The 72,089-nt window shown below is 44.4% G+C and overlaps 2 protein-coding genes across 2 annotated transcripts in view; one reads left to right on the top strand and one right to left on the bottom strand.

The window, feature by feature from the left end:
- LOC112237583 (multidrug and toxin extrusion protein 1-like) overlaps nt 1-648 on the top strand; it is a 9,595-nt gene extending 8,947 nt beyond the window's left edge. Inside the window, exon 7 of the mRNA XM_042309796.1 lies at nt 385-648. Within this exon, the coding sequence (XP_042165730.1) occupies nt 385-635 (251 nt within the window). The 3' untranslated portion in view covers nt 636-648. The remainder of the gene's footprint in view (nt 1-384) is intronic.
- Nucleotides 649-22,899: 22,251 nt separating this feature from the next.
- Nucleotides 22,900-66,848, bottom strand: slc47a1 (solute carrier family 47 member 1). Its single transcript, XM_042309581.1, has 17 exons — nt 66,554-66,848; nt 62,849-62,950; nt 62,527-62,595; nt 57,418-57,566; nt 57,054-57,096; nt 51,991-52,035; nt 49,017-49,114; nt 43,992-44,089; nt 43,776-43,889; nt 42,940-43,007; nt 38,697-38,805; nt 35,971-36,046; nt 35,117-35,186; nt 34,633-34,765; nt 26,034-26,128; nt 24,833-24,946; nt 22,900-23,564 (listed from the first exon to the last, which is right to left on the bottom strand). Exons 1-17 carry the CDS (start codon nt 66,764-66,766, stop codon nt 23,253-23,255), a joined length of 1,908 nt encoding a protein of 635 aa, XP_042165515.1. The 5' UTR covers nt 66,767-66,848; the 3' UTR covers nt 22,900-23,252.
- Nucleotides 66,849-72,089: the final 5,241 nt, after the last annotated feature.

Raw genomic sequence — 72,089 nt, 5'->3', positions numbered from 1 at the left:
CATATATTCTAAATCCCACGGTTCCATATATTCCAAGTTTTACAGTTCCATATATTCTAAATCTCACGGTTCCATATATTCTACATCCCACGGTTCCATATATTCTAAATCCCACGGTTCCATATATACCAAGTTTTACGGTTCCATATATACCAAGTTTTACGGTTCCATATATACCAAGTTTTACGGTTCCATATATACCAAGTTTTACGGTTCCATATATTGTAAATCCCACGGTTCCATATATTCCAAGTTCCATGATTACATATACAGTATGACATTTGACATATAGAGCTCTGAAAGCTTTGCCATGCTTGTTTTTTTTTTACAGCAGCCCTATGTCTTTACATGGTGTGTAACTTTACATGGTGTGTAACCCTCCAGGCTGGTCGGAGGCGGTCCCACCCAGCGACGAGAGCCCTGGGGAGGGAAAGACGGACGTGGAGGGGCTGGGTGGGGACAGGGGGGAAGGCGGGGAGGAGTTGGAGGCTGAGGCGGGGCCGGTGGTCAGTACGGTGAGGTTGACTGTCAGACAGCTGGTGCTTCGACGTGGGCTAGTTGTCATCCTCATGTTCCTCATCCTCACCGCTGGAATCATCCTCAGTGAACTGCTCACCAGCCTGCTGCTCGGATAAACTGAGCCAAAGAGATTACCCACAGCCACATATACAGTACAGGAGGTTATTACAGCCACATATACAGTACAGGAGGTTACTACAGCCACATATACAGTACAGGAGGTTACTACAGCCACATATACAGTACAGGAGGTTACCACAGCCACATACAGTACAGGAGGTTACCCACAGTACAGGAGGCTACCACAGCCACATATACAGTACAGGAGGTTACTACAGCCACATATACAGTACAGGAGGTTTCTACAGCCACATATACAGTACAGGAGGTTACTACAGCCACATATACAGTACAGGAGTTTACCACAGCCACATATACAGTACAGGAGGTTACCACAGTACAGGAGGTTACCACAGCCACATATACAGTACAGGAGGTTACTACAGCCACATATACAGTACAGGAGGTTACCACAGCCACATATACTGTACAGGAGGTTACTACAGCCACATATACAGTACAGGAGGTTACTACAGCCACATATACAGTACAGGAGGTTACTACAGCCACATATACAGTACAGGAGGTTACCACAGCCACATATACAGTAAAGGAGGTTACCACAGCCACAGATACAGTACAGGAGGTTACTCACAACCACATATACAGGAGTTTACAGTCAACCACATATACAGTACAGGGGGTTACAGTCAACCACATATACAGGAGGTTACACACAACCACATATACAGTACAGGAGGTTACACACAACCACATATACACTTCAGGAGGTTACCCACAGCCACATATACAGTACAGGAGGTTACCCACAGTACAGGAGGTTACCAACAGCCACATATACAGTACAGGAGGTTACCCACAGCCACATATACAGTACAGGAGGTTATCCACAGTACAGGAGATTACCCACAGCCACATATACAGTACAGGAGGTTACCACAGCCACATATACAGTACAGGAGGTTATCCACAGTACAGGAGATTACCCACAGCCACATATACAGTACAAGAGGTTACCACAGCCACATATACAGTGCATGAGGTTACCCATAGCCACATATACAATACAGGAGGTTACTCACAGCCACATATACAGGAGGTTACAGTCAACCACATATACAGGAGATTACAGTCAACCACATATACAGTACAGTGAGTTACAGTCAACCACATATACAGGAGGTTACACACAACCACATATATAGTACAGGACCTTTCCCACAGCCACATATACAGTACAGAAGGTTACCCACAGCCACATATGCAGTACAGGAGGTTACCCACAGTACAGGAGGTTACCTGCAGCCACATATATAGTACAGGAGGTTACCCACAGTACAGGGGATTACCCACAGCCACACATACAGTGCAGGAGGTTACCACAGTCACATTTACAATACAGGAGGTTACCCACAGCCACATATACAGTGCAGGAGGTTACCACAGTCACATTTACAATACAGGAGGTTACCCACAGCCACATATACAGGAGGTTACTCACAACCACATATACAGGAGGTTACAGTCAACCACATATACAGTACATGAGCCATATGTATTTAAACCAAAGATGGTACTCACACAGCCATACAGGAGTTACTGTATGACCCAAAGGGTTCACTGCTGTGGACATTTAATCATGGACAATAGAAGGGAATGATCACTAACCCAGAAGGCAACATTTGGCACATTATGTCGTCTTAATAATGTAATTTACAGGTTATTAACTGGATAAGACTTTGTATAGCCAGATGACAACCCTGGTCTCTGTTACCAGTTAGACATATCTTGACAAGATCAGGATGGGAAGGATTTTGGTTGTTATCAGATTACAGACAGATGTATGTTTCTGGTTGGTAAAAAGACGTTAGCGAAACTTCCCGGTATACAACCTGACCATTGTGACCAGTTTTGCCCACTGGGAACAGGTTCAGGGTTGGTCATCCCTTGAAGGTTATTAACACTGTTAGCATTGCAGGGCATGTCGGAATGTCTTCCGCTGTCTTGAGAAGGTCGTGGAAACAATGCTCTTAATTAGATAAGGAGATATGTGTTCGGTAACAAAGCTCTTTTTAAGGAGATGTTTTTCTGGTGGCTACTAATAACAACAAGTCTGTTGTGTTTTGAAGTGGAGCTGGTTCCCTATTCTGCTTTTCACGTTCTGTCATCATTAAATTAAATCTGCATAAACTGTGCTGTGCTCTTCTTGTTTCACTGGCATGGGTATACAATGCTGAAAATCCCTAGCATGGGTTTATAGGATGCTAGTCCCTAGCATGGGTTTATAGGATGCTAGTCCCTAGCATGGGTTTATAGGATGCTAGTCCCTAGCATGGGTTTATAGGATGCTAGTCCCTAGCACGGGTTTATAGGATGCTAGACCCTAGCATGGGTTTATAGGATGCTAGTCCCTAGCATGGGTTTATAAGATGCTAGTCCCTAGTATGGGTTTATAGGACGCTAGTCCCTAGCATGGGTTTATAGGACGCTAGTCCCTAGCATGGGTTTATAGGACGCTAGTCCCTAGCATGGGTTTATAGGATGCTAATGTTCCTAGCATGGGTTTATAGGATGCTAGTCCCTAGCATGGGTTTATAGGATGCTAATGTTCCTAGCATGGGTTTATAGGATGCTAATGTTCCTAGCATGGGTTTATAGGACGGTGGTCCCAAGCATGGGTTTACAGGATGCTAATGTTCCTAGCATGGGTTTATAGGATGCTAATGTTCCTAGCATGGGTTTATAGGATGCTAGTCCCTAGCATGGGTTTATAGGATGCTAATGTTCTTACCATGGGTTTATAGGATGCTAGTCTCTAGCATGGGTTTACAGGATGCTAATGTTCCTAGCATGGGTTTATAGGATGCTAGTCCCTAGCATGGGTTTATAGGATGCTAGTCCCTAGCATGGGTTTATAGGATGCTAGTCCCTAGCATGGGTTTATAGGATGCTAGTCCCTAGCATGGGTTTATAGGATGCTAGTCCCTAGCATGGGTTCAAGGAGCTAGTCCCTAGCATGGGTTTATAGGATGCTAGTCCCTAGCATGGGTTTATAGGATGCTAGTCCCTAGCATGGGTTTATAGGATGCTAGTCCCTAGCATGGGTTTATAGGATGCTAGTCCCTAGCATGGGTTCATAGGACGCTAGTCCCTAGCATGGGTTTATAGGATGCTAGTCCCTAGCATGGTAGGTGCTGTGTTTATAGGATGCTAGTCCCTAGCATGGGTTTATAGGACGCTAGTCCCTAGCATGGGTTTATAGGTTGCTCGTCCCTAGCATGGGTTTATAGGATGCTAGTCCCTAGCATGGGTTTATAGGATGCTAGTCCCTAGCATGGGTTTATAGGATGCTAGTCCCTAGCACGGGTTTATAGGATGCTAGACCCTAGCATGGGTTTATAGGATGCTAGTCCCTAGCATGGGTTTATAAGATGCTAGTCCCTAGTATGGGTTTATAGGACGCTAGTCCCTAGCATGGGTTTATAGGACACTAGTCCCTAGCATGGGTTTATAGGACGCTAGTCCCTAGCATGGGTTTATAGGATGCTAGTCCCTAGCATGGGTTTATAGGATGCTAATGTTCCTAGCATGGGTTTATAGGATGCTAATGTTCCTAGCATGGGTTTATAGGATGCTAGTCCCTAGCATGGGTTTATAGGATGCTAATGTTCCTAGCATGGGTTTATAGGACGGTGGTCCCAAGCATGGGTTTACAGGATGCTAATGTTCCTAGCATGGGTTTATAGGATGCTAATGTTCCTAGCATGGGTTTATAGGATGCTAGTCCCTAGCATGGGTTTATAGGATGCTAATGTTCTTACCATGGGTTTATAGGATGCTAGTCTCTAGCATGGGTTTACAGGATGCTAATGTTCCTAGCATGGGTTTATAGGATGCTAGTCCCTAGCATGGGTTTATAGGATGCTAGTCCCTAGCATGGGTTTATAGGATGCTAGTCCCTAGCATGGGTTTATAGGATGCTAGTCCCTAGCATGGGTTTATAGGATGCTAGTCCCTAGCATGGGTTCATAGGACGCTAGTCCCTAGCATGGGTTTATAGGATGCTAGTCCCTAGCATGGGTTTATAGGATGCTAGTCCCTAGCATGGGTTTATAGGACGCTAGTCCCTAGCATGGGTTTATAGGTTGCTCGTCCCTAGCATGGGTTTATAGGATGCTAGTCCCTAGTATGGGTTTATAGGACGCTAGTCCCTAGCATGGGTTTATAGGTTGCTCGTCCCTAGCATGGGTTTACAGGATGCTAACGTTCCTAGCATGGGTTTATAGGATGCTAGTCCCTAGCATGGGTTTATAGGATGCTAGTCCCTAGCATGGGTTTATAGGATGCTAATGTTCCTAGCATAAGCATGTGTGTGTTGTGCATTATTATGAACAAAACAAATACAAAACAGAAATATACAAACAAGAGTACATAATCCGAACAGACGGGTGTATTACATATCGAGATACATTTTCAATTTGTCAAAATGTCACACTTACTGATAATTTCAAAATAATATTCAAATTCTGTCTTCAACAAGGTGAAGAGGGGTTTGTACTCCGACAGCTTCATTTTATGGATGAAGAATTTGCCCTGAAAGATAAACAAATGAACAACGAAAGTTTTAAATCAGGGTCCATATCATTTGGATCAAAATAAAACAGAATATCAGAGACTCAGATTAACATTAATCTTCTAACTCACTTCAAAATCTTCTGACATAAGAACAGTCCCAAAATAAATGGTCAAGAGTCTCTGGGTCACAACCACAAAATACACATTTGTTATCAACAGCTAATTAGAATCTGTGTATGATAAAGGTCTTTACAGGGTAGATTCTATTAATGAGTTTGTATGATAATTCTGTCACCTTATTAGATACAATATTTACCAGACAACAACGAAGCATTGTTCCAGTTACCTTGTCCTAGGGCTGTATTCCAGTACATTTTAGCAGTGGGAATAGTAACATATTGACATAGTTTCCTTATATACATGTTATTACATTTATAGTTTAAAATGTCAATTCCTTCTAGTTGTATTGAGGCTACAAAATCCTCAACAGTTGCACAGGAGTATTGTTATATTCACCCAAGAGAAGAATAGCACCTTTAGGGACAGCTCTAACAGCACCTTTAGGGACAGCTCTAACAGCACCTTTAGGGACAGCTCTAACAGCACCTTTAGGGACAGCTCTAACAGCACCTTTAGGGACAGCTCTAACAACACCTTTAGGGACAGCTCTAACAGCACCTTTAGGGACAGCTCTAACAGCACCTTTAGGGACAGCTCTAACAGCACCTTTAGGGACAGCTCTAACAGCACCTTTAGGGACAGCTCTAACAGCACCTTTAGGGACAGCTCTAACAGCACCTTTAGGGACAGCTCTAACAGCACCTTTAGGGACAACAACACCTTTAGGGACAGCTCTAACAGGACCTTTAGGTACAGCTCTAACAACACCTTTAGGGACAACACCTTTAGGGACAGCTCTAACACCTTTAGGGACAGCTCTAACAACACCTTTAGGGACAACAACACCTTTAGGGACAGCTCTAACAGCACCTTTAGGGACAGCTCTAACAGGACCTTTAGGGACAGCTCTAACAACACCTTTAGGGACAGCTCTAACAACACCTTTAAGCAACACCTTTAGGGACAGCTCTAACAACTCTAACAACACCTTTAGGGACAGCTCTAACAACACCTTTAGGGACAGCTCTAACAACACTTTTAGGGACAGCTCTAACAACTCTAACAACACCTTTAGGGACAGCTCTAACAACACCTTTAGGGACAAAAACACCTTTAGGGACAGCTCTAACAACACCTTTAGGGACAACAACACCTTTAGGGACAGCTCTAAAAACACCTTTGGGGACAGCTCTAACAACACCTTTAGTGACAGCTCTAACAACACCTTTAGGGACAGCACTAACAACACCTTTAGGGACAGCTCTAACAACACCTTTAGGGACAACACCTTTAGGGACAACAATACCTTTAGGGACAGCTCTAAAAACACCTTTAGGGACAGCTCTAGCAACACCTTCAGGGACAGCTCTAGCAACACCTTTAGGGACAGCTCGAGCAACACCTTTAGGGACAGCTCTAACAACACCTTTAGGGACAGCTCTAACAACACCTTTAGGGACAGCTCTAACATCACCTTTAGGGACAAAACACCTTTAGGGACAGCTCTAACAACACCTTTAGGGACAACAACACCTTTAGGGACAGCTCTAACAGCCCCTTTAGGGACAGCCTAACAGCCCCTTTAGGTACAGCTCTAACAGGACCTTTAGGGGACAACACCTTTAGGGACAACACCTTTAGGGACAGCTCTAACAACACCTTTAGGGACAGCTCTAACAACACCTTTAGGGACAGCTCTAACAACACCTTTAGGGACAGCTCTAACAACACCTTTAGGGACAGCTCTAACAACACCTTTAGGGACAGCTCTAACAACACCTTTAGGGACAGCTCTAACAACACCTTTAGGGACAGCTCTAACAACACCTTTAGGGACAGCTCTAACAACACCTTTAGGGACAGCTCTAACAACACCTTTAGGGACAGCTCTAACAACACCTTTAGGGACAGCTCTAACAACACCTTCAGGGACAGCTCTAACAGCACCTTTAGGGACAGCTCTAACAACACCTTTATTGACAGCTCTAACATCACCTTTATTGACAGCTCTAACATCACCTTTATTGACAGTTCTAACAACACCTTTAGGGACAGCTCTAACAACACCTTTAGGGACAAAAACACCTTTAGGGACAGCTCTAACAACAACTTTAGGGACAACAACACCTTTAGGGACAGCTCTAAAAACACCTTTGGGGACAGCTCTAACAACACCTTTAGTGACAGCTCTAACAACACCTTTAGGGACAGCACTAACAACACCTTTAGGGACAGCTCTAACAACACCTTTAGGGACAACACCTTTAGGGACAACAACACCTTTAGGGACAGCTCTAACAACATCTTTAGGGACAGCTCTAACAACACCATTAGGGACAGCTCTAATGACACCTTTAGGGACAGCTCTAGCAACACCTTTAGGGACAGCTCTAGCAACACCTTTAGGGACAGCTCTAACAACACCTTTAGGGACAGCTCTAACAAAACCTTTAGGGACAACACCTTTAGGGACAACAACACCTTTATGGACAGGTCTAACAACACCTTTAGGGACAGCTCTAACAACACCTTTAGGGACAAAAACACCTTTAGGGACAGCTCTAACAACACCTTTAGGGACAACAACACCTTTATGGACAGCTCTAACAGCCCCTTTAGGGACAGCTCTAACAGGACCTTTAGGGACAGCTCTAACAACACCTTTAGTGACAGCTCTAACAACCTTTAACAACACCTTTAGGGACAGCTCTAACAACACCTTTAGGGACAACACCTTTAGGGACAACAACACCTTTAGGGACAGCTCTAACAACATCTTTAGGGACAGCTCTAACAAAACCATTAGGGACAGCTCTAATGACACCTTTAGGGACAGCTCTAGAACACCTTTAGGGACAGCTCTAGCAACACCTTTAGGGACAGCTCTAACAACACCTTTAGGGACAGCTCTAACAAAACCTTTAGGGACAGCTCTAACAACACCTTTAGGGACAACAACACCTTTAGGGACAGCTCTAACAGCACCTTTAGGGACAGCTCTAACAGCACCTTTAGGGACAACAACACCTTTAGGGACAGCTCTAACACCTTTAGGTACAGCTCTAACAACACCTTTAGGGACAACACCTTTAGGGACAGCTCTAACACCTTTAGGGACAGCTCTAACAACACCTTTAGGGACAACAACACCTTTAGGGACAGCTCTAACAGCACCTTTAGGGACAGCTCTAACAGGACCTTTAGGTACAGCTCTAACAACACCTTTAGGGACAGCTCTAACAACACCTTTAGGGACAGCTCTAGCAACACCTTTAGGGACAGCTCTAACAACACTTTTAGGGACAGCTCTAACAACTCTAACAACACCTTTAGGGACAGCTCTAACAACACCTTTAGGGACAAAAACACCTTTAGGGACAGCTCTAACAACACCTTTAGGGACAACAACACCTTTAGGGACAGCTCTAAAAACACCTTTGGGGACAGCTCTAACAACACATTTAGTGACAGCTCTAACAACACCTTTAGGGACAGCTCTAACAACACCTTTAGGGACATCTCTAACAACACCTTTAGGGACAGCTTAGCAACACCTTTAGGGACAGCTCTAACAACACCTTTTAGGGACAGCTCTAACAACTCTAACAACACCTTTAGGGACAAAAACACCTTTAGGGACAGCTCTAACAACACCTTTAGGGACAACAACACCTTTAGGGACAGCTCTAAAAACACCTTTGGGGACAGCTCTAACAACACCTTTAGTGACAGCTCTAACAACACCTTTAGGGACAGCACTAACAACACCTTTAGGGACAGCTCTAACAGCACCTTTAGGGACAGCTCTAACAACACCTTTATTGACAGCTCTAACATCACCTTTATTGACAGTTCTAACAACACCCTTAGGGACAGCTCTAACAGCACCTTTAGGGACAGCTCTAACAACACCTTTAGGGACAGCTCTAACAACACCTTTAGGGACAGCTCTAACAACACCTTTAGGGACAAAAACACCTTTAGGGACAGCTCTAACAACAACTTTAGGGACAACAACACCTTTAGGGACAGCTCTAAAACACCTTTGGGGACAAAAACACCTTTAGTGACAGCTAACAACACCTTTAGGGACAGCACTAACAACACCTTTAGGGACAGCTCTAACAACACCTTTAGGGACAACACCTTTAGGGACAACAACACCTTTAGGGACAGCTCTAACAACATCTTTAGGGACAGCTCTAATGACACCTTTAGGGACAGCTCTAGCAACACCTTTAGGGACAGCTCTACAACACCTTTAGGGACAGCTCTAACAACACCTTTAGGGACAGCTCTAACAAAACCTTTAGGGACAACACCTTTAGGGACAACAACACCTTTATGGACAGGTCTAACAACACCTTTAGGGACAGCTAACAACACCTTTAGGGACAAAAACACCTTTAGGGACAGCTCTAACAACACCTTTAGGGACAACAACACCTTTATGGACAGCTCTAACAGCCCCTTTAGGGACAGCTCTAACAGGACCTTTAGGGACAGCTCTAACAACACCTTTAGTGACAGCTCTAACAACAACTTTAGGGACAGCACTAACAACACCTTTAGGGACAGCTCTAACAACACCTTTAGGGACAACACCTTTAGGGACAACAACACCTTTAGGGACAGTTCTAACAACATCTTTAGGGACAGCTCTAACAACATCATTAGGGACAGCTCTAATGACACCTTTAGGGACAGCTCTAACAACACCTTTAGGGACAGCTCTAACAACACCTTTAGGGACAGCTCTAACAACACCTTTAGGGACAGCTCTAACAAAACCTTTAGGGACAACACCTTTAGGGACAGGTCTAACAACACCTTTAGGGACAGCTCTAACAACACCTTTAGGGACAAAAACACCTTTAGGGACAGCTCTAACAACACCTTTAGGGACAACAACACCTTTAGGGACAGCTCTAACAGCCCCTTTAGGGACAGCTCTAACAGGACCTTTAGGGACAGCTCTAACAACACCTTTAGGGACAACACCTTTAGGGACAGCTCTAACAACACCTTTAGGGACAGTTCTAACAACACCTTTAGGGACAGTTCTAACAACACCTTTAGGGACAGCTCTAACAACACCTTTAGGGACAACTCTAACAACACCTTTAGGGACAGCTCTAACTCTAACAACACCTTTAGGGACAGCTCTAACAACACCTTTATTGACAGCTCTAACAACACCTTTAGGGACAGCTCTAACAACACCTTTAGGGACAGCTCTAACAACACCTTTATTGACAGCTCTAACATCACCTTTATTGACATCTCTAACATCACCTTTAGGGACAGCTCTAACAACCATTTTAAACTCCTCAGGACTGAATGTAACATGGTGTTGTTCTGGGTAATCATATAGTTGTCCGTCATTATTCAATAATTGTTTAACCCAAATAATGTTCTTGTCAAACCAGTTGTGGAAAAACAAGAACGTGTTTTTGTATTGTATGTCTTTATTAATCCAGATTGTATATCTATGTGGGGAAAAATTGTGTTTGTACATGAGATTCCAAGTTAGAAGAACAATGTTTATGAAAGTTAGCAAGCTTAATAGGGATTTTACCCACATCAAAATTGCATTTGAGTAAGACTTCTAGACCACCAATCTGTTGGAATAGTTTAATCTGAAATACTACATTAGAGGTTTTACAATCCAGAGCATTCAACCCTCCTCCCTCACTTTGGGTGCTACATATTACCGTTAAAAAATATATATGTAAGTCGTTTTTTTTCCTCCATAATTTAATATCAACCATTTTAGTTTCTGACAGAGGAACAAGACAAGAGAGGTATAAACTAATCTGGACCTTCAGATTGATAAAATATCTCATACCAGGAGTTAAATCTCTTTCCAATTTCCTCAACAATAGGAGAGAATTATTTAAATTTTTTAATTTTTAAAACTCCCTTGTCTTGTTCCTCTGTCAGGAGCTAAAATGGCTGATATTAAATTATGGAGGCCCTTTATTGCTGATCTTTGCTAACTGTAATACCAAGATATGTGATCACATCTTCTACAGGGATATTACATACTGAGTTTAAGTCACATCTTTCCAATGCAAATAATTCACATGTCCTACCTAATATTCAGAGATAAATCTGAAACATGTGAGAAGGCATTAATACACTCACTTCCCTGACTTCATTATGATCTTTTTTTTAAATGGTGATGTGGTCAGCCAATTGTCAACATTTGATCTCTTTCTCTTGTCTCTGAATATCCCTAAAACTATCCTTGCTGATATGAAGTGCAATAACTTGTGTGTCCAATAAGAAAGGAGAAATTGGGCATTCTTGTTTTATTATGCGTCTAATGTTGAATCTCTGAAGTTCCATAGGATAATTTAACAGAGCTGTTACTATTACTGTCAAAGTGTCTTAATTACACTTTGAAAATATTGACCAAAACCACAAAAATCTGAGTCTCAAAAAGAGCCTTGTAAAAGTCTACAAATAACATGAAGCTATCTTCCATAATGTGCTCATTGTCGTCTATCAAGTCCAATACGAGTTGAATATTATTACATATATGTCTGCCCTTCATAAAACCAGACTGGGTTTCATCAATGATTTGGTCAAGACATTTTCTCAGTCTTTCTATAAAGATGGATACAAGCAGCTTTCCATCATTATTCATTCATGTGATTGTTCTCCAATTTTCTATCATCATAGCATCTTTGTTTGGTTTGGGGATTGCAGAAAAGAGGCATTGTGTCTTAGAAACAGGCAGGACCCTTAAATTAATTACCTCCTTAAAAACATGAACGTGAAAAGCATCTCCAATCAAAAATTACATCTAGAATCGGCTTCCTATTTCGCAACAAAGCTTCCTTCACTCATGCTGCCAAACATACCCTCGTAAAACTGACCATCCTACCAATCCTTGACTTCGGCGATGTCATCTATAAAATGGCCTCCAACACTACTCAGCAAACTGGATGTAGTCTATGACAGTGCCATCCGTTTTGCCACCAAAGCCCCATACACTACTCACCACTGCGACCTATACGCTCTCGTTGGCTGGCCCTCGCTTCATACTCGTAGCCAAACCCACTGGCTACAGGTTATCTACAAGGTAAATCCCCGCCCTATCTCAGCTCGCTGGTCACCATAGCAGCACCCACTCGCAGCACGCGCTCCAGCAGGTATATCTCGCTGGTCAAAGCCAAGTCCTCCTTTGGTCGCCTTTCCTTCCAGTTCTCTGCTGCCACTGACTGGAACGAACTGCAAAAATCACTGAAGCTGGAGATTCCCATCTCCCTCACTAGCTTTAAGAACCAGCTGTCAGAGCAGCTCACAGATCACTGCACCTGTTCATAGCCCATCTATCTACCCCATCCCCAAACTGTATTTATTTATTATTCTCCTTTTGCACCACAGTATCTCTACTTGCACATCCATCTTTTGCACATCTACCATTCCAGTGTTTAATTGCTATATTGTGATTACTTCACCACCATGGCCTATTTATTGCCTTAACTCCCTTATCTTACCTCATTTGCACTCACTGTATATAGACTTTGTTTCCTTTTTTTCTACTCTATTATTGACTATGTTTTGTTCATTCCATGTATAACTCTGTGTTGTTGTATGTGTCGAACTGCTTTTCTTTATCTTGGCCAGGTCACAGTTGTAAATGAGAACTTGGTCTTACCTGGTTAAATAAATAAAACATTTAAAAAATGAAATAGAAATTCGACAATATCCTCCTGAAAATATTTATAGCATCCACTGATAATGCCCTCATTCCCTGGAGATTTGTTCTTTTAACTTGCTGATACATTGTTTTATTCATTGGGAGTCTTCATCTACGAATTTTGTATAGTCTTTGACAGAAAGAATAGCATAGAATTCTGAAACATGGGACAGGCATTACTGGTGTAAAGAATAGCATAGAATTCTGAAACATGGGACAGGCATTACTGGTGTAAAGAATAGCATAGAATTCTGAAACATGGGACAGGCATTACTGGTGTAAAGAATAGCATAGAATTCTGAAACATGGGACAGGCAATACTGGTGTAAAGAATAGCATAGAATTTTGAAATATCTTTGGGATTTTCATTTTCTCTGCCATCTATACTAAGCTTATGAACAGAGGCAAATTCTGGATTTTTTTCTCTCTAAATTGTAAAGGTATTTTGTGTATTTTTCACCTTCCTCCAACCATCTCCTTGATTTGACAAATGCCCCCTTTGCTCTCTCTTCATACATTGGGTCCATTTCTAGTTGTAAATAGAATAACTGAGCCTTTCCTTCTTCATCAAGGTCCTCCATAGAGATTAGTGAAAGGATTTCCTTAACAAGTTTATCTTCCCTCAATCTTTTAAGTTCAGCCATTCCTTTACCTCTCTTCATGGCTGTTTGTCTGATTTCATATTTCATTACCTCTCTTCATGGCTGTTTGTCTGATTTCATATTTCATTACCTCTCTTCATGGCTGTTTGTCTGATTTCATATTTCATTACCTCTCTTCATGGCTGTTTGTCTGATTTCATATTTCATTACCTCTCTTCATGGCTGTTTGTCTGATTTCATATTTCATTACCTCTCTTCATGGCTATTTTATATTTCATAAAATTCCCAATATATCCCATAAGACTTAAATAGTTGGGCTTTCCTCCAATTGATTGATTGACATCAATCTGAAATTATCATCTTCCCACAGTCTACTATTGAGTTTCCAATTCAGTTTATTAACTTCAGAGCCATTAATATTTAAAGATAAGAATATAACTTTATGATCAGTAAGAATTGATGGTTCATTGGTTGCCTTGACTACAGAATTATCTAATGAATTATAAATAAACCAGAAGTCAATTCTTGACAGTCTGGACATGTTCTTGTTACTCCAAGTGAAGTCCTTTTTATCAGGATATTTACATCTCCAAATATCGACTAATCCAAGACCAAGCCGGCGGTAATTAAACTCAGGATTAACTAACTAATCCAAATCAAATCAAATCAAATTTTATTTGTCACATACACATGGTTAGCAGATGTTAATGCGAGTGTAGCGAAATGCTTGTGCTTCTAGTTCCGACAATGCAGTAATAACGAGCAAGTAATCTAACTAACAATTCCAAAAAAACTACTGTCTTATACACAGTGTAAGGGGATAAAGAATATGTACATAAGGATATATGAATGAGTGATGGTACAGAGCAGCATAGGCAAGATATAGTAGATGATATCGAGTACAGTATATACATATGAGATAAGTATGTAAACCAAGTGGCATAGTTAAAGTGGCTAGTGATACATGTATTACATAAGGATGCAGTCGATGATATAGAGTACAGTATCAACGTATGCATATGAGATGAACAATGTAGGGTAAGTAACATTATATAAGGTAGCATTGTTTAAAGTGGCTAGTGATATATTTACATCATTTCCCATCAATTCCCATGATTAAAGTGGCTGGAGTAGAGTCAGTGTCATTGACAGTGTGTTGGCAGTAGCCACTCAATGTTAGTGGTGGCTGTTTAACAGTCTGATGGCCTTGAGATAGAAGCTGTTTTTCAGTCTCTCGGTCCCAGCTTTGATGCACCTGTACTGACCTCGCCTTCTGGATGACAGCGGGGTGAACAGGCAGTGGCTCGGGTGGTTGATGTCCTTGATGATCTTTATGGCCTTCCTGTAGCATCGGGTGGTGTAGGTGTCCTGGAGGGCAGGTAGTTTGCCCCCGGTGATGCGTTGTGCAGACCTCACTACCCTCTGGAGAGCCTTACGGTTGAGGGCGGTGCAGTTGCCATACCAGGCGGTGATACAGCCCGCCAGAATGCTCTCGATTGTGCATCTGTAGAAGTTTGTGAGTGCTTTTGGTGACAAGCCGAATTTCTTCAGCCTCCTGAGGTTGAAGAGGCGCTGCTGCGCCTTCCTCATCCAAGACCAAGCCGGCGGTTATTAAACTCAGGATTAACTAACTAATCCAAGACCAAGCCGGCGGTTATTAAACTCAGGATTAACTAACTAATCCAAGACCAAGCCGGCGGTTATTAAACTCAGGATTGACTAACTAATCCAAGACCAAGCCGGCGGTTATTAAACTCAGGATTAACTAACTAATCAAGACTAAGCCGGCGGTTATTAAACTCAGGATTAACTAACCAATCCAAGACCAAGCCGGCGGTTATTAAACTCAGGATTAACTAACCAATCCAAGACCAAGCCGGCGGTTATTAAACTCAGGATTAACTAACTAATCCAAGACCAAGCCGGCGGTTATTAAACTCAGGATTAACTAACTAATCCAAGACCAAGCCGGCGGTTATTAAACTCAGGATTAACTAACTAATCCAAGACCAAGCCGGCGGTTATTAAACTCAGGATTAACTAACTAATCCAAGACCAAGCCGGCGGTTATTAAACTCGGGATTAACTAACTAATCCAAGACCAAGCCGGTGGTTATTAAACTCAGGATTAACTACGCTGGATCTGTTAGGAGGGGGATATCTGTCAATCATCACATTAGATACAGAATTAAAATTTCCATCTCTAAAATGATTTTGATATCCTGAAATACACCTATAACTCTATTAATCTCTTCTTCAAATTGTTGAAATAATACCCTGTTTTGTTTGTTGTTGTATGCATAAATATTCCCTATTAAAAACATTTCACTGTTCAAATTCACTCAAATTAACCAACGTCCAGAGTGGTGATTCTTACTACTGATGACCTTCCCTTTAAATGCACCTCTTAAAACTGCTACACCTGCAGAGTGGGGAGTCTTACTAAATCAAATCAAATGTATTTATATAGCCCTTCGTACATCAGCTGATATCTCAAAGTACTGTACAGAAACCCAGCCTAAAACCCCAAACAGCAAGCAATGCAGGTGTAGAAGCACGGTGGCTAGGAAAAACTCCCTAGAAAGGCCAAAACCTAGGAAGAAACCTAGAGAGGAACCAGGCTATTACTGATGACCTTCCCTTTAAATGCACCTCCTAAAACTGCTACACCTGCAGAGTGGTGATTCTTACTACTGATGACCTTCCCTTTAAATGCACCTCTTAAAACTGCTACACCTGCAGAGTGGGGAGTCTTACTAAATCAAATCAAATCAAATGTATTTATATAGCCCTTTCGTACATCAGCTGATATCTCAAAGTACTGTACAGAAACCCAGCCTAAAACCCCAAACAGCAAGCAATGCAGGTGTAGAAGCACGGTGGCTAGGAAAAACTCCCTAGAAAGGCCAAAACCTATGAAGAAACCTAGAGAGGAACCAGGCTATTACTGATGACCTTCCCTTTAAATGCACCTCTTAAAACTGCTACACCTGCAGAGTGGTGATTCTTACTACTGATGACCTTCCCTTTAAATGCACCTCTTAAAACTGCTACACCTGCAGAGTGGTTGTTGCCATATGATAACCAGATATCGTTACCCCATTGATTTTTCCAAAAAGATAGATCGGAAGAACAAGCATGAGTCTCTTGTAGAAAATTAAAGTTTGCGTTAAACCGCATGCAATACAGGAAAATAGCCTTACGTTTGAGTAAATGACGAATACCCCTGACATTAATTGAACAAAGAGATAAAGACAAACTTCAACCAACAATATTATTATGCTAATATCAGCTTTTCCTAAGGACATGTACCTCTAAAGGATTTCACCCCATCATTAACCTCCAACAAAAAACTAAGAAATACTGGTCATAAAGTAACCAAATTAGTCTTACTCCCACAAGGGGGAGACATTGTATAAGCAGTTATTCACCCAAATTCAGTGTTTAGTTTTCCAGTTTTCAGATCAGCCCTTTCTCAGTCAAGGCTGCTTTTCACCTGGCAATTAGACAGTGTTAAGGTCTACCAGTTCTGTCTGAGTCGGACTCTGGATCTCTCTCAAATGTTCTGATTTGGTCTCATTTCTTTCCCAATGATGATCGCTCTTGCACCGACAAAACAAAATCGGTTTTCCCTGACTTTCGTGCTGCAGCCACCATCCGCCCCGGTTTCTCTCGTGGCACTTTGTCCGTTCAGGTCAGATCCTCTGTGAACCTCAATTTTTGCTTGATGAGGAACTCACAGTTCTATGCTCGCCTCCAGAGAAGATCCAGTGTAGATATGTTGTCCTCGGTGTCTTGTCTTGAGTCTTCCCAGATGATGAACGATGTCCACATTTTCTTGAAGTTTGGCTTTTGATCCATGAATGACAACTCCACAGATGTCAACAACTCTGGAATGTCAACAACTCCACAGATGTCAACAACTCTGGAATGTCAACAACTCCACAGATGTCAACAACTCTGGAATGACAGCTCCACAGATGTCAACAACTCTGGAATGACAGCTCCACAGATGTCAACAACTCTGGAATGTCAACAACTCTGGAATGACAGCTCCACAGATGTCAACTGGAATGAACTCCACAGATGACAACAACTCTGAATGAATGTCAACAACTCTGGAATGACAGAGCTCCACAGATGTCAACAACTCTGGAATGACTGGAATGACAGCTCCACAGATGTCAACAACTCTGGAATGTCAACAACTCCACAGATGTCAACAACTCTGGAATGTCAACAACTCTGGAATGACAGCTCCACAGATGTCAACAACTCTGGAATGACATGTCAACAACTCTGGAATGTCAGCTCCACAGATGTCAACAACTCCACAGATGTCAACAACTCTGGAATGACAACTCCACAGATGTCAACAACTCTGGAATGTCAACAACTCTGGAATGACAGCTCCACAGATGTCAACAACTCTGGAATGACAGCTCCACAGATGACAACAACTCTGGAATGACAGACAACAACTCTGGAATGTCAGCTCCACAGATGTCAACAACTCCACAGATGTCACAAGAATGTCAACAACTCTGGAATGACAGCTCCACAGATGTCAACAACTCTGGAATGTCAACAGCTCCACAGATGTCAACAACTCTGGAATGTCAACACCTCTGGAATGACAGCTCCACAGATGTCAACAACTCTGGAATGACAGCTCCACAGACGTCAACAACTCTGGAATGTCAACAACTCTGGAATGACAGCTCCACAGATGTCAACAACTCTGGAATGACAGCTCCACAGATGTCAAAGACTCTGGATTTGATGTCCTCACCCGCCTGCTCTGGAATTCCATGGAGCCTCAGGTTCCTCCTGCGCTGGTATCTCTCTGCCTCGTTCACCTTTTCCATCGAGTTCAGCCACCTTATTTTCAGTTTCCTGGCAGATAACTTTGACTTTCTTCATGTCACTTTTGAGGGTTTTCACTTCTCCAGAGATAAAGTCAACAGATATTTGTATGGCCTCAACTTTCATCGTATTCTCCCTAACCATGTCCTCCAAGCCATTTGCCCTTTGGTCTATCTTTGCTGTCACACTGCTTTGTTTTATCTTGACCAGGTCGCCGTTGTAAATGAGAACTTGTTCTCAACTAGCCTGCCTGGTTAAATAAAGGTGAAATAAATAAACAAAAGCATCACAAAAAATGTTGTATCTCAAGAAGATAAATATTGTCTTGCCCTCTCATATTTTTCCCCTGGGGCTTGAATGGAGTGTCGTGGTTGTAAGGTAAAGGCCTAAGCTGGGGACTGGATGGGCACAAGTTGTCAGCATTGTTGTCCGTGCTCACCAAATTTTCATCACCATTTATTTTATTTTGGTTCTGGATGTGGACGTTTCCATGTAGACAGTTTTTGAGCTAGCGGGACACTTCGGCTGAAAACTGGAAAAGTGCGCAATTCAAATAAATAATCGTAAAAAGTTATTAAATATTTAGTTACATACAAGTATTGGTTAAAAGCTTAAATTCTTGTTAATCTAACTGTGTTTTACCTTTATTTAACTAGGCAAGTCAGTTTGAAGAACAAACTTTCATTTTCAATGACGGCCTAAGAACAGTGGGTTAACTGCCGTGTTCAGGGGCAGAATTACAGATTTTTACTTTGTGGATTTGATCTTGCAACCTTTCGTTTACAAGTCCAATGCTCTAACCACTAGGCTACCTGCCGCTACCTACCACAATGTCCGATCTACAATAGGCTTTACAGCGAAAGCATGCCATGCAATTGTTTGAGGACGGCGCCCCACATCAACATATTTATCCACCGGCACAGGCTTCATAAAATCACAAATAGCGATTAAATATTCACTTACTTTTTAAAATCTTCCTCTGATTTGTCATCCAAAGGGTCCAAGCTATAACATGAAGTGTCTTTTTGTTAGAAAAATCCTTCTTTATGTCGCGATCTGCACAGACATCTGTGTGTTATATGTTAGGCTATTTGTTGGTTGTGTTGTGTTCACGGGGTTAACCATGCCAATCAACCTGCTATCTGCCAATCAAGGGATTGCCTGGAATGTTCTGATGCCGGGCATCCTGGTTGTTTTTCGGAGTGGCGTGAAGGGAGGTTGGGCAGGGGGGTGGGGCATTGGAAGTTAAGACCAGGTTTAGCCTTTGTTCTCTCTCTTACATCTGGCTTTCACAAGAGAAGGTCACGCTTGGTTTGTAGGGTACCTTTCATTTATTTGGCGTGGGCTACGGCCAAACAGTAGCCTGTATGACGTTGGGTTAATAAACCGTCAATTCGTAAACTCAACCCTCTGTCTGGACAATTGTTCCTTTATGATATCGTCAGGTCATTACATTTATATCGCTAAAAGTCAATTTAGTTGGTGCCATCGATTTGAGTAATCCACTCGTTCAACCTGCAAAAGAATGGAATCTGAAAAACTACACCTAAACTTCTAATCATTCTAATCATTCCTCAGGTACCATAAAATGTAAATAAACTATAATTTTTCATACAGAAAAAAAGTATGTTCAATATAAAAACAAAATAAGCAGGTAAGCATCCTCTTCATAGCATGCTCAAAGACTGATTTCCAACTCTCCCAGTACCATAACTCATATTTCTTCTTCATTATTCAAGTTACAAGCCTGAAACCTTGAACAAAGACTGTTGACATCTAGTGGAAACCATAGGAATTGCAATCTGGGAGCTGGAATTGCATATGCCCCATAGCTTTCCAATATGAGAGCATGGGCTCTCAAAAAGTCAGTCAGGCGAAATTCATAATAGTTATAGAGGTGAATAACTTGGTGAAAGTAATCAATTACTTTGGTAAACAAACTAAAACAAATTCACCAGGGGGTTTTATGACCTTATAAATAACCAAGTGGTTATATTTGGGTGAGAAAATCTAATAATTCCTTCAGTTATCAAAAAACACATCTACACTGACTGGCATCTTGCACGCGCCTCCTAGCAAAGGTTTATATATGATGCTAATGTCCCTAGCATGGGTTTATAAAATATGCTGGGTTAATATATAAAGTTAACTCTCACCCTAGCATGGGTGTATATACGATGCTAATGTCCCTAGCATGGGTTAATACATGATGATAATGTCCCTAGCAGGGGTTTACTTTATATAAGATGCTAATGCACCCAGCATCGGTGTATATACAATGCTAACTCTGTCCCTGCCATGGGTTTATATCTGATGCTCATGCTAATGCCCCTAGCCTGGATTTGTATAAGATGTTAACTTCCCTAGAATGGATTTATATACAATTCTAATGGTCCTAGCATGGATGTATACTGTATATTATGCTAATGTCCCTAGCCTGGGTGTATGTAAAATGATAACACTAATGCCCCTAGCATGGTTAGGGTTATAAACAATACTAATGTCCCTAGCATGGCTTTATATATGATGCTAACACCGGTCAGAGTCGTGTGTATAGGTGGCAGGGAAGGGAGGCGCAGGAGGATCAAACTGAATGTAATGGAGTTGTTTAATAACAATAAACTAACAATAAAACAAAGTGGGTACGAGGACCAATACAAACAACACAAAACTGAACAACAAACAATCTCTGAGAAGGACAATGAGGGGAAACAGAGGGTTAAGTACACAACAGGTAATGAATGGGATTGGAACCAGGTGTGTGGGAAGACAAGACAAAACCAATGGAAAATGAAAAATGGATCAATGATGGCTAGAAGACCGGTGACGTCGACCGCCGAGCACCGCCTGAACAAGGAGATAGAAGTCGTGACAACGGCCCTAACATGGGTGTATATATATATATATATATATATATATATATATATACGTATATATATATCCACTACTCTTCAAAAGTTTGGGGTCACTTAGAAATGTCCTTGTTTTTGGAAAGAAAAGCAGATTTTCTTTTCTAAGAAAATAACATCTAATTGTTCAGAGATACAGTATTGACATTGTTAATGTTGTAAATGACAGCTGGAAACGGCAGATTTTTATGGAATATCTACATAGGAGTACAGAGCAACCATCACTCCTGTGTTCCAATGGCACGTTGTGTTAGCTAATCCAAGTTTATCATTTTAAAAGACTAATTGATAGAAAACCCTTTTGCAATTATGTTAGCACTGCTGAAATCTGTTGTCTTGATTAAAGAAGCAATACAACTGGCCTTCTTTAGACTAGTTGAGTATTTGGAGCATCAGCAGTTGTAGGTTTGATTACAGGCTCAAAATGGCTATTGCTATTGCATTTGAGAAATCCCAAGAAACTGAAGATCTCGTACTTTGCTGTGTGCTACTCCCTTCACAGAACAGCACAAACTGGCCCTAACCGGAATAGAAAGAGGAGTGGGAGGCCCCGGTGCACAACTGGGCAAGAGGACAAGTACATTAGAGGGTCTAGTTTGAGAAACAGATGCCTCAAATGTCCTCAACTGGCAGCTTCATTAAATAGTACCCACAAAACACCAGTCTCAACGTCAACAGTGAAGAGGCGACTCCGGGATGCTGGCCTTCTAGGCAGAGTTCCTTTGTCCAGTGTCTGTGTTCTGTTGCCCATCTTAATCTTTTCTTTTTATTGGCCAGTCTGAGATATGGCTTTTTCCTTGCAACTCTGCCTTAGAAGACCAGCATCCCGGAGTCACCTCTTCATTGTTGACGTTGAGACTAGGTGTTTTGCGGGTACAATTTAACAATGTCTATACTGTATTTCAGATCAATTTGATGTTATTTTAATTGGCAAAAAAATGTGCTTTTCTTTGAAAAACACAGAAATATCTAAGTGACCGCAAAATGTTGAACTGTAGTGTATATACACAGAACCAGTCAAGAGTTTGAACACACCTACTCCTTCAATGGTTTTTCTTTATTTTACTATTTTCGACAATAAGTAGAATAAAGTGGAGACATCAAAACTATGAAATAACATATGGAATCATGTTTCAACTAAAAAAGTGTTAAATAATTCAAAATATATTTTATATTTTGCACACTCTTGGCATTCAAATGTCCCTAGCATGGGTTTATACTGTATATGATGCTAATGCTATATGATGCTAATGCCCCTTGCATGGGTTTATATACAATTCTAACATCCCTAGCATGGGTTTATACTGTATATGATGCTAATGCTATATGATGCTAATGCCCCTTGCATGGGTTTATATGTGATGCTAATGCCCCTAGAATAGGTTTACTGCAAATGCGATGCTAATGTCCCGAGCATGTTTACAGTGAATACTTGGACAGGCAATGTACCTGACATCTCACCCATATAGAATATGTTTTATCGATCTGACCGCCGGTCATTTGGCTGGACATTTCATTGAGAACTCACGGTTAGTCTTTTATTTGACAATTTGAAAGCACTGTTTCAACTGGTAATAGGCCAAGTGCAGTGACTTTACACTGTAGAAACAAGTACACACACATCAACATACAATAGGAAATAATCTCATATATTGGAAATCAGACATTTACACTGATTCCATGCTTCCAGATTAAAACTGTTCTACATTAGAAGAAGGAGATGGGGGCAGCTGTTCCTCTGATCAGGAGAGTCTCAGGACCCCAGCACTGTGCTGTTCAGTTCATACAGACACCATTCGTCCCTGCAGAGACTCAACCCAGTCCCTCTACCCCTCTCATCTCCCCCCTCCTTCCCCCCTCTCTCCTGTCTCAGAGGGGTGAGGTGAGCTCCAGGAGGGGTGTGGGGGTAGAAGAGTTGGTCCAGTCCAGGGTGAGGTTGGAGAGGCTGTGGATGGAGGGTGCAGGAGGGGGACAGGCCAGGTGAACAGCGACCCCTGTGGCCAGGAGGAATAACGCAGTCAGCAGAGTGAAACCTCTCCTCAGGACCAGCTGGGAGGCAGACAGCAGACCTTTGGACTGGACACCTGGGCCCTCCTGCTGTTCTTCCCCACTTCCTACTTCTCCCTGGGTGCTGACTGGCGTGTAACCAGGTGGTTTGGATTCATCGCTCTCTGGCTGGGCCTGGAGATGCACAGAAACACACAGCATTAAGATGAGGTACAGGACTTACTAAACACACAGCATTAAGATGAGGTACAGGACACATGGTATTAAGATGAGGTACAGGACACATGGTATTAAGATGAGGTACAGGACACATGGTATTAAGATGAGGTACAGGACACATGGTATTAAGATGAGGTACAGGACACATGGTATTAAGATGAGGTACAGGACACATGGTATTAAGATGAGGTACAGGACACATGGTATTAAGATGAGGTACAGGACACATGGTATTAAGATGAGGTACAGGACACATGGTATTAAGATGAGGTACAGGACACATGGTATTAAGATGAGGTACAGGACACATGGTATTAAGATGAGGTACAGGACACATGGTATTAAGATGAGGTACAGGACACATGGTATTAAGATGAGGTACAGGACACATGGTATTAAGATGAGGTACAGGACACATGGTATTAAGATGAGGTACAGGACACATGGTATTAAGATGAGGTACAGGACACATGGTATTAAGATGAGGTACAGGACACATGGTATTAAGATGAGGTACAGGACACATGGTATTAAGATGAGGTACAGGACACATGGTATTAAGATGAGGTACAGGACACATGGTATTAAGATGAGGACACATGGTATTACAGGACACATGGTATTAAGATGAGGTACAGGACACATGGTATTAAGATGAGGTACAGGACACATGGTATTAAGATGAGGTACAGGACACATGGTATTAAGATGAGGTACAGGACACATGGTATTAAGATGAGGTACAGGACACATGGTATTAAGATGAGGTACAGGACACATGGTATTAAGATGAGGTACAGGACACATGGTATTAAGATGAGGTACAGGACACATGGTATTAAGGGAAGGTACAGGACACATGGTATTAAGGGAAGGTACAGGACACATGGTATTAAGGGAAGGTACAGGACACATGGTATTAAGATGAGGTACAGGACACATGGTATTAAGGGAAGGTACATGACACATGGTATTAAGATGAGGTACAGGACACATGGTATTAAGGGAAGGTACAGGACACATGGTATTAAGATGAGGTACAGGACACATGGCATTAAGATGAGGTACAGGACACATGGTATTAAGATGAGGTACAGGACACATGGTATTAAGATGAGGTACAGGACACATGGTATTAAGATGAGGTACAGGACACATGGCATTTAACACAGACTACAGAGCACATATACATGGATGCTGGACACACACATATATTCCCTCACCATGTCAGTGCTTCGAGAACCTTCTGGAAGCAGAGTTTTAATCAGCGGCTGTCCAATAGGAGGCTTCGCTGGAACACACGTTACCAGCCCACTCTTCCCAGCACGCACCTGGGCCTGAGGAATCAGTTGGTTGTTAGTCAGTAGACTTGGGGGTAAGATCTGCTTTATCATTGCAGATAGATTGTATTTTCCATCAATTTAATTGGCTGCATCATTTCCAGTGCCCCATATACAGTGCCTTGCGAAAGTATTCGGCCCCCTTGAACTTTGCGACCTTTTGCCACATTTCAGGCTTCAAACATATATAAAACTGTATTTTTTTGTGAAGAATCAACAACAAGTGGGACACAATCATGAAGTGGAATGACATTTATTGGATATTTCAAACTTTTTAACAAATCAAAAACTGAAAAATTGGGCGTGCAAAATTATTCAGCCCCTTTACTTTCAGTGCAGCAAACTCTCTCCAGAAGTTCAGTGAGGATCTCTGAATGATCCAATGTTGACCTAAATGACTAATGATGATAAATACAATCCACCTGTGTGTAATCAAGTCTCTGTATATTGTTGATTCTTCACAAAAAAATACAGTTTTATATCTTTATGTTTGAAGCCTGAAATGTGGCAAAAGGTCGCAAAGTTCAAGGGGGCCGAATACTTTCGCAAGGCACTGGATATAAAAAATTGTTTATTATTTTCCCCTAACCCTACAACCCCTCCCCTAATTGTAGTAAACTAATGAACTTAGGCTTCTACTTCCAGTTTATACATACTATATACATTTTACAGACACAATGTATTTTGCAATAGTTATCTTAAGTTTGTTCTTAATCTCATCCTTCGGCCCCACTAAATCCCTCCCATCTATCTCTGAACACCATCCAGTCCCATCCCTCAGCTCCCCTCAATCCCTCCCATCTATCTATGAACACCATCCAGTCCCATCTTTCAGCTCCCCTCAATCCCTCCCATTTATCTCTGAACACCATACAGTTTTTATTTTATAGACAGACAGACAGACAGACAGACAGACAGACAGACAGACAGACAGACAGACAGACAGACAGACAGACAGACAGACAGACAGACAGACAGACAGACAGACAGACAATACCAACAACAAGAGAACAGACAGACAGACAATACCAACAAGCAGAGAAGAACAGACAGACAGACAAACAGGGAGGTCAGGGTACCCTACCTCTTTGGCGACAAGCTGCCAGTTGAGTTTGAAGATGATGACGATGAAGAACCCAGTCTGGAGGATGACACAGATGAAGAGACCTACCCACAAACCTGACAGGTGGAGCACACACACACCTCACACAATCACAGAGTTGTCACACACTAGATCAGTGTCAAATAAAGACTGAGGTAGTAATAGAGATAGAGAGATGGAGGTAGAGGTAGAGCTAGAGATTAAGGTGGAGGTAGTGATAGAGATGGAGGTAGATGTAGAGCTAGAGATTAACGTGGAGGTAGTGATAGGGATGGAGGTAGAGGTAGATGTAGAGCTAGAGATTAAGGTGGAGGTAGTGATAGATATGGAGGTAGAGGTAGATGTAGAGCTAGAGATTAAGGTGGAGGTAGTGATAGAGATGGAGGTAGATGTAGAGCTAGAGATAAACGTGGAGGTAGTGATAGGGATGGAGGTAGAGGTAGATGTAGAGCTAGAGATTAAGGTGGAGGTAGTGATAGAGATGGAGTTAGATATAGAGCTACAGATTAAGGTGGAGGTGGTGATAGAGATGGAGGTAGATGTAGAGCTAGAGATTAAGGTGGAGGTAGTGATAGAGATGGAGGTAGGGGTAGATGTAGAGCTAGAGATTAAGGTGGAGGTAGTGATAGAGATGGAGTTAGATATAGAGCTACAGATTAAGGTGGAGGTGGTGATAGAGATGGAGGTAGATGTAGAGCTAGAGATTAAGGTGGAGGTAGTGATAGAGATGGAGGTAGGGGTAGATGTAGAGCTAGAGATTAAGGTGGAGGTAGTGATAGAGATGGAGGTATATGTATTTATTATGGATCCCCATTAGTTCCTGCCAAGGCAGCAGCTACTCTTCCTGGGGTTTATTATGGATCCCCATTAGTTCCTGCCAAGGCAGCAAATCAAATCAAATCAAATTTTATTTGTCACATACACATGGTTAGCAGATGTTAATGCGAGTGTAGCGAAATGCTTGTGCTTCTAGTTCCGACAATGCAGTAATAACCAACAAGTAATCTAACTAACAATTCCAAAACTACTGTTTTATACACATTGTAAGGGGATAAAGAATATGTACATAAGGATATATGAATGAGTGATGGTACAGAGCAGCATAGGCAAGATACAGTAGCTGATATCGAGTACAGTATATACATATGACATGAGTATGTAAACAAAGTGGCATAGTTAAAGTGGCTAGTGATACATGTATTACAAAAGGATGCAGTCGATGATATAGAGTACAGTATATACGTATGCATATGAGATGAATAATGTAGGGTATGTAAACATTATATAAGGTAGCATTGTTTAAAGTGGCTAGTGATATATTTACATAATTTCCCATCAATTCCCATTATTAAAGTGGCTGGAGTTGAGTCAGTGTCAGTGTCAGTGTGTTGGCAGCAGCCACTCAATGTTAGTGGTGGCTGTTTAACAGTCTGATGGCCTTGAGATAGAAGCTGTTTTTCAGTCTCTCGGTCCCAGCTTTGATGCACCTGTACTGACCTCGCCTTCTGGATGATAGCGGGGTGAACAGGCAGTGGCTCGGGTGGTTGATGTCCTTGATGATCTTTATGGCCTTCCTGTAACATCAGGTGGTGTAGGTGTCCTGGAGGGCAGGTAGTTTGCCCCCGGTGATGCGTTGTGCAGACCTCACTACCCTCTGGAGAGCCTTACGGTTGAGGGCGGAGCAGTTGCCGTACCAGGCGGTGATACAGCCCGCCAGGATGCTCTCGATTGAGCATCTGTAGAAGTTTGTGAGTGCTTTTGGTGACAAGCCGAATTTCTTCAGCCTCCTGAGGTTGAAGAGGCGCTGCTGCGCCTTCTTCACGATGCTGTCTGTGTGAGTGGACCAATTCAGTTTGTCTGTGATGTGTATGCCGAGGAACTTAAAACTTGCTACCCTCTCCACTACTGTTCCATCGATGTGGATAGGGGGGTGTTCCCTCTGCTGTTTCCTGAAGTCCACAATCATCTCCTTAGTTTTGTTGACGTTGAGTGTGAGGTTATTTTCCTGACACCACACTCCGAGGGCCCTCACCTCCTCCCTGTAGGCCGTGTCGTCGTTGTTGGTAATCAAGCCTACCACTGTTGTGTCGTCCGCAAACTTGATGATTGAGTTGGAGGCGTGCGTGGCCACGCAGTCGTGGGTGAACAGGAAGTACAGGAGAGGGCTCAGAACGCACCCTTGTGGGGCCCCAGTGTTGAGGATCAGCGGGGAGGAGATGTTGTTGCCTACCCTCACACCTGGGGGCGGCCCGTCAGGAAGTCCAGTACCCAGTTGCACAGGGCGGGGTCGAGACCCAGGGTCTCGAGCTTGATGACGAGCTTGGAGGGTACTATGGTGTTGAATGCCGAGCTGTAGTCGATGAACAGCATTCTCACATAGGTATTCCTCTTGTCCAGATGGGTTAGGGCAGTGTGCAGTGTGGTTGAGATTGCATCGTCTGTGGACCTATTTGGGCGGTAAGCAAATTGGAGTGGGTCTAGGGTGTCAGGTAGGGTGGAGGTGATATGGTCCTTGACTAGTCTCTCAAAGCACTTCATGATGACGGATGTGAGTGCTACGGGCGGTAGTCGTTTAGCTCAGTTACCTTAGCTTTCTTGGGAACAGGAACAATGGTGGCCCTCTTGAAGCATGTGGGAACAGCAGACTGGTATAGGGATTGATTGAATATGTCCGTAAACACACCGGCCAGCTGGTCTGCGCATGCTCTGAGGGCGCGGCTGGGGATGCCGTCTGGGCCTGCAGCCTTGCGAGGGTTAACACGTTTAAATGTCTTACTCACCTCGGCTGCAGTGAAGGAGAGACCGCATGTTTTCATTGCAGGCCGTGTCAGTGGCACTGTATTGTCCTCAAAGCGGGCAAAAAAGTTATTTAGTCTGCCTGGGAGCAAGACATCCTGGTCCGTGACTGGGCTGAATTTCTTCCTGTTGTCCGTGATTGACTGTAGACCCTGCCACATGCCTCTTGTGTCTGAGCCGTTGAATTGAGATTCTACTTTGTCTTTGTACTGACGCTTAGCTTGTTTAATAGCCTTGCGGAGGGAATAGCTGCACTGTTTGTATTCAGTCATGTCACCAGACACCTTGCCCTGATTAAAAGCAGTGGTTCGCGCTTTCAGGTTCACACGAATGCTGCCATCAATCCACGGTTTCTGGTTAGGGAATGTTTTAATCGTTGCTATGGGAACGACATCTTGAACGCACGTTCTAATGAACTTGCACACCGAATCAGCGTATTCGTCAATGTTGTTGTCTGACGCAATACGAAACATCTCCCAGTCCACGTGATGGAAGCAGTCTTGGAGTGTGGAGTCAGCTTGGTCGGACCAGCTTTGGACAGACCTCAGCGTGGGAGCTTCTTGTTTTAGTTTCTGTCTGTAGGCAGGGATCAACAAAATGGAGTCGTGGTCAGCTTTTCCGAAAGGGGGACGGGGCAGGGCCTTATATGCATCGCGGAAGTTAGAGTAACAATGATCCAAGGTCTTTCCACCCCTGGTTGCGCAATCAATATGCTGATAAACTTTAGGGAGTCTTGTTTTCAGATTAGCCTTGTTAAAATCCCCAGCTACAATGAATGCAGCCTCCGGATAAATCGTTTCCAGTTTGCAGAGAGTTAAATAAAGTTCGTTCAGAGCCATCGATGTGTCTGCTTGGGGGGGCATATATACGGCTGTGATTATAATCGAAGAGAATTCTCTTGGTAGATAATGCGGTCTACATTTGATTGTGAGGAATTCTAAATCAGGTGAACAGAAGGATTTGAGTTCCTGTATGTTCTTTCATCACACCATGTCACGTTGGCCATAAGGCATACGCCCCCGCCCCTCTTCTTACCAGAAAGATGTTTGTTTCTGTCGGCGCGATGCGTGGAGAAACCCGCTGGCTGCACCGCTTCGGATAGCGTCGTTCCAGTGAGCCATGTTTCCGTGAAACAAAGAACGTTACAGTCTCTGATGTCCCTCTGGAATGCTACCCTTGCTCGGATTTCATCAACCTTGTTGTCAAGAGACTGGACATTGGCAAGAAGAATGCTAGGGAGTGGTGCACGGTGTGCCCATCTCCGGAGTCTGACCAGAAGACCGCCTCGTTTCCCTCTTTTTCAGCTACTCTTCCTGGGGTTAATTATGGATCCCCATTAGTTCCTGCCAAAGCAGCAGCTACTCTTCCTGGGGTTAATTATGGATCCCCATTAGTTCCTGCCAAAGCAGCAGCTACTCTTCTTGGGGTCCAGCAAAATTGCTGATTATACAATTTTAAAACATTACAATACATTTACAGATTTTACAACACACTGTGTTCCCTCAGGCCCCTACTCCACCACTACCACATATCTACATTACTAATTTACAGTCTAGCCAGATACAGGTGTTTGTCGTGGTCCACATAATCTATTTCCGAACCGTCCAGAGTAGTGATGCTACTCGGGCGGGCGGATAGCGAACGGTTGAAAAGCATGTATTTGGTTTTACTAGCGTTTAAGAGCAGTTTGAGGCCATGGAAGGAGTGTTGTATGGCATGGAAGATTGTTTGGAGGTTAGTTAACACAGTGTCCAAAGAAGGGCCAGATGTATACAGAATGGTCTCGTCTGCGTAGAGGTGGATCAGGGCATCACCCGCAACATCATTGATATATACAGAGAAAAGGGTCGGCTCGAGAATTGAACCCTGTGGTACCCCCATAGAGACTGCCAGAGGTCCGAACAACAGGCCCTCCGATTTGACACACTGAACTCTGTCTGAGAAGTAGTTAGTGAACCAAGCGAGGCAGTCATTAGTGAATCCAAGGCTGTTGAGTCTGCTGATAAGAATACGGTGATTGACAGAGTCGAAAGCCTTTGCCAGGTCGATAAAGATGGCTGTATGGTACTGTCTTTAATTGATGGCGGTTGCATCAGTTACTTGATGTGGAATAGAGTTCCATGTAGAAATGGCTCTATGTAGTACTGTGTGCCTCCCATAGTCTGTTCTGGACTTGGGGACTGTGAAGAGACCTCTGGTGCCATGTCTTGTGGGGTATGCATGTGTGTCCGAGCTGTGTGCCAGTAGTTCAAACAGACCGCTCGGTGCATTCAACATGTCAATACCTCTCATAAATAACAGTAGTGATGAAGTCAATATCTCCGCCACTTTGAGCCAGGAGAGATTGACATGCATATTATTAATATTAGTTCTCTGTGTACATCCAACGGCCAGCCGTGTTGCCCTGTTCTCAGCCAATTGCAATTTTCCGAAGTCCTTTTTTGTGGCACCTGACCACACGACTGAACAGTAGTCCAGGTGCGACAAAACTAGAGCCTGTAGGACCTGCCTTGTTGATAGTGTTGTTAAGAAGGTAGAAACTAGAGTCTGTAGGACCTGCCTTGTTGATAGTGTTGTTAAGAAGGCAGAGTAGCGCTTTATTATAGACAGACTTCTCCCCATCTTAGCTACTACTGCATCAATATGTTTTGACTATGACAGTTTACAATCTAGTGTTACTCCAAGCAGTTTAGTCATCTCAACTTGCTGAATTTGCACATTATTTATTACAAGTTTTAGTTGAGTTTTAGGGTTTAGTGAGTCTTTTGTTCCAAATTCAATGCTTTTTAGTTGTATAAATATTTAGGGCTAACCTATTCCTTGCCACCCACTCTGAAACTAACTGCAGCTCTTTGTTGAGTGTTGCAGTCATTTCAGTAGCTTCATGTATAGTGTTGAGTCATCCGCATACATAGACACTATGGCTGTACTCAAAGTCAGTGGTAAGTCGTTAGTAAAAATTTTAAAAAGAAAGGGGCCTAAAACAGCTACCCTGGGGGAACTCCTGATTCTAACTGGATTATGTTTGATAGGCTTCCATTAAAGAACACCCTCTGTGTTCTGTTAGACAAGTAATTCTTTATCCACATTATAGCAGGGGGTATAAAGCCATAACACATACGTTTTTCCAGCAGCAGACTATGATCAATAATTTCAAAAGCTGCACTGAAGTCTAACAACATACCCCCCACAATTATTTTATCATCAATTTCTCTCAGCCAATCATCAGTCATTTGTGTAAGTGCTGTGCTTGTTGAATGTCCTTCTCTATAATCGTACTGAAAGTATGTTGTCAATTTGTTTACTGTGAAATAGCATTGTATCTGATCAAATACATTTTTTCCCAGAAGTTTACTAAGGGTTGGTAACAGACTGATTGGGTGGTTATTTTAGACAGTAATGGGGGCTTTACTATTCTTAGGTAGCGGAATGACTTTAGCTTCCCTCCAGGCCTGAGGGAACACACTCTCTAGTAGGCTTAAATTAAAGATGTGGCAAATAGGAGTGGCAATGTCGTCTGCGTATTATCCCCAGTAATTTTCCATCTAGATTGTAAGACTGGTGGCTTGTCAGTGTTGATAGACAACAATATTTTTTCACCTCTTCCACACTGACTCTATGGAAAAGTACAATTCCTGTCTTTCATAATTTGGTCAGATATACTTGGATGTGTAGTGTCAGTGTTTGTTGCTGGCATGTCATCCCTAAATTTGTTAATCTTGCCAATGAAAAAGTCATTAGAGATAGAAATAGTGGTAGAGGTAGAAATGTTCAGGTAGAGGTAGAGATAGAGGTACAGATAGAAAAAGAGGCAGAGATGTTGAGTTAGAGGTAGAGATACAGATGAAGGTTGAGGTTGATGTAGAATTGGAGGTAGAGATAGAGGTTGAGGAAGACAAAGAGGTAGAGATAAAGGTAGAGAGGTAGAGATAGAGATTGAGGTAGAGGTAGAGACAGAGATAGAGATTGAGATAGAGGTAGAGATGTTGAAGTAGAGATAGAGATAGAGGTTAGAGATGTTGAAGTAGAGATAGAGATAGAGGTTGAGATGTTGAAGTAGAGTTGAGATAGAGATAGAGGTTAGAGTTGTTGAAGTAGAGGTAGAGATAGAGGTTGAGATGTTGAAGTAGAGATAGAGATACAGGTTGAGATAGAGATAGAGGTTAGAGATGTTGAGGTAGAGATTTTGAGGCAGAGATAGAGGTAGAGTAGGAGGTATAGAGATATAGATAGAGGTAGTGGTAGAGGCAGATTTAGAGGTAGCGATAGAGGTCAGGATAGAGATAGTAGATAGAGATAGTGGTAGAGGTAGATTTAGAGGTAGAGGTCAGGATAGACGTAGTAGAGATAGAGGTAGTGGTAGTGGTAGAGGTAGATTTAGAGGTAGAGGTCAGGATAGATGTAGTAGAGATAGAGGTAGAGATAGAGGTAGAGGTATAGGTCAGGATAGATGTAGTAGAGATAGAGATTGTGGTAGTGGTAGAGGTAGATGTCAGGTAGAGGTTGTGGTAGTGGTAGAGGTAGATTTAGAGATAGAGGTAGTGGTAGAGGTAGAGGTAGATTTAGAGGTAGAGGTCAGGATAGACGTAGTAGAGATAGAGGTTGTGGTAGAGGTAGATTTAGAGATAGAGGTTGTGGTAGAGGTAGATTTAGAGATGGAGGTTGTGGTAGTGGTAGGGGTAGAGGTAGAGGTAGATTTAGAGATAGAGGTCAGAATAAACGTAGTAGAGATAGAGGTTGTGGTAGTGGTAGAGGTAGATTTAGAGATTGAGGTTGTGGTAGAGGTAGTGGTAGATTTAGAGATAGAGGTTGTGGTAGAGGTAGAGGTAGATTTAGAGGTAGAGGTCAGGATAGACGTAGTAGAGATAGAGGTTGTGGTAGAGGTAGAGGTAGATTTAGAGGTAGAGGTCAGGATAGACGTAGTAGAGATAGAGGTAGTGGTAGTGGTAGAGGTAGATTTAGAGGTAGAGTTCAGGATAGACGTTTTAGAGATAGAGGTTGTGGTAGAGGTAGAGGTAGATGTCAGGATAGACATAGTCGAGATAGAGGTTGTGGTAGAGGTAGAGGTAGAGGTCAGGATAGACGTAGTAGAGTTAGAGGTAGAGATAGAGGTAGAGGTATAGGTCAGGATATATGTGGTAGAGATAGAGGTTGTGGTAGTGGTAGAGGTAGATTTAGAGATAGAGGTTGTGGTAGAGGGAGAGGTAGATTTAGAGGTTGAGGTTGTGGTAGTGGTAGAGGTAGATTTAGAGATAGAGGTAGTGGTAGAGGTAGAGGTAGATTTAGAGGTAGAGGTCAGGATAGACATAGTAGAGATAGAGGTTGTGGTAGTGATAGAGGTAGATTTAGAGATAGAGGTTGTGGTTGTGGTAGATTTAGAGGTAGAGGTCAGGATAGACGTAGTAGAGATAGAGGTAGATTTAGAGATAGAGGTTGTGGTAGAGGTAGAGGTAGATTTAGAGGTAGAGGTCAGGATAAACATAGTAGAGATTGTGGTAGAGGTAGAGGTAGATTTAGAGGTAGAGGTAGAGGTAGATTTAGAGGTAGAGGTCAGGATAGACGTAGTAGAGATAGAGGTTGTGGTAGTGGTAGAGGTAGATTTAGAGATAGAGGTTGTGGTGGAGGTAGAGGTAGATTTAGTGGTAGAGGTCAGGATAGACGTAGTAGAGATAGAGGTTGTGGTAGATTTAGAGGTAGAGGTCAGGATAGAGTAGTAGAGATAGAGGATGTGGTAGATTTAGAGGTAGATGTCAGTATAGAGGTAGTAGAGATAGAGGAAAAATACCTAGTATCCTGAGCTTAGCAGCGAACATCAAAGCGATGCCGACCGGAAGCCCAATGCAATAGTATGAGACCAGGTTAGACAGCGCAGCTATCTTCTGTTTTCCTGCTCCAACCAGGATACCTGAGCACACACACTACACACACACACACTGGTTAGACTCACCAGTAGAGATAACTGTATGAATGGTGTATGGACCCAGGTACTCACCAGTAGAGGTAACTGTATGAATGTGTAGGGACCCAGGTACTCACCAGTAGAGATAACTGTATGAATGTGTAGAGACCCAGGTACTCACCAGTAGAGATAACTGTATGAATGGTGTAGGGACCCAGGTACTCACCAGTAGAGGTACTCACCAGTAAAGGTACTCACCAGTAAAGGTACTCACCTGTAAAGGTACTTGCCAGTAGAGGTACTCACCAGTAAAGGTACTCACCAGTAAAGGTACTCACCAGTAAAGGTACTCACCAGTAGAGGTACTCACCAGTAGAGCATCAAAGAACTGTATGAAGGTGTAGAGCCCCAGGTTCACTGACACATTGTCCACTATGGCTCTGGAGAGGACAGGACAGGACTCAGGAGGGGGACTATTAACTACTGAGAGATCACTTAGGTCCTGTCTACACTTGACACTTACATGCAACTTCAGCTATCAGAACATGAAGATCACATTGAAAAGACGGGTCAAAAGTCACTTTGTGGTCTGATTGTGTTCAGATCTGCAGACCACTTCAGAAGCTTGTCAGGGATGCATTGTGTGCGGATTTCTTCTCAGACTGGATTACAATCAGAGTACCAAAAGCTCATACAGTACCAAAAGCTCATCAGCACTCCTCCCACAAGTCTACTGTCTATTATCTATCCTGTTGTCTAGTCACTTTACCCCCACCTACAGTATACTGCTGTTACTGTCTATTATCTATCCTTTACCCCTACCTACAGTATACTGCTGTTACTGTCTATTATCTATCCTTTACCCCTACCTACAGTATACTGCTGTTACTGTCTATTATCTATCCTTTATCCCTGCCGATATGTGCGTATCTCCATTACCCTGTAGACCTTCACATCCACATATTCCTCCTGCCACTATTTACATATTATTTTCTCTCTCTCTGCATTGTTGGGAAGGGCTGTAAGCATTTCGCTGTTTGTTTACACCTGTTATTTATCAATCATGTGATTAATAACAATTGATTTGAAAATAATATAATCTCCCAATTGTTTGGTGCATACTATGTAGCTAATTACATGAATTCAATATGTTTTACTCGTCTACTCACAAGGGTTTCAATCATTTCAGACTGGTCTATTAATAATACATTGTCTAACACTCACTGGTCTGAGGTGAAGATGTAGCCTAACACATGCCTGGAGCTACCGATGGCAATACCCTGGAACACAGCCAGCACTCCTGCACCACAAACAACACATACAACTATATTAATAATATATACAACAATATACAGTACCAGTCAAAGGTTTGGACCCATTCAAAGTTTTTTAAATGAATTGTTTCACTATTTTCCACATTGTATATATATATATATTATATAAATATAATTGAAGACATGAAATAACACATATGAAATCATTTTGTAACCAAAACAGTGTTAAACAAATCAAAATATATTTTTAGATTTTAGATTCTTCAAAGTAGCCACCCGTTGCCTTGATGACAGCTTTGCACACTCTTTGCATTCTCTCAACCAGCTTCATGAGGTAGTCACTTGGAATGCATTTCAATTCACAGGTGCTAAAAGTTAATATGTGCAATTTCTTTACTTCTTAAAACTTCTTGGTGACAGGAGGTCAGTATTGAGTAGCTTGGATGAATAAGGTGCCCAGAGTAAACTGCCTGCTACTCTGTGCCAGATGTGAATATATGCATATTATTAGTAGTATTCGATAGAAAACACTCTGAAGTTTCTAAAACTGTTTGAATGATATCTGTGAGTATAACAGAAGTCATATGGCAGGTGAAAACCTGAGACAAATCCAACAAGGAAGTGGGAAATCTGAGGTTTGTAGTTTCATTTGTGAATATTATCCAATATTTATTCTATGGGGCCAGATTGCACTTCCCAAGGCTTGATGTAAACATCTTCAGAAAGTTGTTTGAGGCTTCTATTGTGGAATATTATTGAAGATTTATTAAAAAACCAGGCTGTGGCCAATCAGTTGTTCAGTTGATTGTGGTCAACATCATCATATTTTCCTCTGTTGAATACGCTATTGTCCGGTTGGAATATTATTGAAGATTTATTATAAAAAAAGACCCTAAGGATTGATTGTAAACATCGTTTGACATGTTTCTACAAACTGTAACGGAGATCTTTTGACTTTTCGTCTGGAGTTTGTGCTCGCGCATTGTGCCTTTGGAATAGTGAACTAAATGCGCAAACAAAATAAAGTATTAACAAAATAAAGTATAAACAAAATGGAGGTATTTGGACATAAATATGGACGTAATCGAACAAAACAAACATTTATTGCGGGAGTCCTGGGAGTCCATTCCGATGAAGATCAGCAAAGGTAAGTGAAGATTTATAATGCTATTTATGACTTTTGTTGACTCCACAATTTTTTATTTATTTTTATTTCACCTTTATTTAACCAGGTAGGCTAGTTGAGAACAAGTTCTCATTTGCAACTGCGACCTGGCCAAGATAAAGCATAGCAGTGTGAACAGACAACACAGAGTTACACATGGAGTAAACAATTAACAAGTCAATAACACAGTAGAAAAAAAAAAAGAGTCTATATAGGCATGAGGAGGTAGGCGAATAATTACAATTTGGCGGGTAACTGTATGGTGTACGCTGTTCTCAGATTATTGAACATTGTGCTTTTGCCGAATCGGTTGAATTAAGAACAAGTTTATCTTTAATTCTATGTAAAACATGTAGTTGCTGACCTAACATAATGATATGTTCTGCTTTCGCCGAAAAGCCTTTTTGAAATCGGACACTGTGGTTGGATTAACGAGAAGTGTATCTTCAAAATGGTGTAAAATACTTGTAGGTTTAAGGAATTTTAATTATGAGATTTCTGTTGTTTTGTATTTGGTTCTTTCCTGCACTTTCACTGGCTGTTGGCAAGGTGGGACGCTAGCATCCCGAACGATCCCAGAGAGGTTAATGTATTTGAGCCAGTCAGTTGTGTTGTGACAAGGTAGAGGTGGTATACAGAAGATAGCTCTATTTGATAAAAGACAAATTCCATATCCTGGCGAGAAACGACAGTCCATCATTACTTTAAGACATGGTCAGTCAACATGAAAACTGTTTTGTGCTGGGGACAATACAAGGCCACTTTAAAATGTGCAGTTTTGTCACACAAGACATTGCCACAGATTTGAGGGAGCGTGCAGTTGGCATACTAACTGCAGGAATGTCCACCGGAGCTGTTGCCAGAGAATTAAATGTTAACTTCACTACCATAAGCCGCTTCCAAAGTTATTTTAGAGAGGTTGTTAGTATGTCCATGTTTCAGCATGATGATGCACAGCCCCATGTCACAAGGATCTGGACACACTTCCTGGAAGCTGAAAATGTCCCAGTTCTTCCATGGTCTGCATACTGAGCAGACATCTCTTTGAGCATGTTTGGAATGCTCTGGATCAATGGGTATATGACAGCGTGTTCCAGTTCCCACCAATATTTTCTTCTTACAGTGTCAAGAATTAGAACAGGTCATGGTAGAAATAATTTTAGTTACTCAGCTCCGTGGTCCTGGAATTCTCTCCTGAACATTTTTAAGTTTAAGCACTTCATTGATGTAAATATCATAGAAGAGTGTCTTTAGGGCAGCTGTTTTTAAGTCATGACATTTGTGTTTTTTTAACGTAATATGTAATTGTTGTACTATATGTGTGTCTATAGTTTTGTTTAATGTTGTGTTAGTAAAGTATGTAAATTGTTTTATCTGAAACTTTGTTCCCCCTGCTGCTTTTGAGCCAGGTCTCTCTTGAAAAAAGACATGAGAAAAAAATAATAAATAAAAGGTCATTAAAAATAATGATATCCAGCAAATGAACAACATAATGCTAAGCATGGTTTTACCTGAGAGCACCAGGGCTACTTTGCAGGTGAGTAGAGCCCTGGAGGTGTCTCCTGCTCCCAGAGCGTTCCCCACCCGTACACAGGCAGCGGCATGGACACCTAGAGGGAACTGGACAAGGACCCCACAGTTAGTTACCACACAGGTAGTCACATGGACACCTAGAGGGAACTGGACAAGGACCCCACAGTTAGTTACCACACAGGTAGTCACAGGGACACCTAGAGGGAACTGGACAAGGACCCCACAGTTAGTTACCACACAGGTAGTCACATGGACACACAGAGGGAACTGGACAAGGACCCCACAGTTAGTTACCACACAGGTAGTCACAGGGACACCTAGAGGGAACTGGACAAGGACCCCACAGTTAGTTACCACACAGGCATGGACCCCACAGTTAGTTACCACACAGGTAGTCACATGGACACCTAGAGGGAACTGGACAAGGACCCCACTGTTGCTCTAGAGACATAGGGCTTGTTTTAATGGTAAAACGAAAGCAACCGACTGAAGTCGAGTGAAGATTATCTGCAATAGACAGAAGTAGGACACTGATGTGGTTTCCCATTGGCTCAGTGCAACATGGCAGTGTTTAGAAAAGTTGATGAAAAACACAACATATCAATTAGTGAGTGGAACCAGGTTTCCATCCAACCATTTTCTGCGAGTAAAATACATGCGTGGTGACGGCTCACCGCTGCCATCAGCATTGCCCATCCCTGGTGTATACTATCCCTGGTGTATACTATCCCTGGTGTATACTATCCCTGGTGTATCCCTGGTTTATACTATCCCTGGTTTATACTATCCCTGGTGTATCCCTGGTGTATCCTATCCCTGGTGTATACTATCCCTGGTGTATACTATCCCTGGTGTATACTATCCCTGGTGTATACTATCCCTGGTGTATACTATCCCTGGTTTATACTATCCCTGGTGTATACTATCCCTGGTGTATACTATCCCTGGTGTATGCTATCCCTGGTGTATACTATCCCTGGTGTATACTATCCCTGGTGTATCCCTGGTTTATACTATCCCTGGTTTATACTATCCCTGGTGTATCCCTGGTGTATACTATCCCTGGTGTATACTATCCCTGGTGTATCCCTGGTTTATACTATCCCTGGTTTATACTATCCCTATCCCTGGTGTATACTATCCCTGGTGTATACTATCCCTGGTGTATACTATCCCTGGTGTATACTATCCCTGGTGTATACTATCCCTGGTGTATACTATCCCTATCCCTGGTTTATACTATCCCTGGTGTATACTATCCCTGGTGTATACTATCCCTGGTGTATACTATCCCTGGTGTATACTATCCCTGGTTTATACTATCCCTGGTGTATCCCTGGTTTATACTATCCCTGGTGTATACTATCCCTGGTGTATACTATCCCTGGTGTATACTATCCCTGGTGTATACTATCCCTGGTGTATACTATCCCTGGTGTATCCCTGGTGTATCCCTGGTGTATACTATCCCTGGTGTATACTATCCCTGGTGTATCCCTGGTGTATACTATCCCTGGTGTATACTATCCCTGGTGTATACTATCCCTGGTGTATACTATCCCTGGTGTATACTATCCCTGGTGTATACTATCCCTGGTGTATACTATCCCTGGTGTATACTATCCCTGGTGTATCCCTATCCCTGGTGTATACTATCCCTGGTGTATACTATCCCTGGTGTATCCCTGGTGTATACTATCCCTGGTGTATACTATCCCTGGTGTATACTATCCCTGGTGTATACTATCCCTGGTGTATACTATCCCTGGTGTATACTATCCCTGGTGTATACTATCCCTGGTGTATACTATCCCTGGTTTATACTATCCCTGGTGTATACTATCCCTGGTTTATACTATCCCTGGTGTATACTATCCCTGGTGTATACTATCCCTGGTGTATACTATCCCTGGTTTATACTATCCCTGGTGTATACTATCCCTGGTGTATCCCTGGTTTATACTATCCCTGGTGTATACTATCCCTGGTGTATACTATCCCTGGTTTATACTATCCCTGGTGTATACTATCCCTGGTGTATACTATCCCTGGTGTATACTATCCCTGGTGTATACTATCCCTGGTGTGTATACTATCCCTGGTGTATCCCTGGTGTATACTATCCCTGGTGTATACTATCCCTGGTTTATACTATCCCTGGTGTATCCCTGGTTTATACTATCCCTGGTTTATACTATCCCTGGTGTATACTATCCCTGGTTTATACTATCCCTGGTTTATACTATCCCTGGTTTATACTATCCCTGGTGTATACTATCCCTGGTTTATACTATCCCTGGTTTATACTATCCCTGGTTTATACTATCCCTGGTTTATACAATCCCTGGTGTATACTATCCCTGGTTTATACTATACCTGGTGTATAACTGGTGTATACTATCCCTGGTGTATCCCTGGTGTATACTATCCCTATCCCTGGTGTATACTATCCCTGGTGTATCCCTGGTGTATACTATCCCTGGTGTATCCCTGGTGTATACTATCCCTGGTGTATCCCTGGTGTATACTATCCCTGGTGTATACTATCCCTGGTTTATACTATCCCTGGTGTATCCCTGGTTTATACTATCCCTGGTGTATACTATCCCTGGTGTATACTATCCCTGGTGTATCCCTGGTTATACTATCCCTGGTGTATCCCTGGTGTATACTAACCCTGGTGTATCCCTGGTGTATACTATCCCTGGTGTATACTATCCCTGGTTTATACTATCCCTGGTGTATCCCTGGTTTATACTATCCCTGGTGTATACTATCCCTGGTGTATACTATCCCTGGTTTATACTATCCCTGGTTTATACTATCCCTGGTGTATACTATCCCTGGTGTATACTATCCCTGGTGTATACTATCCCTGGTGTATACTATCCCTGGTTTATACTATCCCTGGTGTATCCCTGGTTTATACTATCCCTGGTGTATACTATCCCTGGTTTATACTATCCCTGGTGTATCCCTGGTTTATACTATCCCTGGTGTATACTATCCCTGGTGTATACTATCCCTGGTGTATACTATCCCTGGTTTATACTATCCCTGGTGTTTATACTATCCCTGGTTTATACTATCCCTGGTTTATACTATCCCTGGTTTATACTATCCCTGGTGTATACTATCCCTGGTGTATACTATCCCTGGTGTATCCCTGGTTTATACTATCCCTGGTTTATACTATCCCTGGTGTATACTATCCCTGGTTTATACTATCCCTGGTGTATCCCTGGTGTATACTATCCCTGGTTTATACTATCCCTGGTGTATCCCTGGTGTATACTATCTCTGGTGTATACTATCCCTGGTGTATACTATCCCTGGTGTATCCCTGGTGTATACTATCCCTGGTGTATACTATCCCTGGTTTATACTATCCCTGGTGTATCCCTGGTTTATACTATCCCTGGTGTATCCCTGGTTTATACTATCCCTGGTTTATACTATCCCTGGTGTATACTATCCCTGGTGTATACTATCCCTGGTGTATCCCTGGTTTATACTATCCCTGGTTTATACTATCCCTGGTGTATACTATCCCTGGTTTATACTATCCCTGGTGTATCCCTGGTGTATACTATCCCTGGTTTATACTATCCCTGGTGTATCCCTGGTGTATACTATCTCTGGTGTATACTATCCCTGGTGTATACTATCCCTGGTGTATCCCTGGTGTATACTATCCCTGGTGTATACTATCCCTGGTGTATACTATCCCTGGTGTATCCCTGGTGTATCCCTGGTTTATACTATCCCTGGTGTATACTATCCCTGGTGTATACTATCCCTGGTGTATCCCTGGTGTATACTATCCCTGGTGTATCCCTGGTTTATACTATCCCTGGTGTATACTATCCCTGGTGTATACTATCCCTGGTGTATCCCTGGTGTATACTATCCCTGGTGTATCCCTGGTGTATACTATCCCTGGTGTATACTATCCCTGGTGTATACTATCCCTGGTGTATCCCTGGTTTATACTATCCCTGGTGTATCCCTGGTTTATACTATCCCTGGTGTATCCCTGGTGTATACTATCCCTGGTGTATCCCTGGTGTATCCCTGGTGTATACTATCTAGTGATTCACACTGAGACAGAAAGACAGTGGGAGGTGGGTGATTGGGGGAGAAGGTGATCTTGAAGTTCAGAGTGAGGAAGTGGTGAGGAGAGTTATGGGGAAGAGGTAACTAGGTAGGTGTGTTTCTCACCATGTAGGTAATGGCTCCTATCTCCAACAGCACATGCTGTGCTGCAAGATCCACCTCTCCTAGCATACCTAGAGAGATAAACAAAAGAGAGAGAAAGAGAGAGAGAGCTAGTGAGCTAGAGAGAGTGATGTGCACTCCTAGAAAAAAAGGGTTATTCGGCTGTCCCTATAGGATAACCCTTTGTGCTTCCAGGTAGAACCCTTTTAGATCATTTGTGGAAAGGGTTCAACATGGAACTCAAAGGGATTCTACCTGGAACCAAAAAGGGTTCTCCCACGGGGACGGCCGAAGAACCTTTTTAGATTCCAGATAGAACCCTTTTAGATTCTATGGTGTGGGGAGAGAGCAGCCTGATGACTTGAAATAGACCTGATGGTAATAGCCGTCTTTTTAAAGTCTTGAATGAATGCACTCAGAATGAATGCCTAAGCTGTTAACCTTTGAGTTGTTTCTGTTTTAACCTTGTAACCATGGAGAATTAACCCTGTAACCACACAGAATTAACCCTGTAACCATGGAGAATTAACCCTGTAACCATGGAGAATTAACCCTGTAACCATGGAGAATTAACCCTGTAACCATGGAGAATTAACCCTGTAACCACGTGGAATTAACCCTGTAACCACACGGCATTAACCCTGTAACCATGGAGAATTAACCCTGTAACCATGGAGAATGAACCCTGTAACCACACAGAATTAACCCTGTAACAACGTGGAAATAACTCTGAATGAATGCATCAAAAATAGATGTTCCTTCATGATATATTGAATTCCAAAGGGAAACTATGAGACGTTGTTGGGGACACACACACACACACACACACACAGACTGACCAGCGAGGAAGCCTCCTATCTCCCAGACCCACCACTCGAAGCAGACCATCAGGGTACTGGGGATGGCCAGCTGCATGTAGGAACCCCACTCCTGGAGGGCCTCACTGGACCAGCCTGGAGGAGCACCCACACATCAGTCATCGCTAAATACGTATCTATAGACATCCATAACCACATTTGGCCAGCAGGGGGAGGGACAAAGAGTATGTGTCTGACCTGCCCATGTGTTCTTGTGGAGGCCTCTCCAACAGATATATAAGTAGAGGAGCAGACTGATGGTGATCTGAGACAGGCTGTTCGCTATAGCAGAGCCTCTACACAACACATCAACACAGACACAGGATCAATAAACACACACACACATACTCAGAAATTATAACACACAACAACACAATTACAGTAATTGAGAGGAGGAAGGGGAGAGAAGGAGGAGAAAATGAGAAGGAGGAGGAGGGTGAGAGTAGGAGGGGAGGAAGAGAAGGAGGAGGGGAGGAAGAGAAGGACGAGGAGAGGAAGAGAAGGAGGATAGGAGGAAGAGAAGGAGGAGAGGAAGAGAAGGAAGAGGGGAGAAGGAGGATGGGAGGAAGAGAAGGAGGAGGGGAGGAAGAGAAGAAGAGGGGAGGAAGAGAAGCAGGATAGGAGGAAGAGAAGGAGGAGGGGAGGAAGAGAAGGAGGAGGGGAGGAAGAGAAGCAGGATAAGAGGAAGAGAAGGAGGAGGGGAGGAAGAGAAGGACGAGGAGAGGAAGAGAAGGAGGATAGGAGGAAGAGAAGGAGGAGAGGAAGAGAAGGAAGAGGGGGAAGGAGGATGGGAGGAAGAGAAGGAGGAGGGGAGGAAGAGAAGAGGAAGAGAAGGAGGAGGGGAGGATGAGAAGGAGGAGGGGAGGAAGAGAGGATAAGAAGAAGGAGGAGGGGAGGAAGAGAATGAGGAGAGGAAGAGAAGGAAGAGGGAAGTGAAGGTGGAGGGGAGGAAGAGAAGGAGGAGAGGATGAAGAGAAGGAGGATAGGAGGAAGAGAAGGAGGAGAGGAAGAGAAGGAAGAGGGGAGGAAGAGAAGCAGGATAGGAGGAAGAGAGGAGGGGAGGAAGAGAAGGAGGAGGGGAGGAAGAGAAGCAGGATAAGAGGAAGAGAAGGAGGAGGGGAGGAAGAGAAGGAAGACGGGAGGAAGAGAAGGATAGGAGGAAGAGAAGGAGGAGGGGAGGAAGAGGAGGAGGGGAGGAAGAGAAGCAGGATAAGAGGAAGAGAAGGAGGAGGGGAGGAAGAGAAGGACGAGGAGAGGAAGAGAAGGAGGATAGGAGGAAGAGAAGAGAAGAGAAGGAAGAGGGGAGTGAAGGAGGATGGGAGGAAGAGAAGGAGGAGGGGAGGAAGAGAAGGAAGAGGGGAGGAAGAGAAGCAGGATAGGAGGAAGAGAAGGAGGAGGGGAGGAAGAGAAGGAGGAGGGGAGGAAGAGAAGCAGGATAGGAGGAAGAGAAGGAGGAGGGGAGGAAGAGAAGGAGGAGGGGAGGAAGAGAAGCAGGATAAGAGGAAGAGAAGGAGGAGGGGACGAAGAGAATGAGGAGAGGAAGAGAAGGAAGAGGGAAGTGAAGGTGGAGGGGAGGAAGAGAAGGAGGAGAGGATGAAGAGAAGGAGGATAGGAGGAAGAGAAGGAGGAGAGGAGGAAGAGAAGGAGGAGAGGAAGAGAAGGAAGAGGGGAGTGAAGGAGGATGGGAGGAAGAGAAGGAGGAGGGGAGGAAGAGAAGGAGGATGGGAGGAAGAGAAGGAGGAGGGGAGGAAGAGAAGGAGGATAGGAGGAAGAGAAGGAGGATAAGAGGAAGAGAAGGAGGAGGGGGAAGAGAACAAGGAGAGGAAGAGAAGGAGGATAGGAGGAAGAGAAGGAGGAAGGGGGAAGAGAAGGAGGAGGGGGAAAGAAGGAAAAGAGGAAGAGAAGAAAGAGGAAGGAAGGAGGGGGAGGAAGAGAAGGGAGGGGAGGAAGAGAGGATAGGAGGAAGAGAAGGAGGAGAGGAAGAGAAGGAAGAGGGAAGTGAAGGAGGAGGGAGGAAGAGAAGGAGAGAGGATGAAGAGAAGGAGGAGAGGAAGAGAGGAAGAGGGGAGGAAGGAGGATGGGAGGAAGAGAAGGAGGAGGAGGAAGAGAAGGAGGAGAGGAGGAAGAGAAGGAGGAGAGGAAGAGAAGGAGGAGGGGAGGAAGAGAAGGAGGAGGGGAGGAAGAGAAGGAGGATAGGAGGAAGAGAAGGAGGAGAGGAAGAGAAGGAAGAGGGGAGTGAAGGAGGATGGGAGGAAGAGAAGGAGGAGGGGAGGAAGAGAAGGAAGAGGGGAGGAAGAGAATGAGGAGAGGAAGAGAAGGAAGAGGGAAGTGAAGGTGGAGGGGAGGAAGAGAAGGAGGAGAGGATGAAGAGAAGGAGGATAGGAGGAAGAGAAGGAGGAGAGGAAGAGAAGGAAGAGGGGAGGAAGAGAAGCAGGATAGGAGGAAGAGAAGGAGGAGGGGAGGAAGAGAGGAAGACGGGAGGAAGAGAGGATAGGAGGAAGAGAAGGAGGAGGGGAGGAAGAGAAGGAGGAGGGGAGGAAGAGAAGCAGGATAAGAGGAAGAGAAGGAGGAGGGGAGGAAGAGAAGGACGAGGAGAGGAAGAGAAGGAGGATAGGAGGAAGAGAAGGAGGAGAGGAAGAGAAGGAAGAGGGGAGTGAAGGAGGATGGGAGGAAGAGAAGGAGGAGGGGAGGAAAGAAGAAAGGGGAGAAGAGAAGCAGGATAGGAGGAAGAGAAGGAGGAGGAGGAAGAGAAGGAGGAGGGGAGGAAGAGGAGGATAGGAGGAAGAGAAGGAGGAGGGGAGGAAGAGAGGAAGGGGAGGAAGAGAAGCAGGATAAGAGGAAGAGAAGGAGGAGGGGACGAAGAGAATGAGGAGAGGAAGAGAAGGAAGAGGGAAGTGAAGGTGGAGGGGAGGAAGAGAAGGAGGAGAGGATGAAGAGAAGGAGGAGGAGGAAGGAAGGAGGAGAGAGTAAGGAGGAGGAGAGGAAGAGAAGGAAGAGGGGAGTGAAGGAGGATGGGAGGAAGAGAAGGAAGAGGAAGAGAAGGAGGATGGGAGGAAGAGAAGGAGGAGGGGAGGAAGAGAAGGAGGATAGGAGGAAGAGAAGGAGGATAAGAGGAAGAGAAGGAGGATAGGGGGAAGAGAACAAGGAGAGGAAGAGAAGGAGGATAGGAGGAAGAGAAGGAGGATAGGGGGAAGAGAAGGAGGATAGGGGGAAGAGAAGGAAAAGAGGAAGAGAAGAAAGAGGGAAGTGAAGGAGGGGAGGAAGAGAAGGACGAGGGGAGGAAGAGAAGCAGGATAGGAGGAAGAGAAGGAGGAGAGGGAGAAGGAAGAGGGAAGGAAGGAGGGGGAGGAAGAGAAGGAGGAGAGGATGAAGAGAAGGAGGAGAGGAAGAGAAGGAAGAGGGGAGGAAGGAGGATGGGAGGAAGAGAAGGAGGAGGGAGGAAGAGAAGGAGGAGAGGAGGAAGAGAAGGAGGAGAGGAAGAGAAGGAGGAGGGGAGGAAGAGAAGGAGGAGGGGAGGAAGAGAAGGAGGAGGGGAGGAAGAGAAGGAGGATAGGAGGAAGAGAAGGAGGATAGGGGAAGAGAAGGAGGAGAGGAAGAGAGAGAGGAGAGGATGAAGAGAAGGAGGATAGGAGGAAGAGAAGGAGGGGAGGAAGAGAAGGAGGAGGGGAGGAAGAGAAGGAGGATAGGAGGAAGAGAAGGAGGAGAGGAAGAGAAGGAAGAGGGGAGTGAAGGAGGATGGGAGGAAGAGAAGGAGGAGAGGATGAAGAGAAGGAGGAGAGGAAGAGAAGGAGGAGAGGAAGAGAAGGAGGAAGTGAAGGAGGAGGGGAGGAAGAGAAGGAGGGAGGATGAAGAGAAGGAGGAGGAAGAGAAGGAAAGAGAAGGAGGATGGGAGGAAGAGAAGGAGGAGGGGGAGGAAGAGAAGGAGGAGAGGAGGAAGAGAAGGAGGAGAGGAAGAGAAGGAGGAGGGGAGGAAGATAAGGAGGAGGGGAGGAAGAGAAGGAGGAGGGGAGGAAGAGAAGGAGGATAGGAGGAAGAGAAGGAATAGGGGGAAGAGAAGGAGGAGAGGAAGAGAAGGAGGAGAGGATGAAGAGAAGGAGGATAGGAGGAAGAGAAGGAGGGGAGGAAGAGAGGAGGAGGGGAGGAAGAGAGGAGGATAGGAGGAAGAGAAGGAGGAGAGGAAGAGAAGAAAGGGGAGAAGGAGGGAGGAAGAGAAGGAGGAGAAGGAGGAGGGGGAAGAGAAGGAGGAGAGGAAGAGAAGGAGGAGAGGATGAAGAGAAGGAGGATAGGAGGAAGAGAAGGAGGAGGAAGAGAAGGAGGAGGGGAGGAAGAGAAGGAGGAGGGGAGGAAGAGAAGGAGGAGGGGAGGAAGAGAAGGAGGATAGGAGGAAGGAGGAGGAGGAAGAGAAGGAGGAGGAGGAAGAGAAGGAGGAGGGGAGGAAGAGAAGGAGGAGGGGAAGAGAGGAGGAGGGGAGGAGGAGAAGGAGGATAGGATGAAGAGAAGGAGGATAGGAGGAAGAGAAGGAGGAGAGGAAGAGAAGGAGGAGGGGAGGAAGAGAAGGAGGAGGGGAGGAAGAGAAGGAGGATGAGGAGGAGAAGGAGGATAGGGGAAGAGAAGGAGGAGAGGAAGAGAAAGAGGAGAGGATGAAGAGAAGGAGGATAGGAGGAAGAGAAGGAGAGAGGAAGGAATGAGGAGGAGAGGAAAAGAAGAAGAGAAGGAGAGGGGAAGAAGAGAAGGGGGAGGGATGGAAGAGAAGGAGGAGGGGAGGAAGAGAAGGAGGATGGGAGGAATAGAAGGAGGAGGGGAGGAATAGAAGGAGGAGAGGAGGAAGAGTAAGTAAGACTAGAGAAGGAGGAGAGGGAAAGACGGAGGAAAAGAGAGTAGAGGAGGAGTAGAGAGAGAGAAGGGAGAGATAATGAGGAGGAAGAGAAGGAGGAGGGGAGGAAGAAAGAGGATAGGAGCAGGAGAGGATAGGAGCAGGAGAGGAAGAAGAGGATAGGAGCAGGAGAGGAAGAAGATGATAGGAGCAGGAGAGGAAGAAGAGGATAGGAGCAGGAGAGGAAGAAGAGGATAGGAGCAGTAGAGGATAGGAGCAGGAGAGGATAGGAGCAGGAGAGGAAGGAGAGGATAGGAGCAGTAGAGGATAGGAGCAGAAGAGGATAGGAGCAGGAGAGGAAGAAGAGGATAGGAGCAGGATAGGAGCAGGAGAGTAAGCTAGGGCAGTACATGACTCCCATCTCCAGGCTGAAGAGCAGGATGTAGTTCACAGCCAGGTTAATGAGGTTAGCTGCTGCTGCTGTGTACATCTGAGGTAGGATGATCCCCTGGGAGACACAGTCAAATCAAATCAATTTGTATTTGTCACATGCGCTGAATACAACAGCTGTAGACCTTACAGTGAAATGCTAACTTACAAGCCCTTTAACCAACAATGCAGTTTAAAGAAAAATAAGGTGGGACAATGCAAATAGTCCAGTAGCCATTTGATTAGCTTTTCAGGAGTCTTATGGTTTGGAGGTAGAAGCTGTTAAGAAGCCTTTTGGACCTAGATTTGGCGCTCTGGTTCCCGCTTGCCATGCGGTAGCAGAGAGAACAGTCTATGACTGGGGTGGCTGGAGTCTGACAATTTTTAGGGCCTTCCTCTGACACCGGTATAGATGTCCTAGATGGCAGGAAGCTTGTCCCCAGTGATGTACTGGGCCGTACGCACTACTCAGTGTAGTGCCTTGCGGTCGGAGACCGAGCAGTTTCCATACCAGGCAGTGATGCAACCAGTGCCCTGGTTGTGCTCTCGGTGGTGCAGCTGTAGAACCCATGCCAAATCTGATCAGTCACCTGAGGGGGAAGAGGCTTTGTTGTTCCCTCTTCATGACTGTATTGGTGTGTTTGGACCATGATAGTTTGTTGGTGATGTGGACACCAGGGAACTTGAAGCTCTCAACCTGCTCCACTGCAGGAGGGAACTGAGCAGGCCCCTGTGTTGAGGATCAGCGTAGCAGATGTGTCGTTACCTAACCTTACCACCCAGGGGCGGCTGGTCGGGTAGTCCAGGATCCAGTTGCAGAGGGAAGTGCTTAGTCCCAGGGTCCTAAGCTTAGTGATGAGTATGGTGCTTAGTGATGAGTATGGCTCTGTCTAGTATGGTGTTGAATGCTGAGCTGTAGTCAATGAATAGCATTCTCACATAGGTTTCCTTTTGTCCAGGTTGAAAACGGCAGTGTTGAGTGTAACAGAGATAGCATAATCTGTGGATCTGTTGGGGCGGTATTCAAATTGGAGTGGGTCTTGGTGTTTCTGGGATAATGGTTTTGATGTGAGCCATGACCGGCCTTTCAAAGCACTTCATGGCTACAGACGTGATACGGGTCGCTAGTCATTTAGGCAGGTTACATTAGTGTTCTTGGGCACAGAGACTATGGTGGTCTGCTTGAAACATGTTGGTATTACAGACTCATTCAGGGACAGGTTGAAAATGTCAATGAAGACACTTGCCAATTGGTCAGCGCATGTTTGGACCACACGTCCTGGTAATCCGTCTGGCCCAGCGGCCTTGTGAATGTTGACCTGTTTATTAAAGTGTTTGGACTACACATCCTGGTAATCTTTCTGGCCCAGCGGCCTTGTGAATGTTGACCTGTTTATTAAAGTGTTTGGACTACACATCCTGGTAATCTGTCTGGCCCAGCGGCCTTGTGAATGTTGACCTGTTTATTAAAGTGTTTGGACTACACGTCCTGGTAATCTGTCTGGCCCAGCGGCCTTGTGAATGTTGACCTGTTTATTAAAGTGTTTGGACTACACATCCTGGTAATCCGTCTGGCCCAGCGGCCTTGTGAATGTTGACCTGTTTATTAAAGGTCTTACTGACATCGGCTACAGAGAGCCTGATCACACAGTCGTCCGGAACAGCTGATGCTCTCATGCATGCTTCAGTGTTGCTTGCCTCGAAGCGAGCATAGAAGTAATTTAGCTCATCTGGTAGGCTGTTGTAACTGGGCAGCTCGCGGCTGTGCTTCCCTTTGTAGTCTGTAATAGTTTGCAAGCCCTGCCACATAAGACGAGTGTTGGAGCCGGTGTAGTATGATTCAGTCTTAGTCCTGTATGGACACTTTGCCTGTTTAATGGTTCGTCGGAGGGCATAGCAGGATTTCTTTTAAGCATCCCGCTCCTTGAAAGCTCTACCCCTTAGCACAGTGTAGATGTTGCCTGTAGTTCATGACTTCTGGTTGTTGTATGTATGTGTGGTCACTTTTGGGAGCAATGTCATCTATGCACTTATTGACGAAGCCAGTGACTGTTGTGGTGTACTCCTCAATACCATTGGAAGAATCCCGGAACATATTGCAGTCTGTGCTAGCAAAACAGTCCTGTATTTTGGCATCTGCGTCATCTGACCACTTCTGGTGCTTCCTGCTTTAGTTTTTGTTTGTAAGCAGGATTCAGGAATATATAATTACTGTCATTCTCTGTGTGTGGTGTAAAGGTGGCTAGAGTTTTTTTTCCCTCTGGTTGCACATTTAACATGCTAGTAGAAATGAGGTAAAACAGATTTAAGCTTCCCTGCATTAAAGTCTCTGGCCTCTAAGAGCACCGCCTCTGGATGAGCGTTTTCCTGTTTGCTTATGGCGGAATACAGCTCATTGAGTGCGGTCTTAGTGTGGTCTACAACTTATCATGAGATACTCTACCTCAATAGAGTACCAGCTGTTGTTTACAAATATACACAGACCGCCAGCCCTTGTCTAACCAGAGGCAGCAGTTCTATTTTGCAGATGCAGCGAAAACCTCGCCGGCAGTTTGTTATCCATGTGGTCGTTTAGCCACGACTCAGTGAAACAGAAGATATTTAACGTCCCGTCGGTAGGATATTCGTGACCGCAGCTCGTCCATTTTGTTATCCAACGATGGTACGTTGGGTAATGAGACTGATGGTAGAGACAGATTACCCGATTACCGTTGGATCCTTACAAGGCACCCTGACCAACGTCCCCGATAAATCCGTCTCTCCTTCATGAGAATGAAAGGGATTTGGGCCTTGTAGGGTGTCTGAAGTAGATCCTTTGCGTCCTATTCATTAAAGAAAACATCTTTGTCTAGTACGAGGTGAGTAATCGCTGTTCAGATATCCAGAAACATTATGGACTAAATAAGTTACAAATAATGCAAAAAAAGCACACACACACACACACACACACAATACCTGGTTCTGTAGGTAAGCTGTTTGCAACTGGTGCAGGAACATAGCCTGTGAAAGGAGGAGAGGGGTGGAAGAGTAACGATGTCAGTTGTTTAGAATTACCCAGACAAAGCAGTTAGACCCCAGACGGAACACTCAGGCCCCAGACGGATCACTCAGACCCCAGACGGAGCACTCAGACCCCAGACGGATCAGTCAGACCCCAGAAGGAACACTCAGACCCCAGACGGAACACTCAGAACCCAGACAAAACACTCAGACCCCAGACGGATCAGTCAGACTCCAGACAGAACACTCAGACCCCAGACGGAACACTCAGACCCCAGACAAAACACTCAGACCCCAGACGGATCAGTCAGACTCCAGACAGAACAATCAGACCCCAGACGGATCACTCAGACCCCAGACGGATCACTCAGACCCCAGAGGGAACACTCAGACCCCAAACCAGACTCCAGACGGAACACTCAGACCCCAAACGGAACACTCAGACCCCAGATGGATCAGTCAGACCCCAGAAGGAACACTCAGACCCCAGACGGAACACTCAGACCCCAGAAGGAACACTCAGACCCAAGACGGCACACTCAGACCCCAAACGGCACACTCAGACCCCAGACAGATCAGTCAGACCCCAGAAGGAACACTCAGACCCAAGACGGCACACTCAGACCCCAAACGGCACACTCAGACCCCAGACAGATCAGTCAGACCCCAGAAGGAACACTCAGACCCAAGACGGCACACTCAGACCCCAGACAGATCAGTCAGACCCCGAAGGAACACTCAGACCCCAGACGGAACACTCAGACCCCAGACGGAACACTCAGACCCCAGACGGATCACTCAGACCCCAGACGGACCACTCAGAACCCAGAGGGAACACTCAGACCCCAGATGGATCAGTCAGACCCCAGACGGAATACTCAGAACCCAGAGGGAAAACTCAGACCCCAGATGGATCAGTCAGACCCCAGACGGAACACTCAGACCCCAGACGGAGTCCCCACCAAGGCTCTACCTAGACTGTCTTCAGGACCCAACCTCATCCTATATCACTCCTCTGTCCCCAGCCAGGCTCTATCTAAACATTCCTCTGTCACCAGCCAGGCTCTATCTAAACATTCCTCTGTCACCACCCTGGCTCTATCTAAACATTCCTCTGTCACCAGCCAGGCTCTATCCAAACATTCCTCTGTCACCATCCTGGCTCTATCTAAACATTCCTCTGTCACCACCCTGGCTCTATCTAAACATTCCTCTGTCACCAGACAGGCTCTATCTAAACATTCCTCTGTCACCACCCTGGCTCTATCTAAACATTCCTCTGACACCACCCTGGCTCTATCTAAACATTCCTCTGTCACCAGCCAGGCTCTATCTAGACTATCTTCTGTCATCACCATTGCTTTATCTAGACGGTCTTTTGTCCACACCTTTGCTCTATCCCCACCCAGATCTATCTCAGTTCTCTTTCAGTTTTCTATCCCCACCCAAACTCTATCTAGTCTGTCATCTGTCTTCACCTAGACTATATCTACACTGTTCTTTGTCCCCACCCAGACTAAACCGCAGTCCTCTGTCCCCACCCAAGCTTCGTCTCGACTGGCCTCTGTTCCAACCCAGGCTCTATATAGACTGTCCTCTGTCCACACCCAGGCTCTATCTCAGTCCTCTGTCCCCACCCAGGCTCTATCTCAGTCCTCTGTCCCCACCCAGGCTCTATCTCAGTCCTCTGTCACCACCCAGGCTCTATCTCAGTCCTCTGTCCCCACCCAGGCTCTATCTCAGTCCTCTGTCCCCACCCAGGCTCTATCTCAGTTCTCTTTTCCCACCCAGGCTCTATCTCAGTCCTCTTTTCCCACCCAGGCTCTGTCTAGACTGGTCTCTGTGCTAACCCAGGCTCTATCTCAGTCCTCTGTCCCCACCCAGGCTCCAGCTCAGTCCTCTGTCCCCACCCGGGCTCTAGCTCAGTCCTCTGTCCCCACCCAGGCTCTATTTTGGTCTTCCGTCACCATCCAGGCTCTGTCTATATTGTCTTTTGGCCCAACCCAGGGTCTATTTCAGTCCTCTTTCCACACTAAGGCTCTGTCTAAACTCTCCTCCGTCCCCATCCCAGCTCTATCTAGACTGTCCCCGATCCCCACCCCAGCTCTATCTAGACTGTCCTCTGTACCCACCCCAGCTCTGTCTAGACTGGTCTCTGTCCTAACCCAGGCTCTATCTCAGTCCTCTTTTCCCACCCAGGCTCTATCTCAGTCCTCTTTTCCCACCTAGGCTCTGTCTAGACTGGTCTCTGTCCTAACCCAGGCTCCATCTCAGTCCTCTGTCCCCACCCAGGCTCTAGCTCAGTCCTCTTTTCCCACCCAGGCTCTATCTCAGTCCTCTTTTCCCACCCAGGCTCTGTCTAGACTGGTCTCTGTCCTACCCAGGCTCTATCTCAGTCCTCTTTTCCCACCCAGGCTCTGTCTAGACTGGTCTCTGTCCTAACCCAGGCTCTATCTCAGTCATCTTTTCCCACCCAGGCTCTAGCTCAGTCTTCTGTCCCTACCCAGGCTCTGTCTAGACTGGTCTCTGTGCTAACCCAGGCTCTATTTTGGTCTTCCGTCACCATCCAGGCTCTGTCTATATTGTCCTTTGGCCCAACCCAGGGTCTATTTCAGTCCTCTTTCCACACTAAGGCTTTGTCTAAACTCTCCTCCGTCCCCATCCCAGCTCTATCTAGACTGTCTCCGATCCCCACCCCAGCTCTATCTAGACTGTCCTCTGTCCCCACCCCAGCTCTATCTAGACTGGCCTCTGTCCCAACCCAGGCTCTATACAGACTGTCCTCTGTCCACACCCAGGCTCTATCTCAGTCCTCTTTTCCCACCCAGGCTCTATCTCAGTCCTCTTTTCCCACCCAGGCTCTAGCTCAGTCCTCTGTCCCCACCCAGGCTCTGTCTAGACTGGTCTCTGTGCTAACCCAGGCTCTATCTCAGTCCTCTGTTCCCACCCAGGCTCTATCTCAGTCCTCTTATCCCACCTAGGCTCTGTCTAGACTGGTCTCTGTGCTAACCCAGGCTCTATCTCAGTCCTCTTTTCCCACCCAGGCTCTGTCTAGACTGGTCTCTGTCCTAACCCAGGCTCTATCTCAGTCCTCTGTCCCCACCCAGGCTCTAGCTCAGTCCTCTGTCCCCACCCGGGCTCTAGCTCAGTCCTCTGTCCCCACCCAGGCTCTATTTTGGTCTTCTGTCATCATCCAGGCTCTGTCTATATTGTCCTTTGGCCCAACCCAGGGTCTATTTCAGTCCTCTTTCCACACCAAGGATCTGTCTAAACTGTCCCCCGTCCCCATCCCAGCTCTATCTAGACTGTCCCCGATCCCCACCCCAGCTCTGTCTAGACTGTCCTCTGCCCCCACCCCAGCTCTATCTAGACTGTCCTCTGTCCCGACTTATATCTAGATTGTCCTCTGCCCAAACTTCTACAGATGCACAATCGAGAGCATCCTGGCGGGCTGTATCACCGCCTGGTATGGCAACTGCACCGCCCTCAACCGTAAGGCTCTCCAGAGGGTAGTGAGGTCTGCACAACGCATCACCGGGGGCAAACTAAGTGCCCTCCAGGACACCTACACCACCCGATGCTACAGGAAGGCCATAAAGATCATCAAGGACATCAACCACCCGAGCCACTGCCTGTTCACCCCGCTGCCATCCAGAAGGCGAGGTCAGTACAGGTGCATCAAAGCTGGGACCGAGAGACTGAAAAACAGCTTCTATCTCAAGGCCATCAGACTGTTAAACAGCCACCACTAACATTGAGTGGCTACTGCCAACACACTGTCAATGACACTGACTCTACTCCAGCCACTTAATCATGGGAATTGATGGGAAATGATGTAAATATATCACTAGCCACTTTAAACAATGCTACCTTATATAATGTTACTTACCCTACATTGTTCATCTCATATGCATACGTTGATACTGTACTCTATATCATCGACTGCATCCTTATGTAATACATGTATCACTTGCCACTTTAACTATGCCACTTGGTTTACATACTTATCTCATATGTATATACTGTACTCGATATCATCTACTGTATCTTGCCTATGCTGCTCTGTACCATCACTCATTCATATATCCTTATGTACATATTCTTTATCCCCTTACACTGTGTATGACAGTAGTTTTTTTTGGAATTGTTAGTTAGATTACTTGCTCGTTATTACTGCATTGTCGGAACTAGAAGCACAAGCATTTCGCTACACTCGCATTAACATCTGCTAACCATGTGTATGTGACAAATAAAATTTGATTTGATTTGATTTGATTTGATTTGCCCCCACCCCAGCTCTATCTAGACTGTCCTCTGTCCCGACTTATATCTAGACTGTCCTCTGCCCCCACCCCAGCTCTATCTAGACTGTCCTCTGTCCCGACTTATATCTAGATTGTCCTCTGCCCCCACCCCAGCTCTATCTAGACTGTCCTCTGTCCCGACTTATATCTAGACTGTCCTCTGCCCCCACCCCAGCTCTATCTAGACTGTCCTCTGTCCCGACTTATATCTAGAAGTCTGTCAGGCTCTATCAAGTCTGTCCCCACCCAGGCTCTATCAAGTCTGTCCTCTGTCCCCACCCAGGCTCTATCAAGTCTGTCCTCTGTCCCCACCCAGGCTCTATCTCTGTCCTCTGTCCCCACCCAGGCTCTATCTCTATCCTCTGTCCCCACCCAGGCTCTATCTAGACTATCTCAGTCATATGTCCCCATGTAAGCTCTGTTTAGACTATCCACAACCAGGCTGTGTCTAGACTGTCCTATGTCCCCATTCAGGCTCTCAGTCCTCTGTCCCCATTTAAGCTCTATTTAGACTGTCCACAACCAGGCTGTGTCTAGACTGTCCTATGTCCCCATTCAGGCTCTCAGTCCTCTGTCCCCATTTAAGCTCTATTTAGACTGTCCACAACCAGGCTGTGTCTAGACTGTCCTATTTCCCTGTTCAGGCTTTATCTCAGTCCTCTGTCCCCACTCAGGCTCTATCTCAGTCCTCTGGTTGGAGACAGTGTTACTCACAGGAACAGCAGGCAGGTAAAGCATCACATAAAGTTGGGCGATCCTGACAGGGAGACAACAGAACAAATGGTCAGTTACATACCAATCACAATGCACAGACATTTATGTTTGAGTCAACATCCACAGCGTTTGTGTGTGTGTATGTGTGTGTAAATGTGTTTGTGTGTGTGTATGTGTGTGTCAATGTGTTTGTGTGTGTGTATGTGTGTGTCAATGTGTTTGTGTGTGTGTATGTGTGTGTCAATGTGTTTGTGTGTGTGTATGTGTGTGTCAATGTGTTTGTGTGTGTGTATGTGTGTGTCAATGTGTTTGTGTGTGTGTATGTGTGTGTCAATGTGTTTGTGTGTATCTGTGTGTTTCCCACCGGGCCACCTCCTGCTCCTGATTCATGGCTAGTAGGATGTTTTGGGCGTTGATGAGGAGGCCCCAGCAGGGCAGACAGAGCAGCAGCAGGATCAACATTGCTCTCTGCAGGATCACCCCCACACGGTGCAGGTTACTGCTGCCAAATGTCTACACACACACACACACACACACACACACACACACACACACACACACACACACACACATACACAGTGTTTGTTGAACTGGATTGCCGTCTCCATAGTAGTGGATTAATGGTGACTGGAGCAACACTAAAGTATGAGGAATCAAGGTAAGACCCAGATACAGAAATGTCGAAGTGACATAATGAGGGCAAAAGGGCGATAGACAGGTCAAGTCAGGCAGGCTCAGGTTTAGGGTAGGTTTAGGGTAGGCAGAGGTCAATAATCCTGAGTTGGGACAAAGGGGCAGGTTGGCAGGCAGAATAAGGGTCAGGGGCAGGTAGAGTGGTCAGGCAGGTGGGCTCAGAGTCAGGACAGGCCAAAACCAGGAGGGGGAGAAAAAGAGAGACTAGGAAAAGCAGGAGCTGAGAACAAAAACGCTGGTTGACTTGACAAACAAGATGAACTGACAATGGACAAACAGAGAACACAGGTATAAATACACAGGGGATAATGGTGAAGATGGGCGACACCTGGAGGTGGGTGGAGACAATCACAAGGACAGGTGAGACAGATCAGGGTGTGTCACGTAGAGTAGGCCAGAAGGCTACACTGGAAAACCTAACCTCTATCAAAATAAAAAGATGGCAGAGCCGCAAATGTTCTTCTCTGCAAGGGTGTTTATTTACATAGTGATTCCCTGAACAAAAACAACAGTACTTCCATCAAACATATACCTTATGGGACAGCTAAAAACAATGCTGCCCCATTCACAGCTCAATCCACCATGCTTCTCTATGAACTGAAAGAGAGGCTCCTTGTGTCGGGCTAGCCCCTCCCCTCAGAACAATTAACACTAATTAATCAAGCAATTACCTAGTCAAACCTACATTTTCCATTTAACTAAAAATACTAAAGTATATACATCGCAACATGTTTATGAAACAATATCACAACATAACATTTACCAAATTACATCACTACTGACAGTGTCTTTCAATATGCCCATTTACATGAATGAACCATTCGGGACAGGCACTTCAAAGTCAGTCCAGTTCCCTTAGCTCGGGTCCTTATCCAGCATACCCGGAAGCTACAGAGAGATAGAGAAAGAGGAACAGAACAAACAACGCGCTCATCCATAACATCGATAAGTATAATAAATATTGCTTTTATTAACATCTGCTAACCATGTGTATGTGACAAATACAATTTGATTTGATTATACAAACAGCTAGTTCTCCAGGATGTATTGGAGAACCTGTCGGATGAGGAGTACATGTTCTTGGGTGGAACGGGAGAAGATGAGGATGTCAAAGACGAACCGGTTCAACATGTTGCGGAAAACATCATTGACCAGAGCCTGGAACACAGCAGGGGCATTGGAAGGCCAAATGGCATGATCAGATAATTGTAGTGACCGCTGGCCGTATTGAAGGCGGTCATCCACTTATCTCCTTCCACTCGTATGGTGGAAGGCGTTCTGTAGATCCACCTTAGAAAACATGGATGCCCCGTGGAGCGGCTCGAAGGCCAAGAAGATGAGTGGTAGTGGGTAGCGGTTCTTCACCATTATGTTGTTGAGACCCTGGTAGTCAATGCTCGGGCGAAGGGTCTTGTCCTTCTTTTCCACAAAGAAGAACCCTGCGCCGGTGGAAGAAGGACGAAGAATTAATCCGAAGGGAGTCCCCAATGTAGTTCTCCATCGCCTTGGTCTCTGGTCCTGACAGAGAGTACAGTTGTCCCTTGGGCGGAGTCGTGCTAGGTAGAAGGTCAATCCCACAGTTATAAGGTCTATGGGGCAAGAGCAAAGTGGCCCGGGCCTTGCTGAACACCTCCCAGAAGTCCTGGTACACAGCTGAAGTGGTGAAGAGCTCCGGGGTACCTTCCAAGCTCCCAGGAAGACATCCTGGGGCAGGTTGTGCCGACTTCAGGCAGTGGGCGTGGCAGAGCGGGCTCCAGCTCATGATGGCACCAGTAGACCAGTTAATGAGGGGATTGTGTCACTGGGAGAATCCCAATACCACGGGTGTCTGAGGGGACTTGATGAGCAGGAACTAGATAGCCTCGCTGTGGTTCCCTGACACACGTAGATTGATGGTGGTGGTGTTGTGAGTGACCCGGCCTATAGAGCGCCCGTCCAGCGCTCTAACGTCCATGGGAATGGAGAGGGGCTGAGTGGGGAAGGGTAGCATCCAAAAAGGTCTCGTTAGAGTCAATGAGAACCCGGAGAGATTTGGACCGGTCTCCCCACATCAGAATGGCATGAAAAGGGGTGTGAGCAAGGGAATCAGGAACGTTCTCCATATGGCCCACCAGAGTACTCGCTCCTACCGGTGAGCCTGGTCTATTAAACCCTCCTGCTGTGTTCCGGTCTAATTGGACCGATTTTCAAGTTTTCTCTCTGAAAATGTTGTTCATTTAATTTGATTGTCATAAGGTTCCATGACTTTGTCCACACAGGGCATCTGAACACCCAAAATCCATTTGGATGATTTTCATTACATTTTGTTCTATTGAACTTTTGTACACGTGGTGTTAACGGTTATAAATGACTGGTCATTAGAAAGTAATTGGTGAGACTACAAGTAGTGTATAAAATTGAGTTCAGGCACATGCCCATTTATCAGATGGACACACGTCCTCTCCCAGACACCCACATGCATGTGTGTTTGAACACACACACACACACACACACACCTCACTCCCCTTCTTGGCTTCCAAGGCAACCCCCACGGGAACCCTTTCCCTAATAGAATCTTTCCCCCACGGAACCACACCTGTGTGCATTCTCACTAACAATCTCAATAGTGTTTCAATAAAATATAGAACTTTTCTCGCCGCTCTGGAATATAAAAGCTTTTTTAAGGCCTTGCCCACAATTCATTCTGTGGCAGCACAATGACTAAACAATATGCTGTGTGTGAGGCTCTTGATCAGATCTTTGATCATGACACTGGTGAGGAGGAGAGAGTCCTTGTTAAACTTTGACACAAAGTAGTCTGTGATAAATAGCACTATGTTTCATCTGTCTTCGGCAGTCTTCGGGGCAGGTCGAGAAGCCTCGGGTTTTCTCGGCAACGAGACCTTTGGGAGCTTCTGGGAAGTCTCAGAGACAAGGTGGGATCCCTGGGCGTGCGAGAGAAATCCAGATTCCTCTAGCTCCGTCGTTCACGTAATCGCCCATCGATACGGATGGTCAGAGTGATGAGGGAATCGAGCTCCGTAGGTAACTCCCGGGCTGCGAGCTCGTCCTTGACCTCCTCTGAGACGCCGTGCAGGAACATATTGGTGCTTTTTGATTCCAAGCAATCTCCACTGCCAACGTGTATAAATCCACCGCATAATCAGCTACACTGAGGGACTCCTGCCGAAGATGGATTAGCTTCTGGGTGGCCTCTCTACCGGAGAACGGGGCATCAAAAACCTTCTACACTTTTCCCACAAACCCCTCCAGAATAGCGCATATGAGAGGTGAGAGCCAGGTGAGAGCTCTCCCCGGCCATCAGCGTGATGAGGTAGGAGTGATCCGAGGCAAGGAGGAGGGCTGAAGCTCGACGACGAGGACACGTTGAGCTAGGAACACCCGACAGGTGCTCGGCTCTCCATTGAAGCGTTCAGGAGGAGGTAAGCAGAGGGGAAGGTGGAGTGACCGATGAGACGTTGCTGTGGAGCTGTAGGGTTACCACCGTGGTAGGTGGCCTCCCAGACAACCCATGGACTTGCTCTGGCAAACTGCCTGGCGTTCAGACAACGTTTGGACCCCCTCCACAAGGACACGAAGCAATTCCTTGTGACTACTGATGGTATCTCCCTGGGAGGAGATGGCGTTGCACTGCCCGGGTCTGCTGGGTCAGTCATGGCCAGTTCAGGAATCAAGGTAAGGTGCAGACATTTTGAATTAACAATGGTTTGATTATCCAACAGAGGCATGCAATAGACAGGTCAAGGCAGGCAGGGGTCAGTAAACCAGAGGTGGGGCAAAGGGACAAGTCGGCAGGCAGAGTGGTCAGGCAGGCGGGCTCAGAGTCAGGACAGGCAAGGGTCAGGCAGGCGGGCTCAGACTCAGGACAGGCAAGGGTCAGGCAGGTGGGCTCAGAGTCAGGACAGGCAGAGTGGTCAGGCAGGCGGGCTCAGAGTCAGGACAGGCAAGGGTCAAAACCAGGAGGGCGAGAAAAAGAGAGACTGGGAACAGCAGGAGCTGAGAATAAAAACGCTGGTTGACTTGACAAAACAAGATGAACTGGCAATGGACCAACAGAGAACACAGGTATAAATACACAGGGGATAATGGGGAAGATGGGTGATGCCTGGAAAAGGGGGTGGAGATAATCACAAGGACAAGTGAAACAGATCAGGGTGTGACACTAAAGGAACAACATTATTAAACAGTTAATAAAACACACTGAGGATAACAGGCCTTTCAACCACACAAACTACATACACCTCTCTGACACACACACACACACACACACACACACACACACACACACACACACACACACACACACACACACACACACACACACACACACACACACACACACACACACACACACACACACACAGGGAGAGAGGGTCTAACCCACACACAGAGGGCCTAACCCACACACAGAGGGCCTAACCCACACACAGAGAGCCTAACCCACACACAGAGGGCCTAACCCACACACAGAGGGCCTAACCCACACACAGAGGGCCTAACCCACACACAGAGGGCCTAACCCACACACAGAGAGCCTAACCCATACACAGAGGGCCTAACCCACACACAGAGGGCCTAACCCACACACAGAGGGCCTAACCCACACACAGAGGGCCTAACCCACACACAGAGGGCCTAACCCACACACAGAGGGTCTAACCCACACACAGAGGGCCTAACCCACACACAGAGGGTCTAAACCACACACAGAGGGCCTAACCCACACACAGAGGGCCTAACCCACACACAGAGGGCCTAACCCACACACAGAGAGCCTAACCTGAGAGACAAGTGTATCACAGGCCAGAGCCAGTCCGTAGCCCGTAGAGGTCGTGGTCACATTGATCACCTGAAATGAAGAACAACAACAAATATTACTATGAAGTCACAATATTATAGAGTCAGTCTGTCTGTATAACTGCAAAATGTTTTTTTAATGTTTTTTTCAAATCTTTCTTTATAATTTAAAATAATTATAATTTCAACTTAAGTTCCTGTCAGTCCAACATGCAACGTGTTTAAAGATCACACCAAATCTATCATGTGATTGGTTATACACGCCAGTCAGAGAACTAATCATAGTAGATAATTGTGGTTAATACCGCAGAGCCCAGTGCATATCCCGCCAGCTCTGCGTTGCCAAGGTGACCACAGAATATGGTGATGACAAACGGGAGCAAGAAATTCAGGATCCGAGACACCAGCTGTAACAGACGAGCTTGCTCGCACGCACACAACACACACACAACACACACACATGCACCAAGAGTGAGTTCTGTCCTGCGGCACCAATGGTATTTCATGTGAGGTTAACAGCGCAATCTCTGCCAAGACAAGTCTAAAACATGATTTCATGGAAACACTTAGGGGGAATAGGTCTAAAACATGATCTCATGGAAACACTTAGGGGGAATAGGTCTAAAACATGATTTCATGGAAACACTTAGGGGGAATAGGTCTAAAACATGATCTCATGGAAACACTTAGGGGGAATAGGTCTAAAACATGATCTCATGGAAACACTTAGGGGGAATAGGTCTAAAACATGATCTCATGGAAACACTTAGGGGAATAGGTCTAAAACATGATCTCATGGAAACACTTAGGGGAATAGGTCTAAAACATGATTTCATGGAAACACTTAGGGGGAATAGGTCTAAAACATGATCTCATGGAAACACTTAGGGGGAATAGGTCTAAAACATGATTTCATGGAAACACTTAGGGGGAATAGGTCTAAAACATGATCTCATGGAAACACTTAGGGGGAATAGGTCTAAAACATGATCTCATGGAAACACTTAGGGGGAATAGGTCTAAAACATGATCTCATGGAAACACTTAGGGGGAATAGGTCTAAAACATGATCTCATGGAAACACTTAGGGGGAATAGGTCTACAACATGATCTCATGGAAACACTTAGGGGGAATAGGTCTAAAACATGATCTCATGGAAACACTTAGGGGGAATAGGTCTAAAACATGATCTCATGGAAACACTTAGGGGGATCAGTCTAAAACATGATCACATGGTACCACCTAGGGGGGGGGGGATCAGTCTAAAACATGATCACATGGTAATATTTAGGGGGAATAGGTCTAAAACATGTTCTCATGGTAACACTTAGGGGTCTTATGACTGGTTTTATAAAGGGGCTATGACTGGTTTTATAAAGGGGCTATGACTGATTTTATAAATGGGCTATTACTGGTTCTATAAAGGTCTTATGACTGGTTTTATAAAGGGGCTATTACTGGTTTTATAAAGGGGCTATTACTGGTTCTATAAAGGTCTTATGACTGGTTTTATAAAGGGGCTATGACTGGTTCTATAAAGGGGCTATTACTGGTTTTATAAAGGGGCTATTACTGGTTTTATAAAGGGGCTATTACTGGTTTTATAAAGGGGCTATTACTGGTTTTATAAAGGGGCTATGACTGGTTTTATAAAGGGGCTATTACTGGTTTTATAAAGGGGCTATTACTGGTTTTATAAAGGGGCTATTACTGGTTTTATAAAGGGGCTATGACTGGTTTTATAAAGGGGCTATTACTGGTTTTATAAAGGGGCTATGACTGGTTTTATAAAGGGGCTATGACTGGTTTTATAAAGGGGCTATTACTGGTTTTATAAAGGGGCTATTACTGGTTTTATAAAGGGGCTATTACTGGTTTTATAAAGGGGCTATTACTGGTTTTATAAAGGGGCTATTACTGGTTTTATAAAGGGGCTATTACTGGTTTTATAAAGGGGCTATGACTGGTTTTATAAAGGGGCTATTACTGGTTTTATAAAGGGGCTATTACTGGTTTTATAAAGGGGCTATGACTGGTTTTATAAAGGGGCTATTACTGGTTTTATAAAGGGGCTATGACTGGTTTTATAAAGGGGCTATGACTGGTTTTATAAAGGGGCTATTACTGGTTTTATAAAGGGGCTATTACTGGTTTTATAAAGGGGCTATTACTGGTTTTATAAAGGGGCTATGACTGGTTTTATAAAGGGGCTATGACTGGTTTTATAAAGGGGCTATGACTGGTTTTATAAAGGGGCTATGACTGGTTTTATAAAGGGGCTATTACTGGTTTTATAAAGGGGCTATTACTGGTTTTATAAAGGGGCTATGACTGGTTTTATAAAGGGGCTATGACTGGTTTTATAAAGGGGCTATTACTGGTTTTATAAAGGGGCTATGACTGGTTTTATAAAGGGGCTATTACTGGTTTTATAAAGGGGCTATTACTGGTTTTATAAAGGGGCTATTACTGGTTTTATAAAGGGGCTATGACTGGTTTTATAAAGGGGCTATTACTGGTTTTATAAAGGGGCTATTACTGGTTTTATAAAGGGGCTATTACTGGTTTTATAAAGGGGCTATGACTGGTTTTATAAAGGGGCTATTACTGGTTTTATAAAGGGGCTATTACTGGTTTTATAAAGGGGCTATTACTGGTTTTATAAAGGGGCTATTACTGGTTTTATAAAGGGGCTATGAATGTGTTACTGATTTGATTCTGTGTTGAATCTATAAGTGACAGTGACTACAGACATACACTACATAACCAACAGTGTGTGGACACCTGCTCATCAACATCTCATGCCAAAATCATCGCCATTGATATGAGGTTTGTCCCCCCTTTGCTGCTATAACAGCCTCCACTCTTCTGGGAAGGCTTTCTGCTAGATGTTGGAACATTGCTGCTATAACAGCTTCCACTCTTCTGGGAAGGCTTTCCACTAGATGTTGGAACATTGCTGCTATAACAGCCTCCACTCTTCTGGGAAGGCTTTCCACTAGATGTTGGAACATTGCTGCTATAACAGCTTCCACTCTTCTGGGAAGGATTTCCACTAGATGTTGGAACATTGCTGCTATAACAGCCTCCACTCTTCTGGGAAGGCTTTCCAGGAGATGTTGGAACATTGAGGCAAGGACTTGCTTCCATTCAGCCATAAGAGCATTAGTGAGGTTGTGCACTGATGTTGGGTGATTAGGTCTGGCTCGCAGTCCGCGTTCCAATTCATCCCAAAGGTGGTCAATGTGGTTGAGGTCAGGGCTCTGTGCAGGCCAGTCAAGTTCTTCAATACCGATCTAGACCAACCATTTCTGTATGGACCTTGCTTTGTGCAGGGTGGCATTGTCATTCTGAAACAAGAATGGGCCTTCCCCAAACTGTTGCCACAAAGTTGGAAGCACAGAATCGCCTAGAATGTCATTATATGCTGCAGTTAAGATTTCCCTTCACTGGAACTAAGGGGCCTAGCCAGAGCCAGGAAAAACAACCCCAGACCATTATTCCTCCTCCACCAAACTTTACAGTTGGCACTATGCATTGGGGCAGGTAGCGTGCTCCTAACATCCGACACCCCAGATTCGTCCATCGAGCTGACAGATGGTGAAGATGCTGACAGATCAGTTTTGCAACTGAGGACAGAACATTTTTTACTGACTTGTTGGAAATGTGGCATCCTATGACGGTGTCACGTTGCATGTCACTGAGCTATTCAGTATGGACCATTCTACTGCCAATGTTTGTCTGTGGAGATTGCATGACTTTGTGCTCGATATTATACGCCTGTTAGCAACCGGTGTGGCTGAAATAGCCGATTCCACTGATTTGTGGGTGTCCAGATACTTTTGGTCATATACTGTATCTATAGCAACTGTCCATTACAATAACTCTAGTCGCTGGGAGGAAAGGTTGTTCAGTCAGACAGTGACTGAACTACGCTGAACATGCGCGTGCGCACACAAACACAAACACACACACACACACACACAAACACACACAGTTTGTGTCTCACCAGAGGTCCTGTGAGTCTCAGTACATGGTAGAGTTCCTCTCTGTAGGGCAGGGGTATCCAGCGTCGGACACACACACAGCGGAACAGTCTGGAACTGACCACTGTCCCCGCCGGCTCCTCGCCTGTACCCCGCACCACCTCCGACAAGGCAACTACATCCCCAGCAACCAGGCCAGGCCCCGGCAATGAACCTACAAATTCTGCCTTCTCCATTCAGCCGAGAGAAAGAGACAGAGAGAGGGAGGGAGAGAGGGAGCGTGAGAGAGGGAGCATAAGAGAGGGAGAGGGAGCGTGAGAGAGGGAGAGTGAGAGAGTAGGGAGTGAGAGAGAGAGAGAAAGAAAGGGGAAGCTAGAGGGGGACAGAAAGAGAGAGAGATTATGTGCCCTGTGAGGTAACGTAGCACAGTCAGTCAGTCAGTTCGTAGAGGCAGAGAAACACACACACACATCCCTGTAACTGATTAAATAGCTCCCAGAGGAACACAGGGGGCAAGAGAAGAAAGGAGAGAGTGAGAGAGAGAGAGAGAGAGAGCGAGAGTGAGAGAGAGAGAGAGAGAGAGAGAGAGAGAGAGAGAGAATCAAAGAGTAAGAGAGGGAGAGAGCCACAAACAGGCTCATGTTTTGTCGCTGTAAGTGGCCAAGCTAGGCTGAGGGGTGTGTGTGTTACAGGACTCAGTAATCTGTTGAGGAATGCCTAAGTGTCTGAGCCCTGATCTGAGTTGTGTGTTACAACATCTGATTAATGAATGACTGAGAATATGGCTGTAGCAGTGTGTGTGTGTGTGTGTGGTGTTGAGCCATCGACCCCGCCTCCTCTTGAATGCACTTTAACCTTTGATCTCACATGTTTTTATGTCAAATGGTTTTGTTATATTTCTACAAGTTTGGACACACCTAGTCATTCCAGGGATTTTCTTTATTTGTACTATTTTCTACATTGTAGAATATTAGTGAAGATATCAAAACTATGAAATAACACATATGAACTCATGTACTGTAGTAAATAAAAAATATTTTATTTTTTACATTCTAGTAGCCAATAAGTCTGGCTGCACAACAGATTGGAAAATGTATTGCAAATTGAGAAATCATATGACTAAACTGAATCAAAAGAAGTAGAAACTACACTAAGAATGATAGTAAAAAGCTTTGGAGCACCTTAAATTACATTTTGGGGAAAAAAGCCAACTCAGATCCATCATTTATTGAATCAGATGGCTTTTTCATCACAAAGCCCAATGATATTGCAAGCTACTTTAATGACTTTTTCATTGGCAAGATAAGAAAACGTAGGGATGACATGCCAGCAACAAACGCTGACACTACACATCCAAGTATATCTGACCAAATTATGAAAAACAAACACTGTTATCTTGAATTCCCTAAAGTGAGTGTGGAATAGGTGAAACAATTATTGTTGTCTATCAACAATGACAGGGCACCAGGGTCTGACAACTTGGATGGAAAATTACTGAGGATAATAGTGGACGATATATTACTTCTATTTGCCACATCTTTAATTTAAGCCTACTAGAGAGTGTGTTCCCTCAGGCCTGGAGGGAAGCAAGAGTCATTCCGCTACCTAAGAATAGTAAAGCCCCCTTTACTGTCTAAAATAACCGCCCAATCAGTCTGTTACCAACAAACTTCTGAACGGTAAACAGTACAGTATCTGGTCAACATTGTGTTTGACCAGATACACTGCTGTTTTACAGTAAACAAATTGACAACAGACTTTCAGCATGCTTATAGAGAAGGACATTCAAAAAGCACAGCTGACTGAAGCACAGCACAAATGACTGATGATTTGATGAGAGAAATTGATGATACAAATATTGTGGAGGCTGTTTTGTTAGACTTCAGTGCGGCTTTTGACATTATCGATCATAGTCTGCTGCTGGAAAAACATACAAAACACAGAGCACAGAGGGTGCTCTTTATTTTTTCTTTATTTAACTAGGCAAGTCAGTTAAGAACATTTCTTATTTTCAATGACAGCCTAGGAACAGTGGGTTAACTGTTAAAGTGTTAACTGTTAAAGACTTCATCACTTTAATGGAAGCCTCTCCAACATAATCCAGCTAGAATCAGGAATTCCCCAGGGCAGCTGTCTAGGCCCCTTACTTTTTTCAATCTTTACTAATGACATGCCACTGGCTTTGAGTAAAGCCAGTGTGTCTATGTATGTGGAAGACACAACACTATACACGTCAGCTAAAACTTTTAAAAACATGTTAGTTTCAGAGTGGGTGGCAAGGAATAAGTTAGTCCTAAATCTTTAAAAATCTAAAAGCACGGTATTAGCGACAAATCATTCACTGAACCCTAAACCTCGACTAAATCTTGTAATAAGTAATGTGGAAATGAGCAAGTTGAGGTGACTAAACTGATGATAGTAACCCTGGATTGTAAACTGTCATGGTCAAAACATATTGATACAACAGTAGCTAAGATGGGGAGAAGTCTGTCCATAATAAAGCACTGCTCTACCTTCTTAACAGCACTATCAACAAGGCAGGTCCTATGGGTCCTAGTTTCTACCTTAACAACACTATCAGCAAGGCAGGTCCTACATGCTCTAGTTTTGTCACACCTGGACACCTGTGTTCAGTCGTGTGGTCAGGTAACACAAAAAGGGACTTAGGAAAATTGCAATTGTCTCGGAACAGGGCAGCATAGCTGGCCCTTGGATGGACACAGAGTGATAATATTAAGAATATTTATGTCAATCTCTACGTGTTGAAAGTGAAGGAGAGATTGACTTTATCACTACTTGTTTAATATATCAGATGTATTGACATGTTGAATGCACCGAGTTGTCTATCTAAACTACTGGCACACAGCTCAGACACCCATACATACCCCACAAGACAGGCCACAAGAGGTCTCTTCATAGTCCAGAACAGACTATGGGAGAGGCACAGTACTACATAGAGCCATGACTACATGGAAATCTATTCCACATCAAGTAACTGATGCAAGCAGTAAAATGTAATTTTAAAAAATATACAAAAATACACCTTATGTAACAGTGGGGACTGTGAAGCAACACATAGGCACAGACATGCATACACATGTGATAACATAAGCACTATACACACACATTGATTTTGTACTGTAGATAAGTAGTAGCGATGGAGCAGGGGCCTGAGTGCCACAGAATGTTGTGAAATCTGTGAATGTATTTTAATGTTTGTTTTTTTCAAATTATATAAACTGCCTTAATTTTGCAGGACCCAGGAAGAGCAGCTGCTGCCTTGGCAGGAACTAATGGGGATGAAACTGGCTCTCAATCATTCCAAGTGAAGCTGGTTGAGAAAATGTGGATTATTTGTCAGAGTATAGGGCCTTGTGCATTTCAGGTAAAATAATAACCAAATGTTTTAATCCCAGGGCAAATTATCTAGCAACAGAATGCTAGCTAGCTAAATTTCCATAAATATTTAATGCTTTTCGACCTGTCATCCAAATTAATATAGTAGGGTTAGTAGTTTGTTTTGATATTTCAACCTGCGTGTCCTGATTGCTTCTGGTCAGCAGTCTGGTCAGCAGGGGCACACCCCTGAACCTAGAGTATTCCTGACACACCCCTGAACCTAGAGTATTCCTGACACACCCCTGAACCTAGAGTATTCCTGACACACCCCTGCCTGCGCTTAGATCCATTGCATTAGTGATAAGAGAATTATGTTCTCCAGGTACATCACCCAATTTAATTATATTACTCTCAGTCTGTAAACCAGAATTTGTAAGATCCTGGTCGAATGAAACAGACGGAGGCCCAGCTAAAAGGTTTATTCACGGAACGTTCTAACATTAAGAATAAAAAACTATTAATTTTATACTGACTTCTCACGCCCACACATAGACACAAACATACGCACACACATACACACAAACATACGCACACACATGTCCTTTAAAATACCATAAAGACATATTGTTTAACCCTAATTCTGACTAGGACTACACATTTATTGATTATGATTTCATACATTCTAATCAATTCCATACAAATACATGTTTCAGGGCGGAATATTCTATTCATTCAATTAACAGACAATTCTCACCTATCAATTAGGTTTGTTAAGTTAGAGCCCTGGCCTCCACCAGTCTTGCTTTTCCCTCACTCTGCGTTCCAACTCATTCCAATTCAAATCAAAAATCAAATCAAAGCAAATCAAATCAAATTGTATTTGTCACATACACATGGTTAGCAGATGTTAATGCGAGTGTAGCGAAATGCTTGTGCTTCTAGTTCTGACAATGCAGTAATAACCAACAAGTAATCTAGCTAACAATTCCAAAACTACTACCTTATAGACACAAGTGTAAGGGGATAAAGAATATGTACACAAAGATATATGAGTGAGTGATGGTACAGAGCGGCATAGGCAAGATACAGTAGATGGTATTGAGTGCAGTATATACATATGGGATGAGTATGTAAACAAATTGGCATAGTTAAAGTGGCTAGTGATACATGTATTACATAAAGATGCAGTAGATGATATAGAGTACAGTATATACGTATACATATGAGATGAATAATGTAGGGTATGTAAACGTTATATTAGGTAGCATTGTTTAAAGTGGCTAGTGATATATTTACATCATTTCCCATCAATTCCCATTATTAAAGTGGCTGGAGTTGAGTCAGTGTGTTGGCAGCAGCCACTCAATATTAGTGGTGGCTGTTTAACAGTCTGATTGCCTTGAGATAGAAGCTGTTTTTCAGTCTCTCGGTCCCAGCTTTGATGCACCTGTACTGACCTCGCCTTCTGGATGATAGCGGGGTGAACAGGCAGTCGCTCGGGTGGTTGTTGTCCTTGATGATCTTTATGGCCTTCCTGTGACATCGGGTGTTGTAGGTGTCCTGGAGGGCAGGTAGTTTGCCCCCGGTGATGCGTTGTGCAGACCTCACTACCCTCTGGAGAGCCTTGTGGTTGTGGGCGGAGCAGTTGCTGTACCAGGCGGTGATACAGGTTGGGTGATTGTGGAGGCCAGGTCATCTGATGCAGCACTCCATCACTCTCCTTCTTGGTCAAATAGCCATTACACAGCTAGGGGGTGTTTTGGGTCATTGTCCTGTTGAAAAACAAATGTTCGTACCACTAAGTCCAAATCAGATGGGATGGCGTGTCGCTGCAGAATGCTGGTTAAGTGTGCCTTGAATTCTAAATAAATCAGTGACAGTGTCTTCTTTTTTTTTAAACCCATAACCATGTGTGAGTTGTATACTTTTCTTTCAAAGTAGATGTGTTTAAAAAAAGAAACACTGTGACCCTGATTTAACCCACTACAGTGGTTAATAACGGCTGTGTCTAGTGTTACGTATGTTTTTCAGATTCAATCTGATCTCAGGATTTGGACAATACGCCATTGAAATGTTATTTCCTGATTTTGTTTTTAGTTATTTCACCTTTATTTAACCAGGTAGGCTAGTTGAGAACAAGTTCTCATTTACAACTGTGACCTGACCAAGATAAAGCAAAGCAGTGTGACACAGACAACAACACGGAGTTACACATGGAAT

Source organism: Oncorhynchus tshawytscha, linkage group LG30, assembly GCF_018296145.1.
Source record: "Oncorhynchus tshawytscha isolate Ot180627B linkage group LG30, Otsh_v2.0, whole genome shotgun sequence".
Lineage (NCBI taxonomy): Eukaryota > Metazoa > Chordata > Actinopteri > Salmoniformes > Salmonidae > Oncorhynchus > Oncorhynchus tshawytscha.
Note: the sequence above shows the minus strand (reverse complement) of the source record. Positions and strands in the feature narration are given on the sequence as shown.

Excerpts from the sequence above, each read along its gene's own strand:
- slc47a1 (XM_042309581.1), bottom strand. The coding sequence starts at position 66,766 with ATGGAGAAGGCAGAATTTGTAGGTTCATTGCCGGGGCCTGGCCTGGTT. Across the intron at positions 62,596-62,848 it reads GATATGCACTGGGCTCTGCG|GTGATCAATGTGACCACGAC; the intron begins GTATTAACCACA and ends TCTTCATTTCAG. Across the intron at positions 43,008-43,775 it reads GATAGGAGGCTTCCTCGCTG|GTATGCTAGGAGAGGTGGAT; the intron begins GTCAGTCTGTGT and ends TTATCTCTCTAG.